This window comes from Cucumis melo, chromosome 1 (genome assembly GCF_025177605.1).
Source record: "Cucumis melo cultivar AY chromosome 1, USDA_Cmelo_AY_1.0, whole genome shotgun sequence".
Lineage (NCBI taxonomy): Eukaryota > Viridiplantae > Streptophyta > Magnoliopsida > Cucurbitales > Cucurbitaceae > Cucumis > Cucumis melo.
In genome coordinates this window covers 36,287,881-36,359,969 of record NC_066857.1, presented here as the reverse complement: position 1 = coordinate 36,359,969, position 72,089 = coordinate 36,287,881, and the positions used below count along the sequence as shown (strand labels likewise).

The 72,089-nt window shown below is 39.6% G+C and overlaps 4 long non-coding RNA genes across 5 annotated transcripts; all 4 read right to left on the bottom strand.

Moving 5' to 3' along the window:
* Positions 1–24,980: 24,980 nt before the first annotated feature.
* On the bottom strand, positions 24,981–29,692 carry LOC127151430 (uncharacterized). 2 transcript variants are annotated; one of them, XR_007824366.1, is made up of 2 exons: positions 29,471–29,692; positions 24,981–25,235 (listed from the first exon to the last, which is right to left on the bottom strand). It is a non-coding gene; the product is annotated as an uncharacterized LOC127151430 (long non-coding RNA). The 2 variants fall into 2 exon arrangements; XR_007824365.1 differs by lacking the exon at positions 24,981–25,235 and adding an exon at positions 28,601–28,846.
* Positions 29,693–36,975: 7,283 nt separating this feature from the next.
* Positions 36,976–38,403, bottom strand: LOC127151432 (uncharacterized). Its single transcript, XR_007824369.1, has 2 exons — positions 37,856–38,403; positions 36,976–37,229 (listed from the first exon to the last, which is right to left on the bottom strand). It is a non-coding gene; the product is annotated as an uncharacterized LOC127151432 (long non-coding RNA).
* A 2,126-nt stretch (positions 38,404–40,529) lies between these two features.
* Positions 40,530–41,704, bottom strand: LOC127151436 (uncharacterized). Its single transcript, XR_007824380.1, has 2 exons — positions 41,483–41,704; positions 40,530–40,855 (listed from the first exon to the last, which is right to left on the bottom strand). It is a non-coding gene; the product is annotated as an uncharacterized LOC127151436 (long non-coding RNA).
* Positions 41,705–54,533: 12,829 nt separating this feature from the next.
* LOC127151427 (uncharacterized) lies at positions 54,534–55,718 on the bottom strand. The gene is made up of 2 exons (XR_007824363.1): positions 55,489–55,718; positions 54,534–54,862 (listed from the first exon to the last, which is right to left on the bottom strand). It is a non-coding gene; the product is annotated as an uncharacterized LOC127151427 (long non-coding RNA).
* Between the last annotated feature and the right edge of the window lie 16,371 nt (positions 55,719–72,089).

The following is a 72,089-nucleotide window of genomic DNA, read 5'->3' as shown; positions in this document are numbered from 1 at the left end:
GAGCGACCTGAAGTGACCGTGTCGAGCCTTAGGGACTTTTTGTTTCCGCTTATTCTTGTTTTGACTTTGGAACCTGAGTTTGAGTATTTTTCACTATTTACCATTTTATTAGTAGATAGGGCCCGAGTAGAACTTTAGAACGAAATTTCATCTTTGCATATTATTTTATTGGATTTTCATAAATAAATTTCTCAAACCTTATGCGTTTTTGCTAAATTGTATGACTTAAACCACTTGTTCTACATTTAGTAATGACTTCGGCTCAGTATAAGGAGTTGGGTCGTTACAATAGCATTTAGATTGAGACGTCAAAAGTCCAAAAACTTAAACGATTAAAATATATATTAGCTTCATCCAAAAATGTACAAGAATAAAATAGGTAATACAAGAGTACTAGAAATTAGCTCACTCAGGTTTTCTGGGGTGGAAACATTGCTGCAAAGAGAAAAGACACAACCAAGTTTACAAAATTTATGAAGATCAACCGCATGGTTGGTATCCGTAGGGGAATCCTTAAATGTAGATGTGGATTCTGCACCAAGTATGCTAAGAATAATAAAAAAAAATTACAACTGATTTCATTTTTATCTTAATTTCAATTTTCTTGTGGTTCAAAATTATGTATCGTTGAGCACTTGGTTCTATAGAAAATAAGATTGAAAAACCCTCTATATATATATAGAAAAAAAAACTCTTGGTTTAAACCACGACCCTACAAATCGGATTGAGGAAGAAACGGTATTCATGACGATACTATCGGAAAACGAACGTATTACGATGACACGCTGCCACGCTTCCCTTCACCTCAAGTTTTTGGACAAATGTAATTTCCGCTTGTGGCTAAATGCACCTTACACGTTAAAACCCTACAAATGTGGACGATCCATTTGTAGTTTACCAATTTGCTATTTTGAAAATTTACTTCAACATGCCCTTAAATTATGTTTGACACTCCCAACGGATTTTTTAGTTCTAAATATAACAAATAGACACACACATATATATAGTGCTACATCAGTGATAGACCTAGACCATATCAATTAATAAGATCATAGTATCATTTGTTACATTTATAATTATTTTTCTTCAAAATATTACAACACGCTTAAGTTATTAAACCTAGAAGTGATCTCTATTCCAATTGTTTATTTATTTATTTTTCAGGATCATAACATATTTCTTCACCTAATTAGCTGAGTTATCAATCGACATAAAGAATTTTATTAGTATAAAACATATAGGTCAACTGACATGTGATATGTGTTAGCGATCATGAGGCTTACGATTTGAATCACTATATCCGCATCATATTTCTCTCCAATTACTAATTTAATATTAAATCAATTAGTATAAAAATAGAAAGTTGATGTCACAATTAGTATAAAAAGATATTATATTCGGACAAGGACTCGTGAACTCAAATAGACTACATAGTTTGGAGTAAGTTGAGAATCACCCACATTGAAAAGATAAAGAAAGCTGTCACAACTTTTGTTGAAGAAATCGACGACGAACTATAGAATTACCAAAAACATATGGAGAAATCGACACATTTGATATACGTAGTTTACGAACGAAGTGTTAGCTACATTTACGAGATAGAGAGAAAATCAATTATTAGAGAGAATGTTTTCTTAATACAAACGGTGCAAATGTTCTTTGTTGTTTGTAGCACCACATAACAAATTAAATTCAAGGCATTTCAACCATTTTTATTAGTTACAATTACCTTTCTTTCATTATTCAATTGATGTACGAAATGAAAAGTCAGTTCTTGTACTTATGATCTAATATTATGATTAAGTTAGAAATCAAGTACTTAAGCCTTTCAACGTTTGATTTTTGTAATACATTTTTCATTTTACTATAATTAATAATTTTCACTCTTTTATATGAAATATGTTGGGTCATAAACAATAAAACAAATATTTTAGTACTTTAATAATTTATTGTTTTTGCACTTCATTTTTCCATCCATTTTAATATGTCATTTTAGAAAGAGTATCTCATAGCTTTTTTAAAGAAAACAATTTAAAAATTCAGAGTTAAAATAATTCGAACAAGGAATAAAGTTATTTAAAAAAAAAAAAAACTAAGAATCAAAAGCCATGCATAATCCTTCGTGAGTATTATTACTATTATTATTATTATTATTATTTCCTTTTCTCTTTGGGTGAAGGACACCCTAAAACCTATAATTACTTGAAGGATATGTTTTTCTTTGAAATATGTGAAGATTTGAATGGATACAGATGATTTAACAATATATGGTTTTTCCTTATCAATAAAAAAACATAAAAAATTATAGCTCCCTTAATTCTTTCCTCTTCATTTTTTTCTCATTTATATACAATTACTCACACGCTACGGTATTCTATTAAGTAATCTTGTTGAAACACGTTGCATTCAAGAGATGCTAAATAACTTTTTTTGTTTAGGAAGACAAATCGTTCATGACCCATCGAGACCAAAGAAGAAACATAAAGTTATCTTATCGAAATAACCTGTGAATTTTTTTTGATTAAAATGAATTATTTCTATCGTTCCCTTATTCTCTAATCATTCAAATTAATTATTTTCACACTTTCCCGGTTCATCTATAATATCTTCTAAAAAAAATGAAATTAAAATAGTTCATTTTTTTTAACAATAAATGGAGGGGGAAGTGAAACTCAACTTTTTAAATTGAAAATAGAAATAAAACAAACTTTAGAGGTATCATTTTGATTGTTATATAGCTGTGTAGGTTTCGAGAACTTTTTAGGATTATTTTTTAAGAGAAATTAGTGAGCTAGGAGTAATGAGAGGGTGTTATGGGGTGTCCACCTAGTGAAAATGCTCGATGCATCCAACTGACCCATCCTATCTTTTAAAACCAAAACACTTATTTCAAATTAAGATTAATTTTTAGTTTAACAATTATAAGGTGGACCGAGATTAGATCGTCAACCTTCAAACAGATAATTGGTGCCTTAGAAATATTTTCAAATCAAGGAAATAAAATTTGTTTGTGAGATTATTAACCTTTATTCACCAATTCAACCACAAACGCGCACACACACACACAATCTATAGTAAAGCAAAAATTCTGGCAAAACACACTTAATTCTCGTATAGCATTAAAAGAGAGAAAGGGCTCTTTTTTACCCATTGCTCATAATTAACGACATGCAAAAACTTGAAACTTTATTTATATCAAAACAAAACATATGCTTAAATATGAAATAATAATCTTTTTAAACCAATGGTTTTAATTTTCACCACTTGATTTTTGTTTATTCATATATAGTATATCTTGGAAAGCCAATCCCTGATCCCTTCTCCTCTCAGTATACTTCATCTTCTTTTCTTTAGCATCAGTTCTTCTTACACGTTTGATCACACCCATTCACACAACTTTCTACTTTGTCCACATCTGTCAGGTTTAGAAAGAAAAAGAACAATTAAAGAAAACATAATAGTCCAACGAAACTAGAGAAAGTTAATAAAGAAACGGACCAAATTTTAGTATGAATACTACTACTAATCTCTCGTTGATTGTGAGTTCGAGATACAAATTTTGTATATGAATACTACTCTAATTGAATGTTAGTCATGACAAGGATTATCTCTAATGACATTTCATGCTCAATAGCAAACATTGTCTTCCTCTATGAATTATTTTCATTACAACATGTTTGCCAGCAGTACTACTGCTTAAAATTTAAAAGAAATATCAAAAAACACATTAACCTAAAACTCTCTTTTTTTTTTTTTGGAACAAAAGAGAAGATGATGTGAATTAGCTGTAGGTGGACCAGAATATCACAACTAGAATGTGACATTCATAGATATGTATAATCAAAAGAGCCATGTGAAAGGAACAATATTATAGAAGCCGGAAGAAGAAAAGAACCAAACAAGAGGTTACTTATATGTAATAGCATTTAGATTGAGACGTCAAAAGTCCAAAAACTTAAACGATTAATATATATATTAGCTTCATCCAAAAATGTACAAGAATAAAATAGGTAATACAAGAGTACTAGAAATTAGCTCACTCAGGTTTTCTGGGGTGGAAACATTGCTGCAAAGAGAAAAGACACAACCAAGTTTACAAAATTTATGAAGATCAACCGCATGGTTGGTATCCGTAAGGGAATCCTTAAATGTAGATGTGGATTCTGCACCAAGTATGCTAAGAATAATCAAAAAAATTACAACTGATTTCATTTTTTCTTAATTTAAATTTTGTTGTGGTTCAAAATTATGTATCGTTGAGCACTTGGTTCTATAGAAAATAAGATTGAAAAACCCTCTATATATATATAGAAAAAAAACTCTTGGTTTAAACCACGACCCTACAAATCGGATTGAGGAAGAAACGGTATGTAACGACCCAACTTTTCCGGACTAAGCTGAGGTCACTACCAAATACCAAAAAATCGACCATTCAACGTAAAATTTAAAACGGACCAGATACGATTCATTAAAACAGTATAAACCTTACAAAAGACAGTTTCGGGCCCTATTTTAAGTAATTCAAAAAGAAAATCACAAAATAAAATGTCAAGTCACCAGTCCCAAAATAACAGTCAAAACATCTTGACAAGTACATAGCGGAAGCGAAAAGAAAACCAGACGCGTCCATATGGCCTTCACGCATCCTTCCTGCCTCTCGTCGGTCTGCCTCTCGCTGTACCCCTACCTGAAAAGTTAAAGAAAGGAAAGGGTGAGTATAAACATACCCAGTAAGGGACCCACTACTGGGCCCGTTAGGGAGCAACAGTTAACTTCCTATTCGGGGGTACCCTACATAACAGTCTAGTGGTTCCGTAGAACGCACATATCAGTCTAGTGCTCCCGAAGGATGCACATATCAGTCTAGTGCTCCCGAAGGATGCACATATCAGTCTAGTGCTCCCGAAGGATGCACATATCAGTCTAGTGCTCCCGAAGGATACACATATCAGTCTAGTGCTCCCGAAGGATGCACGTATCCGTAAGGTACACTACCCCATAGATGAAGCTAACCGTTACCCCTCAGCCCTTACCAAACTGTCTACATCAGTCACATCTCAACGGCATTCATATTACAGTCCCGCCATAGGCTTTGTCAGTCAGATAGTATAGGATTAACATCTACACCCTCAGTTGCTTTACGCATTACCGATTCGCACACCAAAAGGGAAACCCTAGGTCCAATCGACTAACCAACCAAAACCGGACTCACTGTCCTTCCCCGTCCAAACTCCATGAACCACGTCCAGAACAATGTTTAATACATACTAAACCGTAACTTTAAGGTCCATCAACATATAATTTCAATCCACAAATAGCAGTCACAGCATATTTTCATCAGACAAAATATAATATCAGTACTTAACAGTCAACACGCATACAGATATTCAGTACAGTCACTAACGTGTAATCCCCTGTGGATTACTACGGTTTTAGCCTGGACTCGGGGTCCAGTAGTAGGAAAACCCTTACCTGAAACTCGGTTATGCCCCTCGATCGAAAACCACGCTCGACAGATCTACCTAACGAAACACGAAAGTTTTAGTTGATGATTTCAGTAGCAGTTGCTTTAAAAGGTTATCCGCTGACTTACCCAAGGAAAGGAAGCTAACTCCAACCAGGTCTGCCACGGAACCCGAGAACTTAAGCGTCAACTCTGCACTACCTTCAAGGAAGAAAAGTAGGGCCATATCTTAATCCAACATTCAAACTCGAATCGGACGAGGTAACATTAGGGAATTCATCAGAACAATCCTTACCGAAAACTCACCGTGAACCGAAATGAAGGAAGGAAGGCTTAGGTGGCTCGGCTCGGCTCGGCTCGGCTCGGCTTGGTTCTCGGCTCGGCTCGGCTTGGTTCTCGGCTCGGCTCGGCTCGGCTCAACTCGGCTCGCGGCTCGGCTCACTCGGCTCGCGGCTCGGCTCACTCGGCTCGCGGCTCGGCTCGCGGCTCGCTCGGCTTAGGGCTCGGCTCGGACAAGGATGGCGGCTCGGGTACGGCTCGCGGCTCGGCTTGCCCAACTCGGCTCACCCGGATCTGTGTGGCTCGGACTGGAAACGGGTTCGGGTCGGGTCAGCTTGGAACCGGGTCGGGTTGATGAAAACGGCAGCCACAATTCCGCGGCTTCTTTTCTTTCCGGCGAACGACGGCGCTTCCTCCGTGCTCTGTCGGCGTTGGAGACACGAGCTGATGACGGAGAGTACGCCGGCGGTGGTAGAACGACGAGAGAAAGACGGAGAAGAAAAGGGAAATGGATGGTTCGGGTGGCGGTGGCGCGGCGGAGAGAAATCGAAAACGGAGGGAAAGGAAGGGAGATGGTGGCGGCGTCGGCTTCGTGAAGGCAGACGGACTGCCAGGCGAAGAACGGAGGAAGAAGAAGAAAGGGAAATGGATGGGGCTCGGGTTTAGCGGTGCCGCGGCGTCGGGGAGAGGAAACGGAGATGGAGGGGCTGCGCGCGCGAGGAGGAAGAAGGAGAAACGAAAGAAAAACGGGGGGGGGGGGGGGTAGGCGGCGCGGTTAGGGTTTTTCTTTTAAAAAAAATTTAATATATATATATATATATATATAATTCTAGATAAATTTATAATATTAATTAAATTAAATTAAATAATAATATATATATATTAAATAATAATAATAATAATAATAAAGTAATAAATATAATATATTAATAATATTAATATTAAATAAATAATAATTTATTTTATTGTTTTATAAATAACAATATTTCTATAATATTAATTTATAATAATATTTATAATATTAATATTATAACAATTAAAATAAATATTAATAATAATAATAAAATCAATATTATATCATTAATATATCAATTTGCACTTTAAATAAAACGAGAAAAATTTTACCTTAAAAAAAATTTCGGAGCGTTACACGGTATTCATGACGATACTATCGGAAAACGAACGTATTACGATGACACGCTGCCACGCTTCCCTTCACCTCAAGTTTTTGGACAAATGTAATTTCCGCTTGTGGCTAAATGCACCTTACACGTTAAAACCCTACAAATGTGGAAGATCCATTTGTAGTTTACCAATTTGCTATTTTGAAAATTTACTTCAACATGACCTTAAATTATGTTTGACACTCCCAACGGATTTTTTAGTTCTAAATATAACAAATAGACACACACATATATATAGTGCTACATCAATGATAGACCTAGACCATATCAATTAATAAGATCATAGTATCATTTGTTACATTTATAATTATTTTTCTTCAAAATATTACAACACGCTTAAGTTATTAAACCTAGAAGTGATCTCTATTCCAATTGTTTATTTATTTATTTTTCAGGATCATAACATATTTCTTCACCTAATTAGCTGAGTTATCAATCGACATAAAGAATTTTATTAGTATAAAACATATAGGTCAACTGACATGTGATATGTGTTAGCGATCATGAGGCTTACGATTTGAATCACTATATCCGCATCATATTTCTCTCCAATTACTAATTTAATATTAAATCAATTAGTATAAAAATAGAAAGTTGATGTCACAATTAGTATAAAAAAATATTATATTCGGACAAGGACTCGTGAACTCAAATAGACTACGTAGTTTGAAGTAAGTTGAGAATCACCCACATTGAAAAGATAAAGAGAGATGTCACAACTTTTGTTGAAGAAATGACGACGAACTATAGAATTACCAAAAACGTATGGAGAAATCGACACATTTGATATACGTAGTTTACGAACGAAGTGTTAGCTACATTTACGAGATAGAGAGAAAATCTATTATTAGAGAGAATGTTTTCTTAATACAAACGGTGCAAATGTTCTTTGTTGTTTGTAGCACCACATAACAAATTAAATTCAAGGCATTTCAACCATTTTTATTAGTTACAATTACCTTTCTTTCATTATTCAATTGATGTACGAAATGAAAAGTCAGTTCTGTACTTAAGATCTAATATTATGATTAAGTTAGAAATCAAGTACTTAACCCTTTCAACGTTTGATTTTTGTAATACATTTTTCATTTTACTATAATTAATAATATTCACTCTTTTATATGAAATATGTTGGGTCATAAACAATAAAACAAATATTTTAGTTCTTTAATAATTTATTGCTTTTCACGTCATTTTTCCATCCATTTTAATATGTCATTTTAGAAAGAATATCTGATAGCTTTTTTAAAGGAAACAATTTAAAAATTCAGAGTTAAAATAATTGGAACAAGGAATAAAGTTATTTAAAAAAAAAAAACTAGGAATCAAAAGCCATGCATAATCCTTCGTGAGTATTATTATTATTATTATTATTATTATTAATTTCCTTTTCTCTTTGGGTGAAGGATACCCTAAAACCTATAATTACTTGAAGGATATGTTTTTCTTTGAAATATGTGAAGATTTGAATGGATACAGATTGTAACGACCCAACTCCTTATACTTAATCGAAGTCATTACTAAATATAGAACAAGTGGTTTAAGTCATAAAATTTATTAAAAACGCATAAGGTTTGAGGAATTTTATTTATGAAAATTCAAACAAGGTCATTATGCAAAAAGATGTAATGCGTTCTTAAGTCCTACTCGGGCCCTATCTACATAATAAGATGATAAGTACTGAAGAATACTCAAACTCAGGTACGAAAGTCTAAAATAAAGATAAGCGGAAGCAGTAGTCCCTATGGCCCGCCACGGTCACTTCGGGTCGCTCGCCAGCTTGCCTTTGCCCTTGCCTCGTCCTCTACCTGAAAACATGAAATGAAGAGAGTGAGTATAAAATACACAGTAAGGGACCCACTACTAGTCCCACTAGGTGTCTGTTAACTTCCTGTCAGAGTCCTGTAACTGGTACCCAATCTCTGGCACGTTCCCGAACACGTGCAACATGCGCTCCCGTAGGAACGTAACTCTGGTCTTCGGTGCCCCGGGGGACACCTAGGACAATCGGGATGCGAGGACCCCGTCGAGTCACTCGAGTCATATCTATATCCATGCTAGACTGGTGTCCCGTCAGACCACACAGTCCTCAATAGGTGGTGATCCCGAAGGACACCCATGCAGGTACGACTCTAACAGGTCAAGCTAACAGGTACCCTAATCGCAGTATACATACACATGGCATCAGCATATAACATAACAGATAAATCATCATTACACTCTCCATCTCGACATCCGTCTTACAGACATAACAACTCTCGTCATCACACAACATGCTATAATATAACCATATCGTCATTTGCATCATACTATCATTGTTTTCATGCATCGTACGGTCTAGCCCCCAACACGCACAATTGAAGTATACAAAATCTCATAATTCTATACATGGAGCTAGTAGTAGAATCTCTTACCTGGAGATTTACTTGACGAGTCCTAACCGCGAGGCAGTATGCTTTCCAAGCGACAAGGTCCTAACTGTTTAATATACCAAAATTCGTAATTAGGTCACCAACGACTAACGGTTCAAGACACATTTGAAATGACTTACCCTAGAAAGAGGTTGCAGTGCTCGAGCCCCTACCGAAGAAATCCCGCGCTGCAGCAATTACTTGGTCCAAGACGTCCCTTAAGGAAAATAATTTAATTTAGTCCCAAATTAAATTAATTAGCGTCCGAAACATTGAGTCTTACCGGGCAATGCCACAATAATTAATTTAATTACCAAAATTTAGGTGGATGGAGCCAAATTAGTCTTGGCGGCTCGGCTAGAAAAGGACAGGGACCGGCTCGGCTTGGCGTAGGCGCGGCTCGACTCGGCTTGGTACAGGAACTTTACTCGTGCGGCTCGGCTTGCGACAGAAGGGAGACGCGGCTCAGGTTGTGGTGCAGGCGGCGCGGCTTGCACGCGGGCGCGACTCGGCTACGCAGAAGCGCGCGGCGCGGCTCACACGAGGACGCACGCGGGCGCAGGTCGGGTTCCGGAAGATGGCGCGCGTCGGTTCGGGTCGCGGGGCGGGTTTTCGGTTGGATCCTTGTGCGTGAGGCGCTGGCTTCCGGATTTCGGGTGGCGCGGCGGCTGCTGGTGGTCCGGCTAGCCACGGCTTCGTTCGGCGACGGCTGCAAAGGAGCGTTTCGGCTGCGCTGCGTCGGATCGAAGCGGCGCGACTCGGCTGGCTGACGGGTTGGCTGCGGACGCGCGAAGGTGACTTCGACTCGGCTTCGGGCGTGCGAGAGACGGCTGCAGACACGGCGCGGCGTAGCTCCTCCTAGGCGTACGACGGCTTGACTCGTCCGGCGCGGCTGGGAGGGTGGTTCGGCTTCTACTGCGGCTGGCTCCCGAGCGCTTGCGCTTGAACGCTGGCGGCGAAGGCGGCGGCTAGGGTTTCAAGGAGAACTTAATTGCTTCTCTCTCTTTTTTTGTTTTTTCTTATGCACGGGTCCCAACGCAGCTTTATAAGAAAATAACTCTTTTCTTTTCCTTTAAAAAAAACCCAAAACAACCACCTCCTCTCTCTCCCCAAATCTCACCAAAACAACCAACTTTAGTAATAAAGACTTCCCCAATTATTTCCAATAAATAAAAAAAATACTTATTATCTTAAACAAAATAAGGATTCCCAACCTTAATTACTCGAGAAATCAAAATGGTAAGGTTCTTCCAATAAATTTAAAATTCCCATGACCACACTTAAATATTAATGACAATGAACAAAAAAAATCGAATTTGTTGGGCGTTACAATCTTCCCTCCTTAGAAAACTTTCGTCCTCGAAAGTTCTAATCCTCGAACAGCTCGGGGTACTGGGCTCTCATGTCCTCTTCTTTCTCCCACGTGGCCTCTTCCACTCCATGGTTCTGCCAAAGGATTTTGACCAGTGGAATTTCTCGACTGCGAAGCTTCTTGACCTCCCTTGCCAGGACCTCGACAGGCTGCTCCTTGTAGCTCAAGTTCTCGCTAATCTGTAGTGGCTCGAAGTCCACCACATGTGTTGGGTCTGCGACATATTTCCTCAGCATGGAGATATGGAATACGTCGTGCACTGCAGCAAAAGATGGGGGTAGCGCCAAGCGATAAGCCACGGGGCCAATCCGCTCCAGTATCTCAAACGGCCCTACGAAGCGTGGACTCAGCTTCCCCTTTTTCACGAACCTCAGAACACCCTTCATAGGTGCTACCTTCAGAAAGACCATGTCTCCCACTTCAAACTCGAGGTCCTTATGTCGTACATCAGCATAACTCTTCTGTCTGCTCTGTGCTGTCAACATACGAGCTTGGATCTTCTGTATGGCTACGTTGGTAGTCTGCACTAACTCGGGGCCTAGCATCCTCTGCTCTCCAACCTCGCCCCAGCAGACCGGGGATCTACAGCACTTGCCATACAGAGCCTCGAACGGTGCCATACCGATAGTAGCCTGGTAGCTGTTATTATAGGCAAACTCCATCAGATGCAGATGAGAGTCCCAACTTCCTGAAAACTCTAGCACGCAGGCCCGCAGCATATCTTCCAAAATCTGGTTCAATCTCTCTGTCTGACCATCAGTCTGAGGGTGGAATGCTGTGCTGAAGTCCAACCTCGTACCTAATGCAAGTTGGAGTCCTTTCCAGAACTTCGATGTGAAACGAGCGTCTCTGTCTGAAATGATGGATACGGGTACTCCATGTAGTCTCACAATCTCTGTCATATATAACTGCCCCCACTTACTGGCAGTGTAAGTGGATTTCCCTGGCACGAAATGGGCCGACTTCGTGAGTCTGTCGACCACAACCCAGATCACCGTGTAGCCCTTTAGGGTCTTGGGCAGTCCCGTAATAAAATCCATCGACACACTCTCCCATTTCCACCCTGGCACACTCAAGGGTTGCAACAACCCGGCTGGACACTGTCTAGGTGCCTTCACCTGCTGGCACACCAAGCACCTGCTGACAAAGTCTGCCACTTCCCTCTTCATGCCCCTCCACCAATAGACACTCCTTAAGTCCTGGTACATCTTCGTACTCCCAGGGTGCATGGTAAACGGGGAACTGTGAGCCTCAGTCAAAAGCTCCGTCTTAACTGCGCTGTCTTCCGGCACACACAGGCGTCCCTCAAACATAAGGCCATCGTCAGAGGATATGGAGAAGCCCTCACCTTGCCCTGTCTCTACCATACGACGCTTCTCGGCCAAGTAAGGATCATTCAGCTGAGCAGCGATGATCTTTTGCCTCAAGGTTGGCTGAACTGACAACTGAGCCAACTGTGCGGTAACCTCACCTACTGAGACTGCAATCTCGGCTCTCTCAAAATCCCTGAGTAAGGGGGTCTGCTTGGTGATTAGCGCTGCTAAATGTGCAACCTTCCTACTCAGCGCGTCAGCCACTACATTTGCTTTACCTGGGTGGTACAGGATCTCACAGTCGTAGTCTTTCACCAACTCGAGCCACCTCCTCTGCCTCATGTTCAACTCCTTCTGAGTGAAAAAGTACTTTAGGCTCTTATGGTCGGTGTAAATCTGGATCTTCTCACCGTACAGATAGTGCCTCCATATCTTCAGTGCAAAGACTACAGCTGCCAACTCCAAGTCGTGGGTAGGGTAGTTCTGCTCATGAATCTTCAACTGGCGGGAGGCATAAGCAACTACCTTACCTTGCTGCATCAGGACGCAACCCAGTCCCTTCTTGGAGGCATCACTATAGATCACAAAGTTTCCCGAACCATCGGGCACTGTCAGGACTGGTGCAGTCACTAGCTTCTGTTTGAGGTCCTGAAAGCTACTCTCGCATGCTGGGCTCCAGATAAAAGGGGTTCCCTTCCTGGTCAACTGGGTCAACGGGCTGGCTATAGTTGAGAAGTCTTCCACGAACCTCCTGTAGTAACCTGCCAAGCCCAAAAAACTTCGAATTTCACTAACCGTGGACGGTCGAGGCCAGTTGGTCACCGCTTCAATCTTTGCGGGATCCACTGAAACTCCCTCACTGAAAACCACGTGGCCAAGGAACGTCACCTTCCTTAACCAGAATTCACACTTGGAGAACTTGGCATACAACTTGTTGGCTCGAAGAGTCTCCAAAACCTGGTGCAAGTGCTCCTCGTGCTCAGCCTCAGTTTTTGAGTAAATCAAGATGTCATCAATGAAGACTATGACGAACGAGTCTAGAAAGTCCTTAAACACCCTGTTCATCAAATCCATGAACACTGCAGGAGCGTTAGTCAAGCCGAAAGACATCACAACGAACTCGTAATGTCCGTACCTCGAACGAAAGGCCGTCTTGGGAATGTCACCGTCCCTAATCCTCAACTGGTGATAGCCTGATCGCAGGTCGATCTTGGAAAAGACAGTGGCTCCCTGCAACTGATCGAACAGGTCATCAATCCTGGGAAAGGGGTAGCGGTTTTTAACTGTCACCTTGTTCAGCTCTCGGTAGTCAATACAAAGGCGCATCGACCCATCCTTCTTCTTCACGAACAATACTGGGGCTCCCCAAGGCGACACACTGGGCCGGATGAAGCCTTTGTCCAGCAACTCCTGTAACTGGACCTTCAACTCTTTTAGCTCGGCTGGAGCCATTCTGTAAGGGGCCCTCGAGATAGGGGCAGTGCCCGGCTCTAACTCGATGGCGAAGTCTACCTCTCTGGGAGGCAGAAGTCCTGGGAGTTCGTCTGGGAAAACGTCAGGGTACTCCCTTACCACTGGTTCGGAAGATAGGGAAACTTCTGGCTCTCTAATATCCACTACGCTTGCCAAGATGCCCCAAGTACCCTGGCTGAGTAGTTTACTAGCCTTCATGGCTGAGATGACCTTGGGTATACATACCATGCCTACCCCCCTGAATTTGAAACTAGCCCCGGAGGGAGGGTTAAAGACAACTTCCTTGCCAAAACAGTCTATATTTGCATGGTTGGCTGACAGCCAATCCATGCCTAGTATCACGTCAAAATCCTGCATGTCTAACACTAGCAAGGTCACGTCTAACATACGATTCGCTATCTCTAACCGACATGCCTTTTTTTGTTCTTTCGACAACAGGACCTCCCCAGATGGAGTAGAAACCGACAAAACACTACCAAAAGGTTCTACCTCCAAACCCACATGCTGAACGAAAATAGAGGATATAAACGAGTGGGATGACCCAGAGTCAAATAGCACAAAAGCATAATGCCCCAAAATTGGGAGCGTACCTGTCACCACTGTACCAGCTCGCTCGGCCTCCTGCCGGGTAGTGGCGAAAACTCTCCCCTGCTGGGACGCAGAAGGCTGGGGCGGTGTCGTCTCAAAGGGTTTCCGAGGACACACATCAGCAGTGTGCCCCGGCTGTCTGCACCTGAAGCAGACTCCACTTCCAGCCAAGCAACGACCTCCGTGGACTCTCCCACAGGTAGTACAAGCGGGTAGCTCTCTCAGAGTCCTCCCGGCTGCTGCAAGCTCCCGTCGGTGTCTCTGAAAGACACCTCCTGACCTCAGAGTTCGCTGCGGTACTACGTCAGGCTGCGTCTCCACCTTTCTCTTCTGCCCCAAGGCTGACCCTCTGCCGGCAGCCTTAGACGAATCGGCTCTCTCAGGCAGGCTCAAATCCAGTGCTATACGTAGTGCATCAGCATGCGTGGCTGGCCGGAGAGCTCGGACAATGCCCTGAAGATCTAGCCTGAGTCCTCTAACGAATTTCTCCGTCCTGGCAGCCTCATCCCTTACATATCGGGAGCAAAGCGGGACAGCATATCGAACTCGGCGTCGTACTGCTCCACCGTCATGTCGCCTTGCTCCAAGTTTAGGAACTCTTGCAGCTTGGCGTGCTTCACATTGGCAGAGAAGAACTTAGCATAGAAGTTCTCCTTGAACTGCTCCCAAGTTATCTTGCTGACATCGCCCCCCAGCATTCTCTCAGCGGTCTCCCACCAGGCAGTACCCCTATCCTCCAAGAAGAAGACTGCACACTGCACCTTCTGGTCTTCTGGGCACTTAATGTACCGGAAGATAGTCTCTATGGATGTCAACCACATTTGGGCCTTTGTGGGGTTGTCCATGGATCCGTCAAAGGTCTTAGGATTATACTTCCTAAAGTCCCGTAAGTGTTTAGCCTCGGCGGACAGTTGAACTGGTACGGGTTGAGCTTCCTCAAGAGCTGGAAGAGCGACGGCCTGGGCCTGAACAGGGGCGGCCTGGTTCTGCTGGGCGGCGAGGAAAGGCGCCAAAGCAGCTTGCAGCATGTCCTGATAACGCTGCTCCATCGCGGAGAGATCCGCCTGGGTGACCGGTGCGTTAGGGTCGACCGCCGGTGCAGCAGGTTGCGCCTCCGGCTGGCCACGACCGGCTCCTTTGCCTCCCCTACCACCTCCTCGGCGTGCACCTCTACGTGGCGGCATTCTCCCTAAAATTCACCAACAAAACTTTTCACCACAAGAGCTTAACAGCCTATCTCTAGGTCTAGACTATTCAGGCAAAATTGTAATCTTAACATTAGCAAGGCTTTAGACATACCTGGCGAGTGCCGAAGGACCGTATAGCCATAGGGTGAGGTAAAACCAAAACAAAACAATGACTTACATCGTAGGTCAGTCTACAGAACCTAAAACACTGTGCTCTGACACCAACTGTAACGACCCAACTCCTTATACTGAATCGAAGTCATTACTAAATATAGAACAAGTGGTTTAAGTCATAAAATTTATTAAAAACGCATAAGGTTTGAGGAATTTTATTTATGAAAATTCAAACAAGGTAGTTATGCAAAAAGATGTAATGCGTTCTAAAGTCCTACTCGGGCCCTATCTACATAATAAGATGATAAGTACTGAAGAATACTCAAACTCAGGTACGAAAGTCTAAAATAAAGATAAGCGGAAGCAGTAGTCCCTATGGCCCGCCACGGTCACTTCGGGTCGCTCGCCAGCTTGTCTTTGCCCTTGCCTCGTCCTCTACCTGAAAACATGAAATGAAGAGAGTGAGTATAAAATACTCAGTAAGGGACCCACTACTAGTCCCACTAGGTGCCTGTTAACTTCCTGTCAGAGTCCTGTAACTGGTACCCAATCTCTGACACGTTCCCGAACACGTGCAACATGCGCTCCCGTAGGAACGTAACTCTGGTCTTCGGTGCCCCGGGGGACACCTAGGACAATTGGGATGCGAGGACCCCGTCGAGTCACTCGAGTCATATCTATATCCATGCTAGACTGGTGTCCCGTCAGACCACACAGTCCTCAATAGGTGGTGATCCCGAAGGACACCCATGCAGGTACGACTCTAACAGGTCAAGCTAACAGGTACCCTAATCGCAGTATACATACACATGGCATCAGCATATAACATAACAGATAAATCATCATTACACTCTCCATCTCGACATCCGTCTTACAGACATAACAGCTCTCGTCATCACACAACATGCTATAATATAACCATATCGTCATTTGCATCATACTATCATTGTTTTCATGCATCGTACGGTCTAGCCCCCAACACGCACAATTGAAGTATACAAAATCTCATAATTCTATACATGGAGCTAGTAGTAGAATCTCTTATCTGGAGATTTACTTGATGAGTTTTAACCGCGAGGCAGTATGCTTTCCAAGCGACGAGGTCCTAACTGTTTAATATACCAAAATTCGTAATTAGGTCACCAACGACTAACGGTTCAAGACTCATTTGAAATGACTTACCCTAGAAAGAGGTTGCAGTGCTCGAGCCCCTACCGAAGAAATCCCGCGCTGCAGCAATTACTTGGTCCAAGACGTCCCTTAAGGAAAATAATTTAATTTAGTCCCAAATTAAATTAATTAGCGTTCGAAACATTGAGTCTTACCGGGTAATGCCACAATAATTAATTTAATTACCAAAATTTAGGTGGATGGAGCCAAATTAGTCTTCGCGGCTCGGCTGGAAAAGGACAGGGACCGGCTCGGCTTGGCGCAGGCGCGACTCGACTCCGCTCGGTACAGGAACTTTACACGTGCGGCTCGCCTTGCGACAGAAGGGAGACGCGGCCCAGGTTGTGGTGCAGGCGGCGCGGCTTGCACGCGGGTGCGACTCGGCTACGCAGAAGCGCGCGGCGCGGCTCACACGCGGCTCACACGCGGACGCACGCGGGCGCGGGTCGGGTTCTGGAAGATGGCGCGCGTCGGTTCGGGTCGCGGGGCGGGTTTTCGGTCGGATCCTTGCGCGCGAGGCGCTGGCTTCCGGATTTCGGGTGGCGCGACGGCTGCTGGTGGTCGGCTACCCACGGCTTCGCTCGGCGACGGCTGCAAAGGAGCGTTTCGGCTGCGCTGCGTCGGATCGAAGCGGCGCGACTCGGCTGGCGGACGGGTTGGCTGCGGACGCGCGAAGGTGACTTCGATTCGGCTTCGGGCGTGCGAGAGACGGCTGCAGACACGGCGCGGCGTAGCTCCTCCTAGGCGTACGACGGCTTGACTCGTCCGGCGCGGCTGGGAGGGTGGTTCGGCTTCTACTGCGGCTGGCTCCCGAGCGCTTGTGCTTGAACGCAGGCGGCGAAGGCGGCGGCTAGGGTTTCGGCGGCTAGGGTTTCAAGGAGAACTTAATTGCTTCTCTCTCTTTTTTTGTTTTTTCTTATGCACGGGTCCCAACGCAGCTTTATAAGAAAATAACTCTTTTCTTTTCCTTTAAAAAAAAAACCCAAAACAACCACCTCCTCTCTCTCCCCAAATCTCACCAAAACAACCAACTTTAGTTTAATAAAGACTTCCCCAATTATTTCCAATAAATAAAAAAAATACTTATTATCTTAAACAAAATAAGGATTCCCAACCTTAATTACTCGAGAAATCAAAATGGTAAGGTTCTTCCAATAAATTTAAAATTCCCATGACCACATTTAAATATTAATGACAATGAACAAAAAAAATCGAATTTGTTGGGCGTTACACAGATGATTTAAAAATATATGGTTTTTCCTTATCAATAAAAAAACATAAAAATTATAGCTCCCTTAATTCTTTCCTCTTCATTTTTTTCTCATCTATATACAATTACTCACACGCTACAGTATTCTGTTATGTAATCTTGTTGAAACACAATGCATTCAAGAGATGTTAAATAACTTTTTTTGTTTTGGAAGACAAATCGTTCATGACACCTCGAGACCAAAGAAGAAACATAAAGTTATCTTATCGAAATAACCTGTGAATATTTTTGGATTAAAATGAATTATTTCTATCGTTACCTTATTCTCTAATCATTCAAATTAATTATTTTCACACTTTCCCTGTTCATCTATAATATTTTCTTCAAAAAAAAATGAAATTAAAATAGTTCATTTTTTTTTAACAATAAATGGAGGGGGAACTGAAACTCAACTTTTTAAATTGAAAATAGAAATAAAACAAACTTTAGAGGTATCATTTTGATTGTTATATAGCTGTGTAGGTTTCGAGAACTTTTTAGGATTATTTTTTAAGAGAAATTAGTGAGCTAGGAGTAATGAAAGGGTGTTATGGGGTGTCCAACCTAGTGAAAATGCTCGATGCATCCAACTGACCCATCTTATCTTTTAAAACCAAAACACTTATTTCAAATTAAGATTAATTTTTAGTTTAACAATTATAAGGTGGACCGAGATTAGATCGTCCACCTTCAAACAGATAATTGGTGCCTTAGAAATATTTTCAAATCAACGAAATAAAATTTGTTTGTGAGATTATTAACCTTTATTCACCAATTCAACCACAAACACACACACACATAATCTATAGTAAAGCAAAAATTTTTGCAAAACACACTTAATTCTCGTATAGCATTAAAAGAGAGAAAGGGCTCTTTTTTAACGACATGCAATGTAACGACCCAACTCTTTATACTAAGCTGAGGTCATTACTAAAAAGAAACAATGACAAGAGACACCTTTTTGAAACGAGGGAAGAATAAATTTTCATTAAAAACGGAATATTAAAACACTGAAACATAAACGCGGAAGCAAAACTGAGTCCTCATATGGCATGTCACGGATCCTTCTCTGTCGCTCGCCAGCTTTCCTCTACCTTTACCTTCGCCTGAAATGTTAAACATAGAAAGAGTGAGTATAAACATATACTCAGTAAGGGACCTACTACTAGTCCCGCTAGGTGTCTATTAACTTCCTATTAGAGTCCTGAAAATGGTACCCAATCTTTGGCACGTTCCCGAACACGTGCAACATGCGCTCCCGTAGGAACGAAAATCTGGTCTTCGGTGTCTCGAGGGAGCACCTAGGACATGCTGGTCTGTAGTGAACTCGGGGGTAACACTAAGACAATCGGGATGCGAGGACCCCGTCGAATCACTCGAATCATATCTATATCCATGCTAGACTGGCGTCCCGTCGAACCACACAGTTCTAAATAGGTGGTGATCCCGAAGGACACCCATGCAGGTACGACTCTAATAGACAAAGTTAACAGAACACCCTATCCATAGCATGTAGCATAACATAACATCATAACATGGCATGAGTATTAATCTTAACGTCCTTAATCATGTGATTAATATATCATGCATTAACAATCATCAACAGTCATCAACAACATACTACCGGTCATTAACATAACATCAGTCATCATCATCAATCATCAACATAATAATCTCAGTCATCATCATCAATCATCCATAAAATGACAGTCATTATCAGTAGCATCAAGTTATGCATTTTAGCTACCATCAATGCATAATCATAATTACATGCGGTCTCTTAAATTCAGTTCGAAAGTCTAGTAGGAGAATCTCTTACCTTGAGATTTTAGCCAAACAAGATACTCCCTAGTTGACAGTAAAAATTCTCCAATTAACTTGATCTTAATCATAAAAGGAAAACTTAGTATTTTAATCAATGAAATTAGCAATTGGCTAACACCAAAAAATTCTCCCAAATTAATTAACTTTCTAAAAATTGGGTTGAAACCAATTCAACCTTGATTGGAAAAAATCTAAGATTTAGATCTTAAAAAAGTTTAGCCAATTGAACCTTTACAGAAACCCCAAATAGATCCAAAATTAAATTAATAAAATATTAATTTAATTTCTTTGGCTTACCAAGGTTACTCAAATGAAGGTTGAAAAATCCTCTTATCCTTGATGAAAAATTCATCACTTTAAATCCTCAAGCTTCCAAAGAGACCATTCTTAACTTCAACTGAGGCGGCGACAGCAGAGGGTTATCTTAGAGAAGAAGATAAAGAACCTTTTTCTTTTTCCTTTATTTCCATCTTAAACATTTTAATGCTATTTATAGACCCAAATAATAACAATAATATTTATTATTATTATTTCCTTTTCCTTTTCCTTTTAGGATATATATATATATATATATAATACCAAAAAATATACATATATCTTTATTCCCATTATCTTTCCTAAATAAATGCCTTAATCTTAGGCATTTATAACCATTAATAATAATAATAATACTTCTTTATTATTATTATTTTTCTCTCACCAAAATCTACAATAAATATATATTTATTTAAACCATTATTCTCTCTTATAAATATATATCTTTTTCGTCCAATCAAATCAACCATCTCTCTCCTCATGGATTATCTTCTTTTCCAAACAAATATAATTATATTCCATCATATAATTAATTCACTTTTCCAAATTAATAATTATATATATATATATATATATATATATATATATATATATATATATATATATATATATATATATATCCATATATATATACTCAATTAAATCCAATTCCACCAAAACCAACTTTTCCCTCCAAAATCTCAAATTAACTTAAATCCTCAATTCTTTTAATCAATCAAATTTTTTTTCCAATAAATCACTTATAACTTCCAACATGAATTATCTTAACCCAACCATAACAACTTCAATCCAGAATCAATATTTATCTTTCTGCAGAATAATTAATTATCTTCCACAATAATTAATTATTATTTACCTTTCTTCCAAAATAATTAATTATCTTCCACAATAATTAATTATTATTTATCTTTCTCCAAAAATAATTAATTATTTTCCACAATAATTAATTATTATTTATCTTTCTCCAAAAATAATTAATTATCTTCCACAATAATTAATTATTATTTATCTTTCTCCAAAAATAATTAATTATCTTCCACAATAATTAATTATTATTTATCTTTCTCCAAAAATAATTATCTTTTCCTTTAACATAATAATTATATATATATTTCCACATATACATATAATTATTAAATCTCCAACAAACTTTCCACCCCACAATTTAATTAAATAACATCCATAATTATTTAATTAAATTCAACATCAACAACACTAAAAGTCCACAACTTTACTTAATTCTCTTAACTTACCATCTAATCAAAATCTCAACAAACAACGCATGCCAAAACCTCTAATTAATTAAATATTCATCCAACAAATATTTAATTAATTTCAATTCCCACATAAATCAAATAATTCTCATTAAATGGATTCAAAATAACGCCCAATAAATTATCTTAATTTTTGGGGCGTTACATGCAAAAACTTGAAACTTTATTTATATCAAAACAAAACATATGCTTAAATATGAAATAATAATCTTTTTAAACCAATGGTTTTAATTTTCACCACTTGATTTTTGTTTATTCATATATAGTATATCTTGGAAAGCCAATCCTTGTTCCCTTCTCCTCTCAGTATACTTCATCTTCTTTTCTTTAGCTTCAGTTCTTCTTACACGTTTGATCACACCCATTCACACAACTTTCTACTTTGTCCACATCTGTCAGGTTTAGAAAGAAAAAGAAACAATTAAAGAAAACATAATAGTCCATCGAAACTAGAGAAAGTTATTAAAGAAATGGACCAAATTTTAGTATGAATACTACTACTAATCTCTCGTTGATTGTGAGTTCGAGATACAAATTTTGTATATGAATACTACTTTAATTGAATGTTAGTCATGACAAGGATCATCTCCAATGACATTTCATGCTCAATAGCAAACATTGTCTTCCTCTATGAATTATTTTCATTACAACATGTTTGCCAGGAGTACTACTGCATAAAATTTAAAAGAAATATCAAAAAACACATTAACCTAAAACTCTTTTTTTTTTTTGGAACAAAAGAGAAGATGATGTGAATTAGCTGTAGGTGGACCAGAATATCACAACTAGAATGTGACATTCATAGATATGTATAATCAAAAGAGCCATGTGAAAGGAACAATATTATAGAAGCAGGAAGAAGAAAAGAACCAAACAAAAGGTTACTTATATGTAATAGCATTTAGATTGAGACGTCAAAAGTCCAAAAACTTAAACGATTAAAATATATATTAGCTTCATCCAAAAATGTACAAGAATAAAATAGGTAATACAAGAGTACTAGAAATTAGCTCACTCAGGTTTTCTGGGGTGGAAACATTGCTGCAAAGAGAAAAGACACAACCAAGTTTACAAAATTTATGAAGATCAACCGCATGGTTGGTATCCGTAGGGGAATCCTTAAATGTAGATGTGGATTCTGCACCAAGTATGCTAAGAATAATAAAAAAAATTACAACTGATTTCATTTTTTTCTTAATTTCAATTTTCTTGTGGTTCAAAATTATGTATCGTTGAGCACTTGGTTCTATAGAAAATAAGATTGAAAAATCCTCTATATATATATAGAAAAAAAAAACTCTTGGTTTAAACCACGACCCTACAAATCGGATTGAGGAAGAAACGGTATTCATGACGATACTATCGGAAAACGAACGTATTACGATGACACGCTGCCACGCTTCCCTTCACCTCAAGTTTTTGGACAAATGTAATTTCCGCTTGTGGCTAAATGCACCTTACACGTTAAAACCCTACAAATGTGGACGATCCATTAGTAGTTTACCAATTTGCTATTTTGAAAATTTACTTCAACATGCCCTTAAATTATGTTTGACACTCCCAACGGATTTTTTAGTTCTAAATATAACAAATAGACACACACATATATATAGTGCTACATCAATGATAGACCTAGACCATATCAATTAATAAGATCATAGTATCATTTGTTACATTTATAATTATTTTTCTTCAAAATATTACAACACGCTTCAGTTATTAAACCTAGAAGTGATCTCTATTCCAATTGTTTATTTATTTATTTTTCAGGATCATAACATATTTCTTCACCTAATTAGCTGAGTTATCAATCGACATAAAGAATTTTATTAGTATAAAACATATAGGTCAACTGACATGTGATATGTGTTAGCGATCATGAGGCTTACGATTTGAATCACTATATCCGCATCATATTTCTCTCCAATTACTAATTTAATATTAAATCAATTAGTATAAAAATAGAAAGTTGATGTCACAATTAGTATAAAAAGATATTATATTCGGACAAGGACTCGTGAACTCAAATAGACTACATAGTTTGGAGTAAGTTGAGAATCACCCACATTGAAAAGATAAAGAAAGATGTCACAACTTTTGTTGAAGAAATCGACGACGAACTATAGAATTACCAAAAACATATGGAGAAATCGACACATTTGATATACGTAGTTTACGAACGAAGTGTTAGCTACATTTACGAGATAGAGAGAAAATCAATTATTAGAGAGAATGTTTTCTTAATACAAACGGTGCAAATGTTCTTTGTTGTTTGTAGCACCACATAACAAATTAAATTCAAGGCATTTCAACCATTTTTATTAGTTACAATTACCTTTCTTTCATTATTCAATTGATGTACGAAATGAAAAGTCAGTTCTTGTACTTATGATTTAATATTATGATTAAGTTAGAAATCAAGTACTTAAGCCTTTCAACGTTTGATTTTTGTAATACATTTTTCATTTTACTATAATTAATAATTTTCACTCTTTTATATGAAATATGTTGGGTCATAAACAACAAAACAAATATTTTAGTACTTTAATAATTTATTGTTTTTCCACTTCATTGTTCCATCCATTTTAATATTTTATTTTAGAAAGAGTATCTCATAGCTTTTTTAAAGAAAAAAATTTAAAAATTCAGAGTTAAAATAATTGGAACAAGGAATAAAGTTATTTAAAAAAAAAAAAACTAAGAATCAAAAGCCATGCATAATCCTTCGTGAGTATTATTACTATTATTATTATTATTATTATTTCCTTTTCTCTTTGGGTGAAGGACACCCTAAAACCTATAATTACTTGAAGGATATGTTTTTCTTTGAAATATGTGAAGATTTGAATGGATACAGATGATTTAAAAATATATGGTTTTTCCTTATCAATAAAAAAACATAAAAAATTATAGCTCCCTTAATTCTTTCCTCTTCATTTTTTTCTCATTTATATACAATTACTCACACGCTACAGTATTCTTTTAAGTAATCTTGTTGAAACACGTTGCATTCAAGAGATGCTAAATAACTTTTTTTGTTTTGAAAGACAAATCGTTCATGACCCATCGAGACCAAAGAAGAAACATAAAGTTATCTTATCGAAATAACCTGTGAATTTTTTTTGATTAAAATGAATTATTTCTATCGTTCCCTTATTCTCTAATCATTCAAATTAATTATTTTCACACTTTCCCGGTTCATCTATAATATCTCCTAAAAAAAATGAAATTAAAATAGTTCATTTTTTTTAACAATAAATGGAGGGGGAATTGAAACTCAACTTTTTAAATTGAAAATAGAAATAAAACAAACTTTAGAGGTATCATTTTGATTGTTATATAGCTGTGTAGGTTTCGAGAACTTTTTAGGATTATTTTTTAAGAGAAATTAGTGAGCTAGGAGTAATGAGAGGGTGTTATGGGGTGTCCACCTGGTGAAAATGCTCGATGCATCCAACTGACCCATCCTATCTTTTAAAACCAAAACACTTATTTCAAATTAAGATTAATTTTTAGTTTAAGAATTATAAGGTGGACCGAGATTAGATTGTCAACCTTCAAACGGATAATTGGTGCCTTAGAAATATTTTCAAATCAACGAAATAAAATTTGTTTGTGAGATTATTAACCTTTATTCACCAATTCAACCACAAACACAAACACACACACAATCTATAGTAAAGCAAAAATTCTGGCAAAACACACTTAATTCTCGTATAGCATTAAAAGAGAGAAAGGGCTCTTTTTTACCCATTGCTCATAATTAACGACATGCAAAAACTTGAAACTTTATTTATATCAAAACAAAACATATGCTTAAATATGAAATAATAATCTTTTTAAACCAATGGTTTTAATTTTCACCACTTGATTTTTGTTTATTCATATATAGTATATCTTGGAAAGCCAATCCCTGTTCCCTTCTCCTCTCAGTATACTTCATCTTCTTTTCTTTAGCATCAGTTCTTCTTACACGTTTGATCACACCCATTCACACAACTTTCTACTTTGTCCACATCTGTCAGGTTTAGAAAGGAAAAGAAACAATTAAAGAACACATAATAGTCCATCGAAACTAGAGAAAGTTATTAAAGAAACGGACCAAATTTTAGTATGAATACTACTACTAATCTCTCGTTGATTGTGAGTTCGAGATACAAATTTTGTATATGAATACTACTTTAATTGAATGTTAGTCATGACAAGGATCATCTCTAATGACATTTCATGCTCAATAGCAAACATTGTCTTCCTCTATGAATTATTTTCATTACAACATGTTTGCCAGGAGTACTACTGCATAAAATTTAAAAGAAATATCAAAAAACACATTAACCTAAAACTCTTTTTTTTTTTTTTTTTGGAACAAAAGAGAAGATGATGTGAATTAGCTGTAGGTGGACCAGAATATCACAACTAGAATGTGACATTCATAGATATGTATAATCAAAAGAGCCATGTGAAAGGAACAATATTATAGAAGCCGGAAGAAGAAAAGAACCAAACAAGAGGTTACTTATATGTAATAGCATTTAGATTGAGACGTCAAAAGTCCAAAAACTTAAACGATTAAAATATATATTAGCTTCATCCAAAAATGTACAAGAATAAAATAGGTAATACAAGAGTACTAGAAATTAGCTCACTCAGGTTTTCTGGGGTGGAAACATTGCTGCAAAGAGAAAAGACACAACCAAGTTTACAAAATTTATGAAGATCAACCGCATGGTTGGTATCCGTAGGGGAATCCTTAAATGTAGATGTGGATTCTGCACCAAGTATGCTAAGAATAATCAAAAAAATTACAACTGATTTCATTTTTTTCTTAATTTCAATTTTCTTGTGGTTCAAAATTATGTATCGTTGAGCACTTGGTTCTATAGAAAATAAGATTGAAAAACCCTCTATATATATATAGAAAAAAAAACTCTTGGTTTAAACCACGAGCCTACAAATCGGATTGAGGAAGAAACGGTATTAATGACGATACTATCGGAAAACGAACGTATTACGATGACACGCTGCCACGCTTCCCTTCACCTCAAGTTTTTGGACAAATGTAATTTCCGCTTGTGGCTAAATGCACCTTACACGTTAAAACCCTACAAATGTGGACGATCCATTTGTAGTTTACCAATTTGCTATTTTGAAATTTTACTTCAACATGCCCTTAAATTATGTTTGACACTCCCAACGGATTTTTTAGTTCTAAATATAACAAATAGACACACACATATATATAGTGCTACATTAATGATAGACCTAGACCATATCAATTAATAAGATCATAGTATAATTGGTTACATTTAAAATTATTTTTCTTCAAAATATTACAACACGCTTCAGTTATTAAACCTAGAAGTGATCTCTATTCCAATTGTTTATTTATTTATTTTTCAGGATCATAACATATTTCTTCACCTAATTAGCTGAGTTATCAATCGACATAAAGAATTTTATTAGTATAAAACATATAGGTCAACTGACATGTGATATGTGTTAGCGATCATGAGGCTTACGATTTGAATCACTATATCCGCATCATATTTCTCTCCAATTACTAATTTAATATTAAATCAATTAGTATAAAAATAGAAAGTTGATGTCACAATTAGTATAAAAAGATATTATATTCGGACAAGGACTCGTGAACTCAAATAGACTACATAGTTTGGAGTAAGTTGAGAATCACCCACATTGAAAAGATAAAGAGAGATGTCACAACTTTTTTGAAGAAATGACGACGAACTATAGAATTACCAAAAACGTATGGAGAAATCGACACATTTGATATACGTAGTTTACGAACGAAGTGTTAGCTACATTTACGAGATAGAGAGAAAATCTATTATTAGAGAGAATGTTTTCTTAATACAAACGGTGCAAATGTTCTTTGTTGTTTGTAGCACCACATGACAAATTAAATTCAAGGCATTTCAACCATTTTTATTTGTTACAATTACCTTTCTTTCATTATTCAATTGATGTACGAAATGAAAAGTCAGTTCTTGTACTTATGATCTAATATTATGATTAAGTTAGAAATCAAGTACTTAAGCCTTTCAACGTTTGATTTTTGTAATACATTTTTCATTTTACTATAATTAATAATATTCACTCTTTTATATGAAATATGTTGGGTCATAAACAATAAAACAAATATTTTAGTTCTTTAATAATTTATTGTTTTTCACGTCATTTTTCCATCCATTTTAATATTTCATTTTAGAAAGAATATCTCATAGCTTTTTTAAAGAAAACAATTTAAAAATTCAGAGTTAAAATAATTGGAACAAGGAATAAAGTTATTTAAAAAAAAAAAAAAACTAGGAATCAAAAGCCATGCATAATCCTTCGTGAGTATTATTATTATTATTATTAATTTCCTTTTCTCTTAGGGTGAAGGACACCCTAAAACCTATAATTACTTGAAGGATATGTTTTTCTTTGAAATATGTGAAGATTTGAATGGATACAGATGATTTAAAAATATATGGTTTTTCCTTATCAATAAAAAAACATAAAAATTATAGCTCCCTTAATTCTTTCCTCTTCATTTTTTTCTCATTTATATACAATTACTCACACGCTACAGTATTCTGTTATGTAATCTTGTTGAAACACAATGCATTCAAGAGATGTTAAATAACTTTTTTTTGTTTTGGAAGACAAATCGTTCATGACACCTCGAGACCAAAGAAGAAACATAAAGTTATCTTATCGAAATAACCTGTGAATTTTTTTGGATTAAAATGAATTATTTCTATCCTTACCTTATTCTCTAATCATTCAAATTAATTATTTTCACACTTTCCCTGTTCATCTATAATATTTTCTTCAAAAAAAATGAAATTAAAATAGTTCATTTTTTTTAACAATAAATGGAGGGGGAACTGAAACTCAACTTTTTAAATTGAAAATAGAAATAAAACAAACTTTAGAGGTATCATTTTGATTGTTATATAGCTGTGTAGGTTTCGAGAACTTTTTAGGATTATTTTTTAAGGGAAATTAGTGAGCTAGGAGTAATGAGAGGGTGTTATGGGGTGTCCAACCTAGTGAAAATGCTCGATGCATCCAACTGACCCATCCTATCTTTTAAAACCAAAATACTTATTTCAAATTAAGATTAATTTTTAGTTTAACAATTATAAGGTGGACGAAGATTAGATCGTCCACCTTCAAACAGATAATTGGTGCCTTAGAAATATTTTCAAATCAACGAAATAAAATTTGTTTGTGAGATTATTAACCTTTATTCACCAATTCAACCACAAACGCGCACACACACACACACAATCTATAGTAAAGCAAAAATTTTGGCAAAACACACTAAATTCTCGTATAGCATTAAAAGAGAGAGAGGGCTCTTTTTTAACGATATGCAAAAACTTGAAACTTTATTTATATCAAAACAAAACATATGCTTAAATATGAAATAATAATCTTTTTAAACCAATGGTTTTAATTTTCACCACTTGATTTTTGTTTATTCATATATAGTATATCTTGGAAAGCCAATCCCTGTTCCCTTCTCCTCTCAGTATACTTCATCTTCTTTTCTTTAGCATCAGTTCTTCTTACACGTTTGATCACACCCATTCACACAACTTTCTACTTTGTCCACATCTGTCAGGTTTAGAAAGGAAAAGAAACAATTAAAGAACACATAATAGTCCATCGAAACTAGAGAAAGTTATTAAAGAAACGGACCAAATTTTAGTATGAATACTACTACTAATCTCTCGTTGATTGTGAGTTCGAGATACAAATTTTGTATATGAATACTACTCTAATTGAATGTTAGTCATGACAAGGATCATCTCCAATGACATTTCATGCTCAATAGCAAACATTGTCTTCCTCTATGAATTATTTTCATTACAACATGTTTGCCAGGAGTACTACTGCATAAAATTTAAAAGAAATATCAAAAAACACATTAACCTAAAACTCTTTTTTTTTTTGTGGAACAAAAGAGAAGATGATGTGAATTAGCTGTAGGTGGACCAGAATATCACAACTAGAATGTGACATTCATAGATATGTATAATCAAAAGAGCCATGTGAAAGGAACAATATTATAGAAGCCGGAAGAAGAAAAGAACCAAACAAGAGGTTACTTATATGTAATAGCATTTAGATTGAGGCGTCAAAAGTCCAAAAACTTAAACGATTAAAATATATATTAGCTTCATCCAAAAATGTACAAGAATAAAATAGGTAATACAAGAGTACTAGAAATTAGCTCACTTAGGTTTTCTGGGGTGGAAACATTGCTGCAAAGAGAAAAGACACAACCAAGTTTACAAAATTTATGAAGATCAACCGCATGGTTGGTATCCGTAGGGGAATCCTTAAATGTAGATGTGGATTCTGCACCAAGTATGCTAAGAATAATAAAAAAAATTACAACTGATTTCATTTTTTTCTTAATTTCAATTTTCTTGTGGTTCAAAATTATGTATCGTTGAGCACTTGGTTCTATAGAAAATAAGATGGAAAAACCCTCTATATATATATAGAAAAAAAAAACTCTTGGTTTAAACGATGACCCTACAAATCGGATTGAGGAAGAAACGGTATTAATGACGATACTATCGGAAAACGAATGTAACGCCCCGAAAATTCGAGGTAAAATTTTCTCGTTTTATGTAAATTTTTTTCGGAAATCTAAAATGTTGGTGTAAATTGATATAATAATAATATAATATTTATTATATTATTATTATTATTATTATTTATTTTATTTATTATAATATTAATATTATAATTATTATTATTATTTAATAATATAGTAATATTATTATTTTAAAACAATAACAATATTATTATCTAATGTTAAATTTATTTTTATTATTTAATATTAATATTACTATATATTATTATTGTTACCTTATATTATTATTATTATTTTATATTTATTAAAAGTATATATATATATATAATAAATTTTTTTTTAAAAAACCCTAAGAGAGCGCGCGCGACACAGACCGCTCCCCTTCATTTCCGTTTTCTTCTCCACCGCCTTCACGAAGCGCCGCCGCCATCTCTTCCTCTTCATTCTCTTCTCCTTCCGACCGTTTCCGCCACCATCTCTCTTCCTCTCCGTCTCCGTCCGTGTGGTAGTCGTCCGCCTTCGTCTCCGTCGTCGGAATCTCACCGCCGCGGCTTCCTACCATTTCGGGTCTCCTCTCGGGTTCAAACAACCGAACGTCGCCGTGCGTCCTTCGTCCGACCATATCCGCCGTCGCCCTCCGCCGCGTGGAAGTAGGGCCAGTCGTCGCACAAGCTGCGGATCATCCCGGTCGTCGAACGCCGAAATCCGTCGCTCGTGGTTGCTCCGGTTTCAATCGAACCCGACCCGAATCGCGAATCCAAGCCGACCCGAACCGGAGACCGAGCTAAGCTGCGCCACGAGCCGCGCCACAAGCCGCGCCACGAGTTGAGCCACGAGCCGAATTAAGCCGAAGACCAAGCCGAGCCGAGTTGAGTAGAGTCGAGCCGCGAGCCGAGTTGAGCCGAGCCGAGGCCAAGCCGAGCCGAGCCGAGAGTGAGTCGAGCCGAGGGTGAGCCGAGCCGAGGGTGATCCGAGCCGAGCCGAGCTCCCTGTTCACCGAGCCACCTAAGCGTTCCTTCCTCCACTCCGGGTCACGGTGAGTTTTCGGTAAGGATTGTTTTCGATGAATTCCCTAATGTTGCTACATCCGATTCGAGTTTGAATATTGGAATAAGATATGGCCCTACTTTTCTCCCTTGAAGGTAGTAAGGAGTTGACGCTTAAGTTCTCGGGTCCCGCGGCAGGCTTGTTTGGAGATAGCTTTCCTTTCCTTGGGTAAGTCAACGGGTGTCGTTTCGGACCTTTTAAAACGACTTCTACTAGAGTCATCAACTAAAACCTTTGTGTTTTCGTTTAGGTTGATCCGTTGAGCGTGGATTCGATCGAGGGGCATAACCGAGTTTCAGGTAAGGGTTTTCCTACTACTGGACCTCGGATCGAGGCTGAAAACGTGGAAATCCACAGGGGATTACACGTTAGTGACTGTACTGAATAAATGTATGTGTGTTGACTGTTAAGCACTGTTATTATATTTTGTCTGATGTAAAGGTACTGTGACTGCTAATTGTAGATTGGGATTTTATGTGATGGACCTTGAAGTCACGGTTCAGTATGTAGTAATCATTGGTCTGGATGTTGATCATGGAGTTTGGACGGGGAAGGACAGTGAGTCCGGTTTTGGTTGGTTAGTTGATTGGGTCTAGGGTCTTCCCTAATGGTGTGCGAATTGGTGATGCGTTTAGCAACTGAGGGTGTAGTTGTTTAAACCTATACTATCTGACTGACAAAGCCTATGGCGGAATTGCAATATGAATGCCGTTGGGGTGTGACTGTTGTAGACGGTTTAGTATGGACTGAGGGGTAACGGTTAGCTTCATCTATGGGGTAGTGTGGCTTACGGATATGTGCATCCTTCGGGAGCACTAGACTGATGTGTGCATCCTTCGGGAGCACTAGACTGATATGTGCATCCTTCGGGAGCACTAGACTGATATGTGCATCCTTCGAGAGCACTAGACTGATGCGTGCATCCTTCGGGAGCACTAGACGGATATGTGCATCCTTCGGGAGCACTAGACTGATGGGTGCATCCTTCGGGAGCACTAGACTGATATGTGCATCCTTCGAGAGCACTAGACTGATGCGTGCATCCTTCGGGAGCACTAGACTGATATGTGCATCCTTCGGGAGCACTAGACTGATGCGTGCATCCTTCGGGAGCACTAGACTGATCTGTGCATCCTTCGGGAGCACTAGACTGATGTGTGCATCCTTCGGGAGCACTAGACTGATCTGTGCGTTCTACGGAACCACTAGATTGTTATGTAGGGTACCCCCGAATAGGAAGTTAACTGTTGTCCCCTAACGGGCCCAGTAGTGGGTCCCTTACTGGGTATGTTTATACTCACCCTTTTCTCTTCTTTAACTTTTCAGGTAAGGGCACAGGGAGGGGCAGACCGACGAGAGGCAGGAAGGACGCGTGAAGGCCATATGGACGCATCTGGTTTTCTTATCGCTTCCGCTATGTATTTTGTCAGAATATTTGACTTGTGATTTTGAACTGATGACTTGAGTTTTTATTTGAGACTTTTTATGATTGATTTAAAATAGGGCCCGAAACTGTCTTTTTGTAATGTTTCTAATGCTTTTAATGAATCGTAACTGGTCCGTTTTAAATTTTATGTTGAATGGTCGAGTTTTGGTATTTGGTAGTGACCTCAGCTTAGTCCGGAAAGTTGGGTCGTTACAGTTGGTATCAGAGCCTAAGTTTTAGGTTCTGTAGACTGGCTTATAATGTGAGTCTGTGTTTTGTGTCCTTATGGCTGAAACGATCCTTGCCGCTCGTCAGGTACGCTCCCATGAAAGTATACGTATAACTCTACATGCATTACCTTACCTAAGTTAAACTGCAAATTCAATTACCATTTATGACTAAAGGGATCGTTGGTGGTTGTTAGGGAAATGCCGCCAAGGAGAGGTGCACGTAGGGGTGGCCGAGGAGGCCGAGGAAGGGGAGCAGAATGCGTTCAGCCTGAGGTGCAGCCTTTAGCCCAAGCCCCTGACCCGGCTGCGCCAGTTACTCATGCGGACCTAGCCGCCATGGAGCAGAGGTTTAGAGATTTGATTATGCAGATGCAGGAGCAGCAGAAGCCTGCCTCGCCAGCTTCAGCGCCAGCTCCAGCACCAGCTCCTGCTCCAGTTCCGGCTCCAGTACCAGTTGCGCCCCAGTTTGTGCCGGATCAGTTGTCAGCAGAGGCTAAGCACCTGAGGGATTTTAGGAAGTATAATCCCACGACGTTCGATGGGTCTTTGGAGGACCCCACCAGGGCTCAGCTGTGGTTATCGTCCTTGGAGACCATATTCCGTTACATGAAATGCCCTGAGGATCAGAAAGTTCAGTGTGCTATTTTTATGTTGACTGACAGAGGTACTGCATGGTGGGAGACTACAGAGAGAATGCTAGGTGGTGATGTGAGTCAGATCACGTGGCAACAGTTTAAGGAGAGTTTCTATGCGAAATTCTTCTCTGCTAGTTTGAGAGATGCCAAGCGGCAGGAGTTCCTGAACTTAGAGCAGGGTGACATGACAGTGGAGCAGTATGATGCGGAGTTTGACATGTTATCCCGCTTCGCTTCCGAGATGATAGCGACCGAGGCGGCCAGAGCTGATAAGTTTGTTAGAGGCCTCCGACTGGACATTCAGGGTTTGGTCCGAGCTTTCCGACCCGCTACTCATGCCGATGCACTGCGCCTGGCAGTGGATCTTAGTTTACAAGAGAGGGCTAACTCGTCTAAGACCGCTGGTAGAGGTTCAACATCGGGACAGAAGAGGAAGGCTGAGCAGCAGCCTGTTCCAGTGCCACAGCGGAACTTCAAGTCAGGTGGCGAGTTTCGCCGCTTCCAGCAGAAACCTTTTGAGGTAGGGGAAGCTGCTAGAGGGAAGCCGTTGTGTACCACTTGTGGAAAGCACCATCTGGGCCGTTGCTTATTCGGGACCAGGACTTGCTTTAAGTGTAGGCAAGAGGGTCATACAGCTGATAGATGCCCGTTGAGACTTACGGGGAACGCGCAGAATCAGGGAGCAGGTGCTCCACATCAGGGTAGGGTATTTGCTACCAACAAGACTGAGGCTGAGAGGGCAGGCACGGTGGTGACAGGTACGCTTCCAATATTGGGGCATTACGCCTTAGTTTTGTTTGATTCGGGATCGTCACATTCTTTTATCTCTTCCGCTTTTGTGTTGCATGCCCGCTTAGAGGTAGAGCCCTTACACCATGTTCTATCAGTATCTACTCCTTCCGGGGAGTGTATGTTGTCGAAGGAAAAGGTGAAAGCATGCCAGATTGAGATAGCAGGCCATGTGGTTGAAGTAACGCTGTTAGTCCTGGATATGCTCGACTTTGATGTAATCCTGGGTATGGATTGGTTGGCCGCTAACCACGCCAGCATAGATTGTTCACGTAAGGAGGTAACGTTTAGCCCTCCCTCGATGGCCAGTTTTAAATTTAAGGGAGGAGAGTCAAGGTCGTTGCCTCAGGTAATCTCAGCCATCAGGGCCAGTAAACTGCTCAATCAGGGTACTTGGGGTATCTTAGCGAGTGTGGTGGATACTAGAGAGGTCGATGTATCCCTGTCGTCAGAACCGGTGGTGAGGGACTATCCGGATGTCTTTCCTGAAGAACTTCCGGGGTTACCTCCGCACAGAGAGGTTGAGTTTGCCACAGAGTTGGAGCCGGGCACGGTTCCTATATCCAGAGCCCCTTACAGAATGGCCCCCGCAGAACTGAAAGAACTGAAGGTACAGTTACAGGAATTTCTTGATAAGGGATTCATTCGACCGAGCGTGTCACCTTGGGGTGCGCCAATTTTATTTGTTAAGAAGAAGGATGGATCGATGCGTCTATGCATTGACTATAGGGAGTTGAACAAGGTAACCGTAAAGAACAGATATCCCTTGCCCAGGATCGACGATCTATTTGACCAGTTACAGGGAGCCACAGTGTTCTCTAAGATTGATCTTTGGTCGGGATACCATCAGCTGAGGATTAAGGATGGGGATGTACCGAAGACAGCATTTCGTTCCAGATATGGACACTACGAGTTTATTGTGATGTCTTTTGGTTTGACGAATGCTCCGGCAGTGTTTATGGACTTGATGAACAGAGTGTTTAGGGAGTTCCTAGATACTTTTGTGATCGTGTTTATCGACGATATCTTGATATACTCCAAGACGGAGGCCGAACATGAGGAGCATTTACGTATAGTTCTGGAAACACTTCGGGATAATAAGTTGTATGCAAAGTTCTCGAAATGCGAGTTTTGGCTGAAGCAGGTGTCTTTTCTGGGCCACGTGGTTTCTAAGGCTGGAGTCTCTGTGGATCCAGCTAAGATAGAGGCAGTCATCGGTTGGACCCGACCTTCCACAGTCAGTGAGGTTCGTAGCTTTCTGGGTTTAGTGGGTTATTATCGACGGTTTGTGGAGAACTTTTCTCGTATAGCTACTCCTCTCACTCAGTTGACCAGGAAAGGAGCTCCTTTTGTTTGGAGCAAGGCATGTGAGGACAGTTTCCAGAACCTTAAACAGAAGCTAGTTACCGCACCAGTTCTTACTGTACCTGATGGTTCTGGCAGTTTTGTGATTTATAGTGATGCTTCCAAGAAGGGTTTGGGTTGTGTTTTGAGCCGAGCCGAGCCGAGCTCCCTGTTCACCGAGCCACCTAAGCGTTCCTTCCTCCACTCCGGGTCACGGTGAGTTTTCGGTAAGGATTGTTTTCGATGAATTCCCTAATGTTGCTACTTCCGATTCGAGTTTGAATATTGGAATAAGATATGGCCCTACTTTTCTCCCTTGAAGGTAGTAAGGAGTTGACGCTTAAGTTCTCGGGTCCCGCGGCAGGCTTGTTTGGAGATAGCTTTCCTTTCCTTGGGTAAGTCAACGGGTGTCGTTTCGGACCTTTTAAAACGACTTCTACTAGAGTCATCAACTAAAACCTTTGTGTTTTCGTTTAGGTTGATCCGTTGAGCGTGGATTCGATCGAGGGGCATAACCGAGTTTCAGGTAAGGGTTTTCCTACTACTGGACCTCGGATCGAGGCTGAAAACGTGGAAATCCACAGGGGATTACACGTTAGTGACTGTACTGAATAAATGTATGTGTGTTGACTGTTAAGCACTGTTATTATATTTTGTCTGATGTAAAGGTACTGTGACTGCTAATTGTAGATTGGGATTTTATGTGATGGACCTTGAAGTCACGGTTCAGTATGTAGTAATCATTGGTCTGGATGTTGATCATGGAGTTTGGACGGGGAAGGACAGTGAGTCCGGTTTTGGTTGGTTAGTTGATTGGGTCTAGGGTCTTCCCTAATGGTGTGCGAATTGGTGATGCGTTTAGCAACTGAGGGTGTAGTTGTTTAAACCTATACTATCTGACTGACAAAGCCTATGGCGGAATTGCAATATGAATGCCGTTGGGGTGTGACTGTTGTAGACGGTTTAGTATGGACTGAGGGGTAACGGTTAGCTTCATCTATGGGGTAGTGTGGCTTACGGATATGTGCATCCTTCGGGAGCACTAGACTGATATGTGCATCCTTCGGGAGCACTAGACTAATCTGTGCATCCTTCGAGAGCACTAGACTGATGCGTGCACCCTTCGGGAGCACTAGACTGATATGTGCATCCTTCGGGAGCACTAGACTGATGTGTGCATCCTTCGGGAGCACTAGACTGATATGTGCGTTCTACGGAACCACTAGACTGTTATGTAGGGTACCCCCGAATAGGAAGTTAACTGTTGTCCCCTAACGGGCCCAGTAGTGGGTCCCTTACTTGGTATGTTTATACTCACCCTTTTCTCTTCTTTAACTTTTCAGGTAAGGGCACAGCGAGGGGCAGACCGACGAGAGGCAGGAAGGACGCGTGAAGGCCATATGGACGCGTCTGGTTTTCTTATCGCTTCCGCTATGTATTTTGTCAGAATATTTGACTTGTGATTTTGAACTGATGACTTGAGTTTTTATTTGAGACTTTTTATGATTGATTTAAAATAGGGCCCGAAACTGTCTTTTTGTAATGTTTCTAATGCTTTTAATGAATCGTAACTGGTCCGTTTTAAATTTTATGTTGAATGGTCGAGTTTTGGTATTTGGTAGTGACCTCAGCTTAGTCCGGAAAGTTGGGTCGTTACAACGAACGTATTACGACATGCAAAAACTTGAAACTTTATTTATATCAAAACAAAACATATGCTTAAATATGAAATAATAATCTTTTTAAACCAATGGTTTTAATTTTCATCACTTGATTTTTGTTTATTCATATATAGTATATCTTGGAAAGCCAATCCCTGTTCCCTTCTCCTCTCAGTATACTTCATCTTCTTTTCTTTAGCATCAGTTCTTCTTACACGTTTGATCACACCCATTCACACAACTTTCTACTTTGTCCACATCTGTCAGGTTTAGAAAGAAAAAGAAACAATTAAAGAAAACATAATAGTTCATCAAAACTAGAGAAAGTTATTAAAGAAACGGACCAAATTTTAGTATGAATACTACAACAAATCTCTCGTTGATTGTGAGTTCGAGATACAAATTTTGTATATGAATACTACTCTAATTCAATGTTAGTCATGACAAGGATCATCTCTAATGACATTTCATGCTCAATAGCAAACATTGTCTTCCTCTATGAATTATTTTCATTACAACATGTTTGCCAGCAGTACTACTGCATAAAATTTAAAAGAAATATCAAAAAACACATTAACCTGGAACTCTTTTTTTTTTTTTTTGGAACAAAAGAGAAGATGATGTGAATTAGCTGTAGGTGGACCAGAATATCACAACTAGAATGTGACATTCATAGATAAGTATAATCAAAAGAGCCATGTGAAAGGAACAATATTATAGAAGCCGGAAGAAGAAAAGAACCAAACAAGAGGTTACTTATATGTAATAGCATTTAGATTGAGACGTCAAAAGTCCAAAAACTTAAACGATTAAAATATATATTAGCTTCATCCAAAAATGTACAAGAATAAAATAGGTAATACAAGAGTACTAGAAATTAGCTCACTCAGGTTTTCTGGGGTGGAAACATTGCTGCAAAGAGAAAAGACACAACCAAGTTTACAAAATTTATGAAGATCAACCGCATGGTTGGTATCCGTAGGGGAATCCTTAAATGTAGATGTGGATTCTGCACCAAGTATGCTAAGAATAATCAAAAAAATTACAACTGATTTCATTTTTTTCTTAATTTCAATTTTCTTGTGGTTCAAAATTATGTATCGTTGAGCACTTGGTTCTATAGAAAATAAGATTGAAAAACCCTCTATATATATATAGAAAAAAAAACTCTTGGTTTAAACAACGACCCTACAAATCGGATTGAGGAAGAAACGGTATTCATGACGATACTATCGGAAAACGAACGTATTACGATGACACGCTGCCACGCTTCCCTTCACCTCAAGTTTTTGGACAGATGTAATTTCCGCTTGTGGCTAAATCCACCTTACACGTTAAAACCCTACAAATGTGGACGATCCATTTGTAGTTTACCAATTTGCTATTTTGAAAATTTACTTCAACATGCCCTTATATTATGTTTGACACTCCCAACGGATTTTTTAGTTCTAAATATAACAAATAGACACACACATATATAGTGCTACATCAATGATTGACCTAGACCATATCAATTAATAAGATCATAGTATCATTTGTTACATTTATATTTATTTTTCTTCAAAATATTACAACACGCTTAAGTTATTAAACCTAGAAGTGATCTCTATTCCAATTGTTTATTTATTTATTTTTCAGGATCATAACATATTTCTTCACCTAATTAGCTGAGTTATCAATCGACATAAAGAATTTTATTAGTATAAAACATATAGGTCAACTGACATGTGATATGTGTTAGCGATCATGAGGCTTACGATTTGAATCACTATATCCGCATCATATTTCTCTCCAATTACTAATTTAATATTAAATCAATTAGTATAAAAATAGAAAGTTGATGTCACAATTAGTATAAAAAGATATTATATTCGGACAAGGACTCGTGAACTCAAATAGACTACATAGTTTGGAGTAAGTTGAGAATCACCCACATTGAAAAGATAAAGAAAGATGTCACAACTTTTGTTGAAGAAATCGACGACGAACTATAGAATTACCAAAAACGTATGGAGAAATCGACACATTTGATATACGTAGTTTACGAACGAAGTGTTAGCTACATTTACGAGATAGAGAGAAAATCTATTATTAGAGAGAATGTTTTCTTAATACAAACGGTGCAAATGTTCTTTGTTGTTTGTAGCACCACATGACAAATTAAATTCAAGGCATTTCAACCATTTTTATTAGTTACAATTACCTTTCTTTCATTATTCAATTGATGTACGAAATGAAAAGTCAGTTCTTGTACTTATGATCTAATATTATGATTAAGTTAGAAATCAAGTACTTAAGCCTTTCAACGTTTGATTTTTGTAATACATTTTTCATTTTACTATAATTAATAATATTCACTCTTTTATATGAAATATGTTGGGTCATAAACAATAAAACAAATATTTTAGTACTTTAATAATTTATTGTTTTTGCACTTCATTTTTCCATCCATTTTAATATTTCATTTTAGAAAGAGTATCTCATAGCTTTTTTAAAGAAAACAATTTAAAAATTCAGAGTTAAAATAATTGGAACAAGGAATAAAGTTATTTAAAAAAAAAAAACTAAGAATCAAAAGCCATGCATAATCCTTCGTGAGTATTATTATTATTATTATTATTATTATTATTTCCTTTTCTCTTTGGGTGAAGGACACCCTAAAACCTATAATTACTTGAAGGATATGTTTTTCTTTGAAATAAGTGAAGATTTGAATGGATACAGATGATTTAAAAATATATGGTTTTTCCTTATCAATAAAAAAACATAAAAAATTATAGCTCCCTTAATTCTTTCCTCTTCATTTTTTTCTCATTTATATACAATTACTCACACGCTACAGTATTCTATTAAGTAATCTTGTTGAAACACGTTGCATTCAAGAGATGCTAAATAACTTTTTTTGTTTAGGAAGACAAATCGTTCATGACCCATCGAGACCAAAGAAGAAACATAAAGTTATCTTATCGAAATAACCTGTGAATTTTTTTTTGATTAAAATGAATTATTTCTATCGTTCCCTTATTTTCTAATCATTCAAATTAATTATTTTCACACTTTCCCGGTTCATCTATAATATCTTCTAAAAAAAATGAAATTAAAATAGTTCATTTTTGTTAACAATAAATGGAGGGGGAATTGAAACTCAACTTTTTAAATTGAAAATAGAAATAAAACAAACTTTAGAGGTATCATTTTGATTGTTATATAGCTGTGTAGGTTTCGAGAACTTTTTAGGATTATTTTTTAAGAGAAATTAGTGAGCTAGGAGTAATGAGAGGGTGTTATGGGGTGTCCACGTAGTGAAAATGCTCGATGCATCCAACTGACCCATCCTATCTTTTAAAACCAAAACACTTATTTCAAATTAAGATTAATTTTTAGTTTAACAATTATAAGGTGGACCGAGATTAGATCGTCAACCTTCAAACGGATAATTGGTGCCTTAGAAATATTTTCAAATCAACGAAATAAAATTTGTTTGTGAGATTATTAACCTTTATTCACCAATTCAACCACAAACACACACACACACACAATCTATAGTAAAGCAAAAATTCTGGCAAAACACTCTTAATTCTCGTATAGCATTAAAAGAGAGAAAGGGCTCCTTTTTACCCATTGCTCATAATTAACGACATGCAAAAACTTAAAACTTTATTTATATCGAAACAAAATATATGCTTAAATATGAAATAATAATCTTTTTAAACCAATGGTTTTAATTTTCATCACATGATTTTTGTTTATTCATATATAGTATATCTTGGAAAGCCAATCCCTGTTCCCTTCTCCTCTCAGTATACTTCATCTTCTTTTCTTTAGCATCAGTTCTTCTTACACGTTTGATCACACCCATTCACACAACTTTCTACTTTGTCCACATCTGTCAGGTTTAGAAAGGAAAAGAAACAATTAAAGAACACATAATAGTCCATCGAAACTAGAGAAAGTTATTAAAGAAACGGACCAAATTTTAGTATGAATACTACTACTAATCTCTCGTTGATTGTGAGTTCGAGATACAAATTTTGTATATGAATACTACTGTAATTGAATGTTAGTCATGACAAGGATCATCTCTAATGACATTTCATGCTCAATAGCAAACATTGTCTTCCTCTATGAATTATTTTCATTACAACATGTTTGCCAGGAGTACTACTGCATAAAATTTAAAAGAAATATCAAAAAACACATTAACCTAAAACTCTTTTTTTTTTTTTTTTGGAACAAAAGAGAAGATGATGTGAATGAGCTGTAAGTGGACCAGAATATCACAACTAGAATGTGACATTCATAGATAAGTATAATCAAAAGAGCCATGTGAAAGGAACAATATTATAGAAGCCGGAAGAAGAAAAGAACCAAACAAGAGGTTACTTATATGTAATAGCATTTAGATTGAGACGTCAAAAGTCCAAAAACTTAAACGATTAAAATATATATTAGCTTCATCCAAAAATGTACAAGAATAAAATAGGTAATACAAGAGTACTAGAAATTAGCTCACTCAGGTTTTCTGGGGTGGAAACCTTGCTGCAAAGAGAAAAGACACAACCAAGTTTACAAAATTTATGAAGATCAACCGCATGGTTGGTATCCGTAGGGGAATCCTTAAATGTAGATGTGGATTCTGCACCAAGTATGCTAAGAATAATCAAAAAAATTACAACTGATTTCATTTTTTTCTTAATTTCAATTTTCTTGTGGTTCAAAATTATGTATCGTTGAGCACTTGGTTCTATAGAAAATAAGATTGAAAAACCCTCTATATATATATATATAGAAAAAAAAACTCTTGGTTTAAACAACGACCCTACAAATCGGATTGAGGAAGAAACGGTATTCATGACGATACTATCGGAAAACGAACGTATTACGATGACACGCTGCCACGCTTCCCTTCACCTCAAGTTTTTGGACAAATGTAATTTCCGCTTGTGGCTAAATCCACCTTACACGTTAAAACCCTACAAATGTGGACGATCCATTTGTAGTTTACCAATTTGCTATTTTGAAAATTTACTTCAACATGCCCTTATATTATGTTTGACACTCCCAACGGATTTTTTAGTTCTAAATATAACAAATAGACACACACATATATATAGTGCTACATCAATGATAGACCTAGACCATATCAATTAATAAGATCATAGTATCATTTGTTACATTTATATTTATTTTTCTTCAAAATATTACAACACGCTTAAGTTATTAAACCTAGAAGTGATCTCTATTCCAATTGTTTATTTATTTATTTTTCAGGATCATAACATATTTCTTCACCTAATTAGCTGAGTTATCAATCGACATAAAGAATTTTATTAGTATAAAACATATAGGTCAACTGACATGTGATATGTGTTAGCGATCATGAGGCTTACGATTTGAATCACTATATCCGCATCATATTTCTCTCCAATTACTAATTTAATATTAAATCAATTAGTATAAAAATAGAAAGTTGATGTCACAATTAGTATAAAAAGATATTATATTCGGACAAGGACTCGTGAACTCAAATAGACTACATAGTTTGGAGTAAGTTGAGTGTAACGCCCCGAAAATTTAAGGTAAAATTTTTCTCGTTTTATGAAAAATGCAAGTTGATATAATAATAATATAATAGTAATTATATTATTATTATTAATGATTATTTTATTGGTTATAATATTAATATTATAAATATTATTATTATTAATATTTATTTAATTGTTATAATATTAATATTATATATTATTATTATAAATTAATATTACAGAAATATTTTTATTTATAAAACAATAAAATAAATTATTTATTTATTTAATATTAATATTATTAATATATCATTATTATTACTTTATTATTATCATTATTATTTATATTTAATATATATCATTATTTAAGTTTTAAATTATTAATATTATAAATTATTAAGAATTATATTTATATATATATATATATATAACAATTTTTTTTTTAAAACCCTACCTCGCGCGCCGCCTAACCCCCCCCCCCCCCTCGAAATTTCTTTTCTCTCCCGCCGCCGCCCATCCATTTCCTTCTTCTTCTTCTCCCTTCCTCGCCCGTCACCGCCAGCCATCTCTCCCTTCGTTTTCTCCTTCTCCTTCGTGCTCTTCTCCATCTCAGCCACCATCACCCATCGTCTCCATCTCCGTCGGCGTGTGTAGGTTCACCGGTCGTCGTCCGCCGCGGCTCCCCATCCATTTCCGATTTCCTTCTCGGCCTCACACAACGGCAGATCTGCCGCCGCTCATCGCCGCTCCACGAAACAGCCAGCTCCGTTCCTCGTGCTTCGTCCGCGAAGCGCCGCCGCCGTTGTTCGCCGGAAGAAAGGATCACCGAAACCGCGGCTACCATTTTCTTCGTCCAACCCGACCCGGCTCCAAGTCGGCTGTCCAAGCCGAGCCGAGATCGCTGCCAAGCCGAGCCACAATCCCTGTTCAAGCCGAGCCGCCAGCCGCTTCAAGCCGAGCCGCCAGCCGCTTCAAGCCGAGCCGCCAGCCGCCAGCCGCTTCAAGCCGAGCCGCCAGCCGCTTCAAGCCGAGCCGTGAGCCGAGTGAGCCGAGCCGCGAGCCGAGTTGAGCCGAGCCGAAGCCAAGCCGAGCCGAGCCACAAGCCGAGCCGAGCCGAGACCAAGCCGAGCCGAGCCGAGGTGGAGCCGAGCCGAGCCGAGCCGAGCGCCTTCAAGCCGAGCCGAGCTCCTTGTTTCACCAAGCCACCTAAGCCTTCCTGCCTCCGCTCCGGGTCACGGTGAGTCTTCGGTAAGGTTGTTTTCGATGAATTCTCTAATGTTGCTACATCTGATTAGAGCTTGAATATTGGAATAAGTTATGGCCCTACTTTTCTCCCTTGAAGGTAGTTCAGATTTGACACTTGGGTTCTCGGGTCTCGCGGTAGGCCTGGTTGGAGATAGCTTCCTTTCCTTGGGTAAGTCAACGGATGACCTTTTAAATCAACTGCTACTTAAGTCATCAACTAAAACTTTCGTGTTTCGTTTAGGTGGATCTGTTGAGCGTGGTTTCGATCTAGGGGCATAACCGAGTTTCAGGTAAGGGTTTTCCTACTACTGGACCCCGAGTCCAGGCTAAAACCGTAGTAATCCACAGGGGATTACACGTTAGTGACTGTACTGAATATCTGTATGCGTGTTGACTGTTAAGTACTGATATTATATTTTGTCTGATGAAATTATGCTATGACTGCTATCTGTGGATTGAAATTATATGATGATGAACCTTAAAGTTACGGTTTAGAATGTACTAAACACTGGTCTGGATGTGGTTCATGGAGTTTGGACGGAGAAAGACAGTGAGTCCGGTTTTGGTTGGTTAGTCAACTGGACCTAGGGTTTCCCTATTGGTGTGCGAATCGGTAATGCATAAAGCAACTGAGGGTGTAGATGTAAACCTATACTATCTGACTGACAAAGCCTATGGCGGGACTGTGATATGAATGTTGTTGGGATGTGACTGAAGTAGACAGTTTAGTTGGACTGAAGGGTAACAGTTAGCTTCATCTATGGGGTAGTGTGCCTTACTGATATGTGCATCCTTCGGGAGCACTAGACTGATATGTGCATCCTTCGGGGGCACTAGACTGATATGTGCATCCTTCGGGAGCACTAGACTGATATGTGCATCCTTCGGGAGCACTAGACTGATATGTGCATCCTTCGGGAGCACTAGACTGATATGTGCATCCTTCGGGGGCACTAGACTGATATGTGCATCCTTCGGGAGCACTAGACTGATATGTGCATCCTTCGGGAGCACTAGACTGATATGTGCATCCTTCGGGAGCACTAGACTGATATGTGCATCCTTCGGGAGCACTAGACTGATATGTGCGTTCTACGGAACCACTAGACTGTTATGTAGGGTACCCCCGAATAGGAAGTTAACTGTTGTTCCCTAACGGGCCCAGTAGTGGGTCCCTTACTGGGTATGTTTATACTCACCCTTTCCCTTCTTTAACTTTTCAGGTAGGGGTACGGCGAGGGGCAGACCGACGAGAGGCAGGAAGGATGCGTGAAGGCCATATGGACGCGTCTGTTTTTCTTTCGCTTCCGCTATGTATTTTGTCAAGATATTTTGACGGTTATTTTGGACTGGTGACTTGACATTTTATTTGGTGATTTTCTTTTTGAATTATTTAAAATAGGGCCCGAAACTGTCTTTTGTAAGGTTTATACTGTTTTAATGAATCGTATCTGGTTCGTTTTAAATTTTGTGTTGAATGGTCGAGTTTTGGTATTTGGTAGTGACCGCAGCTTAGTCCGGAAAAGTTGGGTCGTTACAGTTGGTATCAGAGCCTAAGTTTTAGGTTCTGTAGACTGACTTATAATGTGAGTCTGTGTTTTGTGTCCTTATGGCTGAAACGATCCTTGCCGCTCGTCAGGTACGCTTTCCTGAAAGTATATGTATAACTCTACATGCATTACCTTACCTAAGATAAACTGCAAATTCAATTACCATTTATGACTAAAGGAATCGTTGGTGGTTGTTAGGGAAATGCCACCAAGGAGAGGTGCACGAAGGGGTGGCCGAGGAGGCCGAGGAAGGGGAGCAGGACGCGTTCAGCCTGAGGTGCAGCCTGTAGCCCAAGCCCCTGACCCGGCTGCGCCAGTTACTCATGCGGACCTAGCCGCCATGGAGCAGAGGTTTAGAGATATGATTATGCAAATGCGGGAGCAACAGAAGCCTGCCTCGCCAACTCCGGCGCCAGCTCCAGCGCCAGCTCCAGCACCAATTCCTGCTCCAGCTCCGGCTCCGGTACCAGTTGCACCCCAGTTTGTGCCGGATCAGTTGTCGGCAGAGGCTAAGCACCTGAGGGATTTCAGGAAGTATAATCCCACGACGTTTGATGGGTCTTTGGAGGACCCCACCAGAGCTCAGATGTGGCTATCGTCCTTGGAGACCATATTCCGTTACATGAAATGCCCTGAGGATCAGAAGGTTCAGTGTGCTGTTTTTATGTTGACTGACAGAGGTACTGCATGGTGGGAGACTACAGAGAGGATGCTAGGTGGTGATGTGAGTCAGATCACGTGGCAGCAGTTCAAGGAGAGTTTCTATGCGAAATTCTTCTCTGCCAGTTTGAGAGATGCCAAGCGGCAGGAGTTTCTGAACCTAGAGCAGGGTGACATGACAGTGGAGCAGTATGATGCGGAATTTGACATGTTATCCCGCTTCGCTCCCGAGATGATAGCGACTGAGGCAGCCAGAGCTGACAAGTTTGTTAGAGGCCTCAGACTGGACATTCAGGGTTTGGTCCGAGCTTTCAGACCCGCTACTCATGCCGATGCACTGCGCCTGGCAGTGGATCTCAGTTTACAGGAGAGGGCCAACTCGTCTAAGATCGCAGGTAGAGGTTCGACGTCGGGACAGAAGAGGAAGGCTGAGCAGCAGCCTGTTCCAGTGCCACAGCGGAATTTCAGACCAGGTGGTGAGTTTCGCAGCTTCCAGCAGAAACCTTTTGAGTCAGGGGAGGCTGCCAGAGGAAAGCCGTTGTGTACCACTTGTGGGAAGCACCATCTGGGCCGTTGCTTATTCGGGACCAGGACCTGCTTTAAGTGCAGGCAAGAGGGACATACGGCTGATAGATGCCCATTGAGAGTCACGGGAATCGCGCAGAATCAGGGAGCAGGTGCTCCACTTCAGGGTAGAGTCTTTGCTACCAACAGGACTGAGGCTGAGAAGGCAGGCACAGTAGTGACAGGTACGCTCCCAGTGTTGGGGCATTACGCCTTAGTTTTGTTTGATTCGGGTTCGTCACATTCTTTTATCTCTTCCGCATTTGTGTCGCATGCCCGCTTAGAGGTTGAGCCCTTACACCATGTTCTGTCAGTATCTACTCCTTCCGGGGAATGTATGTTGTCGAAGGAAAAGGTGAAGGCATGTCAGATTGAGTTAGCAGGCCATGTGATTGAGGTAACGCTGATAGTTCTGGATATGCTGGACTTTGATGTAATCCTGGGTATGGATTGGTTGGCCGCTAACCACGCCAGCATAGATTGTTCACGTAAGGAGGTAACGTTTAACCCTCCCTCGATGGCCAGTTTTAAATTTAAGGGAGGAGGGTCAAAGTCGTTGCCTCAGGTAATCTCAGCCATCAGGGCCAGTAAACTGCTCAGTCAGGGTACTTGGGGTATCTTAGCGAGTGTAGTGGATACTAGAGAGGCGGATGTATCCCTGTCGTCAGAACCAGTAGTGAGGGACTATCCGGACGTTTTTCCTGAGGAACTTCCAGGGTTACCTCCGCACAGGGAGGTTGAGTTTGCCATAGAGTTGGAGCCGGGCACGGTTCCTATATCCAGAGCCCCTTACAGAATGGCCCCCGCAGAACTGAAAGAACTGAAGGTACAGTTACAGGAATTGCTTGATAAGGGATTCATTCGACCGAGCGTGTCACCTTGGGGTGCGCCAGTTTTATTTGTTAAGAAGAAGGATGGGTCGATGCGTCTATGCATTGACTATAGGGAGTTGAATAAGGTAACCGTAAAGAACAGATATCCCTTGCCCAGGATTGACGATCTATTTGACCAGTTACAGGGAGCCACAGTGTTCTCTAAGATTGATCTTCGGTCGGGATACCATCAGCTGAGGATTAAGGATGAGGATATACCGAAGACAGCATTTCGATCCAGATATGGACACTACGAGTTTATTGTGATGTCTTTTGGTTTGACGAATGCTCCGGCAGTGTTTATGGACTTGATGAACAGAGTGTTCAGGGAGTTCCTAGATACTTTCGTGATTGTGTTTATCGACGATATCTTGATATACTCTAAGACGGAGGCCGAACACGAGGAGCATTTACGTATGGTCTTGCAAACACTTCGGGATAATAAGTTATATGCAAAGTTCTCGAAATGCGAGTTTTGGCTGAAGCAGGTGTCTTTTCTGGGCCACGTGGTTTCTAAGGCTGGAGTCTCTGTGGATCCAGCTAAGATAGAGGCAGTCACTGGTTGGACCCGACCTTCCACAGTCAGTGAGGTTCGTAGCTTTCTGGGTTTAGCAGGCTATTATCGACGGTTTGTGGAGAACTTTTCTCGTATAGCTACTCCTCTTACTCAGTTGACCAGAAAGGGAGTTCCTTTTGTTTGGAGCAAGGCATGTGAGGACAGTTTTCAGACCCTTAAACAGAAGCTAGTTACCGCACCGGTTCTCACGGTACCCGATGGTTCTGGCAGTTTCGTGATTTATAGTGATGCTTCCAAGAAAGGTTTGAGTTGTGTTTTGATGCAGCAGGGTAAGGTGGTCGCTTATGCGTCTCGTCAGTTGAAGAGTCATGAGCAGACCTACCCTACACATGATCTAGAGTTGGCAGCAGTGGTGTTTGCTTTGAAGATATGGAGGCATTATTTATATGGTGAAAAGATACAGATATTCACAGATCATAAGAGCTTGAAATACTTCTTTACTCAGAAAGAATTGAATATGAGACAGCGAAGGTGGCTTGAGTTAGTGAAGGATTACGATTGTGAGATACTGTATCATCCAGGCAAGGCAAATGTGGTAGCCGATGCTCTTAGTAGGAAAGTGTCACATTCAGCAGCACTTATTACCCGGCAGGCCCCATTGCATCGGGATCTCGAGCGGGCTGAGATTGCAGTGTCAGTGGGGGCAGTTACTATGCAGTTAGCCCAGTTGACGGTACAGCCGACTTTGAGGCAGAGGATCATTGATGCTCAGAGTAACGATCCTTATCTGGTTGAGAAGCGTGGCCTAGCAGAGGCAGGGCAAACGGCTGAGTTCTCGTTATCCTCCGATGGTGGACTGTTATTTGAGGGACGCCTCTGTGTTCCGTCAGATGGTGTGATTAAGACAGAATTATTATCTGAGGCGCACAGTTCCCCATTTTCCATGCACCCAGGTAGTACGAAGATGTATCATGACCTGAAGCGAGTTTATTGGTGGCGTAACATGAAGAGAGAAGTAGCAGAATTTGTTAGTAAATGCTTGGTGTGCCAGCAGGTTAAAGCACCAAGGCAGAAACCAGCGGGTTTATTACAACCCTTGAGCATACCGGAATGGAAGTGGGAGAACGTGTCCATGGATTTCATAACAGGGCTACCGAGAACTCTGAGGGGTTTTACAGTGATCTGGGTTGTGGTGGACAGACTTACTAAATCAGCGCACTTCGTTCCGGGTAAATCCACCTATACTGCTAGTAAGTGGGCACAGTTGTACATGTCTGAGATAGTGAGATTACATGGAGTGCCAGTGTCGATTGTTTCTGATAGAGATGCCCGTTTCACTTCCAAATTTTGGAAGGGTTTGCAGACTGCTATGGGCACGAGGTTGGACTTTAGTACGGCTTTCCATCCACAGACTGACGGTCAGACTGAGCGTCTGAATCAGGTTTTAGAGGATATGTTGCGGGCGTGTGCATTGGAATTTCCAGGTAGCTGGGACTCCCACTTACATTTGATGGAATTTGCTTATAATAACAGTTATCAGGCTACTATTGGCATGGCACCGTTTGAGGCCCTGTACGGCAGATGTTGTAGATCCCCGATTTGCTGGGGTGAGGTGGGTGAGCAGAGATTGATGGGTCCTGAGTTAGTCCAGTCTACTAACGAAGCTATACAGAAGATTAGATCACGCATGCATACCGCTCAGAGTAGACAGAAGAGTTATGCAGATGTGAGGCGGAAGGACCTTGAGTTCGAGATAGGGGATAAGGTGTTCTTAAAGGTAGCACCTATGAAAGGTGTCTTGCGTTTTGAAAGGAGAGGAAAGTTGAGTCCCCGTTTTGTTGGGCCATTTGAGATTCTGGAGCGGATTGGCCCTGTAGCTTATCGCTTGGCGTTGCCTCCATCACTCTCGGCAGTCCATGATGTGTTTCACGTTTCTATGTTGAGGAAGTATGTGCCAGATCCCTCCCATGTAGTGGATTACGAGCCACTAGAGATTGATGAAAACTTGAGCTATGTTGAACAACCTGTTGAAGTGCTGGCTAGAGAGGTGAAGACGTTGAGAAATAAACAAATTCCTCTAGTTAAAGTCTTATGGCGGAATCACCGGGTAGAAGAGGCTACATGGGAGCGTGAAGATGACATGAGGTCCCGTTATCCCGAACTGTTCGAGGAATAAAACTTTCGAGGACGAAAGTTCCCTAAGGAGGGAAGAATGTAACGCCCCGAAAATTTAAGGTAAAATTTTTCTCGTTTTATGAAAAATGCAAGTTGATATAATAATAATATAATAGTAATTATATTATTATTATTAATGATTATTTTATTGGTTATAATATTAATATTATAAATATTATTATTATTAATATTTATTTAATTGTTATAATATTAATATTATATATTATTATTATAAATTAATATTACAGAAATATTTTTATTTATAAAACAATAAAATAAATTATTTATTTATTTAATATTAATATTATTAATATATCATTATTATTACTTTATTATTATCATTATTATTTATATTTAATATATATCATTATTTAAGTTTTAAATTATTAATATTATAAATTATTAAGAATTATATTTATATATATATATATATATAACAATTTTTTTTTTAAAACCCTACCTCGCGCGCCGCCTAACCCCCCCCCCCCCTCGAAATTTCTTTTCTCTCCCGCCGCCGCCCATCCATTTCCTTCTTCTTCTTCTCCCTTCCTCGCCCGTCACCGCCAGCCATCTCTCCCTTCGTTTTCTCCTTCTCCTTCGTGCTCTTCTCCATCTCAGCCACCATCACCCATCGTCTCCATCTCCGTCGGCGTGTGTAGGTTCACCGGTCGTCGTCCGCCGCGGCTCCCCATCCATTTCCGATTTCCTTCTCGGCCTCACACAACGGCAGATCTGCCGCCGCTCATCGCCGCTCCACGAAACAGCCAGCTCCGTTCCTCGTGCTTCGTCCGCGAAGCGCCGCCGCCGTTGTTCGCCGGAAGAAAGGATCACCGAAACCGCGGCTACCATTTTCTTCGTCCAACCCGACCCGGCTCCAAGTCGGCTGTCCAAGCCGAGCCGAGATCGCTGCCAAGCCGAGCCACAATCCCTGTTCAAGCCGAGCCGCCAGCCGCTTCAAGCCGAGCCGCCAGCCGCTTCAAGCCGAGCCGCCAGCCGCCAGCCGCTTCAAGCCGAGCCGCCAGCCGCTTCAAGCCGAGCCGTGAGCCGAGTGAGCCGAGCCGCGAGCCGAGTTGAGCCGAGCCGAAGCCAAGCCGAGCCGAGCCACAAGCCGAGCCGAGCCGAGACCAAGCCGAGCCGAGCCGAGGTGGAGCCGAGCCGAGCCGAGCCGAGCGCCTTCAAGCCGAGCCGAGCTCCTTGTTTCACCAAGCCACCTAAGCCTTCCTGCCTCCGCTCCGGGTCACGGTGAGTCTTCGGTAAGGTTGTTTTCGATGAATTCTCTAATGTTGCTACATCTGATTAGAGCTTGAATATTGGAATAAGTTATGGCCCTACTTTTCTCCCTTGAAGGTAGTTCAGATTTGACACTTGGGTTCTCGGGTCTCGCGGTAGGCCTGGTTGGAGATAGCTTCCTTTCCTTGGGTAAGTCAACGGATGACCTTTTAAATCAACTGCTACTTAAGTCATCAACTAAAACTTTCGTGTTTCGTTTAGGTGGATCTGTTGAGCGTGGTTTCGATCTAGGGGCATAACCGAGTTTCAGGTAAGGGTTTTCCTACTACTGGACCCCGAGTCCAGGCTAAAACCGTAGTAATCCACAGGGGATTACACGTTAGTGACTGTACTGAATATCTGTATGCGTGTTGACTGTTAAGTACTGATATTATATTTTGTCTGATGAAATTATGCTATGACTGCTATCTGTGGATTGAAATTATATGATGATGAACCTTAAAGTTACGGTTTAGAATGTACTAAACACTGGTCTGGATGTGGTTCATGGAGTTTGGACGGAGAAAGACAGTGAGTCCGGTTTTGGTTGGTTAGTCAACTGGACCTAGGGTTTCCCTATTGGTGTGCGAATCGGTAATGCATAAAGCAACTGAGGGTGTAGATGTAAACCTATACTATCTGACTGACAAAGCCTATGGCGGGACTGTGATATGAATGTTGTTGGGATGTGACTGAAGTAGACAGTTTAGTTGGACTGAAGGGTAACAGTTAGCTTCATCTATGGGGTAGTGTGCCTTACTGATATGTGCATCCTTCGGGAGCACTAGACTGATATGTGCATCCTTCGGGAGCACTAGACTGATATGTGCATCCTTCGGGGGCACTAGACTGATATGTGCATCCTTCGGGAGCACTAGACTGATATGTGCATCCTTCGGGAGCACTAGACTGATATGTGCATCCTTCGGGAGCACTAGACTGATATGTGCATCCTTCGGGGGCACTAGACTGATATGTGCATCCTTCGGGAGCACTAGACTGATATGTGCATCCTTCGGGAGCACTAGACTGATATGTGCATCCTTCGGGAGCACTAGACTGATATGTGCATCCTTCGGGAGCACTAGACTGATATGTGCGTTCTACGGAACCACTAGACTGTTATGTAGGGTACCCCCGAATAGGAAGTTAACTGTTGTTCCCTAACGGGCCCAGTAGTGGGTCCCTTACTGGGTATGTTTATACTCACCCTTTCCCTTCTTTAACTTTTCAGGTAGGGGTACGGCGAGGGGCAGACCGACGAGAGGCAGGAAGGATGCGTGAAGGCCATATGGACGCGTCTGTTTTTCTTTCGCTTCCGCTATGTATTTTGTCAAGATATTTTGACGGTTATTTTGGACTGGTGACTTGACATTTTATTTGGTGATTTTCTTTTTGAATTATTTAAAATAGGGCCCGAAACTGTCTTTTGTAAGGTTTATACTGTTTTAATGAATCGTATCTGGTTCGTTTTAAATTTTGTGTTGAATGGTCGAGTTTTGGTATTTGGTAGTGACCGCAGCTTAGTCCGGAAAAGTTGGGTCGTTACATTGAGAATCACCCACATTGAAAAGATAAAGAAAGATGTCACAACTTTTGTTGAAGAAATCGACGACGAACTATAGAATTACCAAAAACGTATGGAGAAATCGACACATTTGATATACGTAGTTTACGAACGAAGTGTTAGCTACATTTACGAGATAGAGAGAAAATCTATTATTAGAGAGAATGTTTTCTTAATACAAACGGTGCAAATGTTCTTTGTTGTTTGTAGCACCACATGACAAATTAAATTCAAGGCATTTCAACCATTTTTATTAGTTACAATTACCTTTCTTTCATTATTCAATTGATGTACGAAATGAAAAGCCAGTTCTTGTACTTATGATCTAATATTATGATTAAGTTAGAAATCAAGTACTTAAGCCTTCCAACGTTTGATATTTGTAATACATTTTTCATTTTACTATAATTAATAATATTCACTCTTTTATATGAAATATGTTGGGTCATAAACAATAAAACAAATATTTTAGTACTTTAATAATTTATTGTTTTTCACGTCATTTTTCCATCCATTTTAATATTTCATTTTAGAAAGAATATCTCGTAGCTTTTTTAAAGAAAACAATTTAAAAATTCAGAGTTAAAATAATTGGAACAAGGAATAAAGTTATTTAAAAAAAAAAAAAACTAGGAATCAAAAGCCATGCATAATCCTTCGTGAGTATTATTATTATTATTATTATTATTAATTTCCTTTTCTCTTTGGGTGAAGGACACCCTAAAACCTATAATTACTTGAAGGATATGTTTTTCTTTGAAATATGTGTGAAGATTTGAATGGATACAGATGATTTAAAAATATACGGTTTTTCCTTATCAATAAAGAAATATAAAAATTATAGCTCCCTTAATTCTTTCCTCTTCATTTTTTTCTCATTTATATACAATTACTCACACGCTACAGTATTCTATTAAGTAATCTTGTTGAAACACGTTGCATTCAAGAGATGCTAAATAACTTTTTTTGTTTTGAAAGACAAATCGTTCATGACCCATCGAGACCAAAGAAGAAACATAAAGTTATCTTATCGAAATAACCTGTGAATTTTTTTTGATTAAAATGAATTATTTCTATCGTTCCCTTATTCTCTAATCATTCAAATTAATTATTTTCACACTTTCCCGGTTCATCTATAATATCTCCTAAAAAAATTGAAATTAAAATAGTTCATTTTTTTTAACAATAAATGGAAGGGGAAGTCAAACTCAACTTTTTAAATTGAAAATAGAAATAAAACAAACTTTAGAGGTATCATTTTGATTGTTATATAGCTGTGTAGGTTTCGAGAACTTTTTAGGATTATTTTTTAAGAGAAATTAGTGAGCTAGGAGTAATGAGAGGGTGTTATGGGGTGTCCACGTAGTGAAAATGCTCGATGCATCCAACTGACCCATCCTATCTTTTAAAACCAAAACACTTATTTCAAATTAAGATTAATTTTTAGTTTAACAATTATAAGGTGGACCGAGATTTGATCGTCAACCTTCAAACGGATAATTGGTGCCTTAGAAATATTTTCAAATCAACGAAATAAAATTTGTTTGTGAGATTATTAACCTTTATTCACCAATTCAACCACAAACACAAACACACACACAATCTATAGTAAAGCAAAAATTCTGGCAAAACACACTTAATTCTCGTATAGCATTAAAAGAGAGAAAGGGCTCTTTTTTACCCATTGCTCATAATTAACGACATGCAAAAACTTGAAACTTTATTTATATCAAAACAAAACATATGCTTAAATATGAAATAATAATCTTTTTAAACCAATGGTTTTAATTTTCACCACTTGATTTTTGTTTATTCATATATAGTATATCTTGGAAAGCCAATCCCTGTTCCCTTCTCCTCTCAGTATACTTCATCTTCTTTTCTTTAGCATCAGTTCTTCTTACACGTTTGATCACACCCATTCACACAACTTTCTACTTTGTCCACATCTGTCAGGTTTAGAAAGAAAAAGAAACAATTAAAGAAAACATAATAGTCCATCGAAACTAGGGAAAGTTATTAAAGAAACGGACCAAATTTTAGTATGAATACTACTACTAATCTCTCGTTGATTGTGAGTTCGAGATACAAATTTTGTATATGAATACTACTCTAATTGAATGTTAGTCATGACAAGGATCATCTCTAATGACATTTCATGCTCAATAGCAAACATTGTCTTCCTCTATGAATTATTTTCATTACAACATGTTTGCCAGCAGTACTACTGCATAAAATTTAAAAGAAATATCAAAAAACACATTAATCTAAAACTCTTTTTTTTTTTTTTTGGAACAAAAGAGAAGATGTTGTGAATTAGCTGTAGGTGGACCAGAATATCACAACTAGAATGTGACATTCATAGATATGTATAATCAAAAGAGCCATGTGAAAGGAACAATATTATAGAAGCCGGAAGAAGAAAAGAACCAAACAAGAGGTTACTTATATGTAATAGCATTTAGATTGAGGCGTCAAAAGTCGAAAAACTTAAACGATTAAAATATATATTAGCTTCATCCAAAAATGTACAAGAATAAAATAGGTAATACAAGAGTACTAGAAATTAGCTCACTCAGGTTTTCTGGGGTGGAAACATTGCTGCAAAGAGAAAAGACACAACCAAGTTTACAAAATTTATGAAGATCAACCGCATGGTTGGTATCCGTAGGGGAATCCTTAAATGTAGATGTGGATTCTGCACCAAGTATGCTAAGAATAATAAAAAAAATTACAACTGATTTCATTTTTTTCTTAATTTCAATTTTCTTGTGGTTTAAAATTATGTATCGTTAAGCACTTGGTTCTATAGAAAATAAGATTGAAAAACCCTCTATATATATATAGAAAAAAAACTCTTGGTTTAAACCACGACCCTACAAATCGGATTGAGGAAGAAACGGTATTCATGACGATACTATCGGAAAACGAACGTATTACGATGACACGCTGCCACGCTTCCCTTCACCTCAAGTTTTTGGACAAATGTAATTTCCGCTTGTGGCTAAATGCACCTTACACGTTAAAACCCTACAAATGTGGACGATCCATTTGTAGTTTACCAATTTGCTATTTTGAAAATTTACTTCAACATGCCCTTAAATTATGTTTGACACTCCCAACGGATTTTTTAGTTCTAAATATAACAAATAGACACACACATATATATAGTGCTACATCAATGATAGACCTAGACCATATCAATTAATAAGATCATAGTATCATTTGTTACATTTATAATTATTTTTCTTCAAAATATTACAACACGCTTAAGTTATTAAACCTAGAAGTGATCTCTATTCCAATTGTTTATTTATTTATTTTTCAGGATCATAACATATTTCTTCACCTAATTAGCTGAGTTATCAATCGACATAAAGAATTTTATTAGTATAAAACATATAGGTCAACTGACATGTGATATGTGTTAGCGATCATGAGGCTTACGATTTGAATCACTATATCCGCATCATATTTCTCTCCAATTACTAATTTAATATTAAATCAATTAGTATAAAAATAGAAAGTTGATGTCACAATTAGTATAAAAAGATATTATATTCGGACAAGGACTCGTGAACTCAAATAGACTACATAGTTTGGAGTAAGTTGAGAATACCCACATTGAAAAAATAAAGAGAGATGTCACAACTTTTGTTGAAGAAATGACGACGAACTATAGAATTGCCAAAAACGTATGGAGAAATCGACACATTTGATATACGTAGTTTACGAACGAAGTGTTAGCTACATTTACGAGATAGAGAGAAAATCAATTATTAGAGAGAATGTTTTCTTAATACAAACGGTGCAAATGTTCTTTGTTGTTTGTAGCACCACATAACAAATTAAATTCAAGGCATTTCAACCATTTTTATTAGTTACAATTACCTTTCTTTCATTATTCAATTGATGTACGAAATGAAAAGTCAGTTCTGTACTTAAGATCTAATATTATGATTAAGTTAGAAATCAAGTACTTAACCCTTTCAACGTTTGATTTTTGTAATACATTTTTCATTTTACTATAATTAATAATATTCACTCTTTTATATGAAATATGTTGGGTCATAAACAATAAAACAAATATTTTAGTTCTTTAATAATTTATTGCTTTTCACGTCATTTTTCCATCCATTTTAATATGTCATTTTAGAAAGAATATCTGATAGCTTTTTTAAAGAAAACAATTTAAAAATTCAGAGTTAAAATAATTGGAACAAGGAATAAAGTTATTTAAAAAAAAAAAAAAACTAGGAATCAAAAGCCATGCATAATCCTTCGTGAGTATTATTATTATTATTATTATTATTAATTTCCTTTTCTCTTTGGGTGAAGGATACCCTAAAACCTATAATTACTTGAAGGATATGTTTTTCTTTGAAATATGTGAAGATTTGAATGGATACAGATTGTAACGACCCAACTCCTTATACTTAATCGAAGTCATTACTAAATATAGAACAAGTGGTTTAAGTCATAAAATTTATTAAAAACGCATAAGGTTTGAGGAATTTTATTTATGAAAATTCAAACAAGGTAATTATGCAAAAAGATGTAATGCGTTCTTAAGTCCTACTCGGGCCCTATCTACATAATAAGATGATAAGTACTGAAGAATACTCAAACTCAGGTACGAAAGTCTAAAATAAAGATAAGCGGAAGCAGTAGTCCCTATGGCCCGCCACGGTCACTTCGGGTCGCTCGCCAGCTTGCCTTTGCCCTTGCCTCGTCCTCTACCTGAAAACATGAAATGAAGAGAGTGAGTATAAAATACTCAGTAAGGGACCCACTACTAGTCCCACTAGGTGTCTGTTAACTTCCTGTCAGAGTCCTGTAACTGGTACCCAATCTCTGGCACGTTCCCGAACACGTGCAACATGCGCTCCCGTAGGAACGTAACTCTGGTCTTCGGTGCCCCGGGGGACACCTAGGACAATCGGGATGCGAGGACCCCGTCGAGTCACTCGAGTCATATCTATATCCATACTAGACTGGTGTCCCGTCAGACCACACAGTCCTCAATAGGTGGTGATCCCGAAGGACACCCATGCAGGTACGACTCTAACAGGTCAAGCTAACAGGTACCCTAATCGCAGTATACATACACATGGCATCAGCATATAACATAACAGATAAATCATCATTACACTCTCCATCTCGACATCCGTCTTACAGACATAACAACTCTCGTCATCACACAACATGCTATAATATAACCATATCGTCATTTGCATCATACTATCATTGTTTTCATGCATCGTACGGTCTAGCCCCCAACACGCACAATTGAAGTATACAAAATCTCATAATTCTATACATGGAGCTAGTAGTAGAATCTCTTACCTGGAGATTTACTTGACGAGTCCTAACCGCGAGGCAGTATGCTTTCCAAGCGACAAGGTCCTAACTGTTTAATATACCAAAATTCGTAATTAGGTCACCAACGACTAACGGTTCAAAACTCATTTGAAATGACTTACCCTAGAAAGAGGTTGCAGTGCTCGAGCCCCTACCGAAGAAATCCCGCGTTGCAGCAATTACTTGGTCCAAGACGTCCCTTAAGGAAAATAATTTAATTTAGTCCCAAATTAAATTAATTAGCGTCCGAAACATTGAGTCTTACCGGGCAATGCCACAATAATTAATTTAATTACCAAAATTTAGGTGGATGGAGCCAAATTAGTCTTGGCGGCTCGGCTAGAAAAGGACAGGGACCGGCTCGGCTTGGCGTAGGTTCGGCTCGACTCGGCTTGGTACAGGAACTTTACGCGTGCGGCTCGGCTTGCGACAGAAGGGAGACGCAGCTCAGGTTGTGGTGCAGGCGGCGCGGCTTGCACGCGGGGCGCGACTCGGCTACGCAGAAGCGCGCGGCGCGGCTCACACGACGACGCACGCGGGCGCGGGTCGGGTTCCGGAAGATGGCGCGCGTCGGTTCGGGTCGCGGGGCGGGTTTTCGATCGGATCCTTGTGCGCGAGGCGCTGGCTTCCGGATTTCGGGTGGCGCGGCGGCTGCTGGTGGTCCGGCTACCCACGGCTTCGTTCGGCGACGGCTGCAAAGGAGCGTTTCGGCTGCGCTGCGTCGGATCGAAGCGGCGCGACTCGGCTGGCTGACGGGTTGGCTGCGGACGCGCGAAGGTGACTTCGACTCGGCTTCGGGCGTGCGAGAGACGGCTGCAGACACGGCGCGGCGTAGCTCCTCCTAGGCGTACGACGGCTTGACTCGTCCGGCGCGGCTGGGAGGGTGGTTCGGCTTCTACTGCGGCTGGCTCCCGAGCGCTTGTGCTTGAACGCAGGCGGCGAAGGCGGCGGCTAGGGTTTCGGCGGCTAGGGTTTCAAGGAGAACTTAATTGCTTCTCTCTCTTTTTTTGTTTTTTCTTATGCACGGGTCCCAACGCAGCTTTATAAGAAAATAACTCTTTTCTTTTCCTTTAAAAAAAAACCCAAAACAACCACCTCCTCTCTCTCCCCAAATCTCACCAAAACAACCAACTTTAGTTTAATAAAGACTTCCCCAATTATTTCCAATAAATAAAAAAAATACTTATTATCTTAAACAAAATAAGGATTCCCAACCTTAATTACTCGAGAAATCAAAATGGTAAGGTTCTTCCAATAAATTTAAAATTCCCATGACCACACTTAAATATTAATGACAATGAACAAAAAAAATCGAATTTGTTGGGCGTTACAATCTTCCCTCCTTAGAAAACTTTCGTCCTCGAAAGTTCTAATCCTCGAACAGCTCGGGGTACGGGGCTCTCATGTCCTCTTCTTTCTCCCACGTGGCCTCTTCCACTCCATGGTTCTGCCAAAGGATTTTGACCAGTGGAATTTCTCGACTGCGAAGCTTCTTGACCTCCCTTGCCAGGACCTCGACAGGCTGCTCCTCGTAGCTCAAGTTCTCGCTAATCTGTAGTGGCTCGAAGTCCACCACATGTGTTGGGTCTGCGACATATTTCCTCAGCATGGAGATATGGAATACGTCGTGCACTGCAGCAAAAGATGGGGGTAGCGCCAAGCGATAAGCCACGGGGCCAATCCGCTCCAGTATCTCAAACGGCCCTACGAAGCGTGGACTCAGCTTCCCCTTCTTCACGAACCTCAGAACACCCTTCATAGGTGCTACCTTCAGAAAGACCATGTCTCCCACTTCAAACTCGAGGTCCTTATGTCGTACATCAGCATAACTCTTCTGTCTGCTCTGTGCTGTCAACATACGAGCTCGGATCTTCTGTATGGCTACGTTGGTAGTCTGCACTAATTCGGGGCCTAGCATCCTCTGCTCTCCAACCTCGCCCCAGCAGACCGGGGATCTACAGCACTTGCCATACAGAGCCTCGAACGGTGCCATACCGATAGTAGCCTGGTAGCTGTTATTATAGGCAAACTCCATCAGATGCAGATGAGAGTCCCAACTTCCTGAAAACTCTAGCACGCAGGCCCGCAGCATATCTTCCAAAATCTGGTTCAATCTCTCTGTCTGACCATCAGTCTGAGGGTGGAATGCTGTGCTGAAGTCCAACCTCGTACCTAATGCAAGTTGGAGTCCTTTCCAGAACTTCGATGTGAAACGAGCGTCTCTGTCTGAAATGATGGATACGGGTACTCCATGTAGTCTCACAATCTCTGTCATATATAACTGCCCCCACTTACTGGCAGTGTAAGTGGATTTCCCTGGCACGAAATGGGCCGACTTCGTGAGTCTGTCGACCACAACCCAGATCACCGTGTAGCCCTTTAGGGTCTTGGGCAGTCCCGTAATAAAATCCATCGACACACTCTCCCATTTCCACCCTGGCACACTCAAGGGTTGCAACAACCCGGCTGGACACTGTCTAGGTGCCTTCACCTGCTGGCACACCAAGCACCTGCTGACAAAGTCTGCCACTTCCCTCTTCATGCCCCTCCACCAATAGACACTCCTTAAGTCCTGGTACATCTTCGTACTCCCAGGGTGCATGGTAAACGGGGAACTGTGAGCCTCAGTCAAAAGCTCCGTCTTAACTGCGCTGTCTTCCGGCACACACAGGCGTCCCTCAAACATAAGGCCATCGTCAGAGGATATGGAGAAGCCCTCACCTTGCCCTGTCTCTACCATACGACGCTTCTCGGCCAAGTAAGGATCATTCAGCTGAGCAGCGATGATCTTTTGCCTCAAGGTTGGCTGAACTGACAACTGAGCCAACTGTGCGGTAACCTCACCTACTGAGACTGCAATCTCGGCTCTCTCAAAATCCCTGAGTAAGGGGGTCTGCTTGGTGATTAGCGCTGCTAAATGTGCAACCTTCCTACTCAGCGCGTCAGCCACTACATTTGCTTTACCTGGGTGGTACAGGATCTCACAGTCGTAGTCTTTCACCAACTCGAGCCACCTCCTCTGCCTCATGTTCAACTCCTTCTGAGTGAAAAAGTACTTTAGGCTCTTATGGTCGGTGTAAATCTGGATCTTCTCACCGTACAGATAGTGCCTCCATATCTTCAGTGCAAAGACTACAGCTGCCAACTCCAAGTCGTGGGTAGGGTAGTTCTGCTCATGAATCTTCAACTGGCGGGAGGCATAAGCAACTACCTTACCTTGCTGCATCAGGACGCAACCCAGTCCCTTCTTGGAGGCATCACTATAGATCACAAAGTTTCCCGAACCATCGGGCACTGTCAGGACTGGTGCAGTCACTAGCTTCTGTTTGAGCTCCTGAAAGCTACTCTCGCATGCTGGGCTCCAGATAAAAGGGGTTCCCTTCCTGGTCAACTGGGTCAACGGGCTGGCTATACGTGAGAAGTCTTCCACGAACCTCCTGTAGTAACCTGCCAAGCCCAAAAAACTTCGAATTTCACTAACCGTGGACGGTCGAGGCCAGTTGGTCACCGCTTCAATCTTTGCGGGATCCACTGAAACTCCCTCACTGGAAACCACGTGGCCAAGGAACGTCACCTTCCTTAACCAGAATTCACACTTGGAGAACTTGGCATACAACTTGTTGGCTCGAAGAGTCTCCAAAACCTGGTGCAAGTGCTCCTCGTGCTCAGCCTCAGTTTTTGAGTAAATCAAGATGTCATCAATGAAGACTATGACGAACGAGTCTAGAAAGTCCTTAAACACCCTGTTCATCAAATCCATGAACACTGCAGGAGCGTTAGTCAAGCCGAAAGACATCACAACGAACTCGTAATGTCCGTACCTCGAACGAAAGGCCGTCTTGGGAATGTCACCGTCCCTAATCCTCAACTGGTGATAGCCTGATCGCAGGTCGATCTTGGAAAAGACAGTGGCTCCCTGCAACTGATCGAACAGGTCATCAATCCTGGGAAAGGGGTAGCGGTTTTTAACTGTCACCTTATTCAGCTCTCGGTAGTCAATACAAAGGCGCATCGACCCATCCTTCTTCTTCACGAACAATACTGGGGCTCCCCAAGGCGACACACTGGGCCGGATGAAGCCTTTGTCCAGCAACTCCTGTAACTGGACCTTCAACTCTTTTAGCTCGGCTGGAGCCATTCTGTAAGGGGCCCTCGAGATAGGGGCAGTGCCCGGCTCTAACTCGATGGCGAAGTCTACCTCTCTGGGAGGCAGAAGTCCTGGGAGTTCGTCTGGGAAAACGTCAGGGTACTCCCTTACCACTGGTTCGGAAGATAGGGAAACTTCTGGCTCTCTAATATCCACTACGCTTGCCAAGATGCCCCAAGTACCCTGGCTGAGTAGTTTACTAGCCTTCATGGCTGAGATGACCTTGGGTATACATACCATGCCTACCCCCCTGAATTTGAAACTAGCCCCGGAGGGAGGGTTAAAGACAACTTCCTTGCCAAAACAGTCTATATTTGCATGGTTGGCTGACAGCCAATCCATGCCTAGTATCACGTCAAAATCCTGCATGTCTAACACTAGCAAGGTCACGTCTAACATACGATTCGCTATCTCTAACCGACATGCCTTTTTTTGTTCTTTCGACAACAGGACCTCCCCAGATGGAGTAGAAACCGACAAAACACTACCCAAAGGTTCTACCTCCAAACCCACATGCTGAACGAAAACAGAGGATATAAACGAGTGGGATGACCCAGAGTCAAATAGCACAAAAGCATAATGCCCCAAAATTGGGAGCGTACCTGTCACCACTGTACCAGCTCGCTCGGCCTCCTGTCGGGTAGTGGCGAAAACTCTCCCCTGCTGGGACGCAGAAGGCTGGGGCGGTGTCGTCTCAAAGGGTTTCCGAGGACACACATCAGCAGTGTGCCCCGGCTGTCTGCACCTGAAGCAGACTCCACTTCCAGCCAAGCAACGACCTCCGTGGACTCTCCCACAGGTAGTACAAGCGGGTAGCTCTCTCAGAGTCCTCCCGGCTGCTGCAAGCTCCCGTCGGTGTCTCTGAAAGACACCTCCTGACCTCAGAGTTCGCTGCGGTACTACGTCAGGCTGCGTCTCCACCTTTCTCTTCTGCCCCAAGGCTGACCCTCTGCCGGCAGCCTTAGACGAATCGGCTCTCTCAGGCAGGCTCAAATCCAGTGCTATACGTAGTGCATCAGCATGCGTGGCTGGCCGGAGAGCTCGGACAATGCCCTGAAGATCTAGCCTGAGTCCTCTAACGAATTTCTCCGTCCTGGCAGCCTCATCCCTTACCATATCGGGAGCAAAGCGGGACAGCATATCGAACTCGGCGTCGTACTGCTCCACCGTCATGTCGCCTTGCTCCAAGTTTAGGAACTCTTGCAGCTTGGCGTGCTTCACATTGGCAGAGAAGAACTTAGCATAGAAGTTCTCCTTGAACTGCTCCCAAGTTATCTTGCTGACGTCGCCCCCCAGCATTCTCTCAGCGGTCTCCCACCAGGCAGTACCCCTATCCTCCAAGAAGAAGACTGCACACTGCACCTTCTGGTCTTCTGGGCACTTAATGTACCGGAAGATAGTCTCTATGGATGTCAACCACATTTGGGCCTTTGTGGGGTTGTCCATGGATCCGTCAAAGGTCTTAGGATTATACTTCCTAAAGTCCCGTAAGTGTTTAGCCTCGGCGGACAGTTGAACTGGTACGGGTTGAGCTTCCTCAGGAGCTGGAAGAGCGACGGCCTGGGCCTGAACAGGAGCGGCCTGGTTCTGCTGGGCGGCGAGGAAAGGCGCCAAAGCAGCTTGCAGCATGTCCTGATAACGCTGCTCCATCGCGGAGAGATCCGCCTGGGTGACCGGTGCGTTAGGGTCGACCGCCGGTGCAGCAGGTTGCGCCTCCGGCTGGCCACGACCGGCTCCTTTGCCTCCCCTACCACCTCCTCGGCGTGCACCTCTACGTGGCGGCATTCTCCCTAAAATTCACCAACAAAACTTTTCACCACAAGAGCTTAACACCCTATCTCTAGGTCTAGACTATTCAGGCAAAATTGTAATCTTAACATTAGCAAGGCTTTAGACATACCTGGCGAGTGCCGAAGGACCGTATAGCCATAGGGTGAGGTAAAACCAAAACAAAACAATGACTTACATCGTAGGTCAGTCTACAGAACCTAAAACACTGTGCTCTGACACCAACTGTAACGACCCAACTCCTTATACTGAATCGAAGTCATTACTAAATATAGAACAAGTGGTTTAAGTCATAAAATTTATTAAAAACGCATAAGGTTTGAGGAATTTTATTTATGAAAATTCAAACAAGGTAGTTATGCAAAAAGATGTAATGCGTTCTAAAGTCCTACTCGGGCCCTATCTACATAATAAGATGATAAGTACTGAAGAATACTCAAACTCAGGTACGAAAGTCTAAAATAAAGATAAGCGGAAGCAGTAGTCCCTATGGCCCGCCACGGTCACTTCGGGTCGCTCGCCAGCTTGTCTTTGCCCTTGCCTCGTCCTCTACCTGAAAACATGAAATGAAGAGAGTGAGTATAAAATACTCAGTAAGGGACCCACTACTAGTCCCACTAGGTGCCTGTTAACTTCCTGTCAGAGTCCTGTAACTGGTACCCAATCTCTGACACGTTCCCGAACACGTGCAACATGCGCTCCCGTAGGAACGTAACTCTGGTCTTCGGTGCCCCGGGGGACACCTAGGACAATCGGGATGCGAGGACCCCGTCGAGTCACTCGAGTCATATCTATATCCATGCTAGACTGGTGTCCCGTCAGACCACACAGTCCTCAATAGGTGGTGATCCCGAAGGACACCTATGCAGGTACGACTGTAACAGGTCAAGCTAACAGGTACCCTAATCGCAGTATACATACACATGGCATCAGCATATAACATAACAGATAAATCATCATTACACTCTCCATCTCGACATCCGTCTTACAGACATAACAACTCTCGTCATCACACAACATGCTATAATATAACCATATCGTCATTTGCATCATACTATCATTGTTTTCATGCATCGTACGGTCTAGCCCCCAACACGCACAATTGAAGTATACAAAATCTCATAATTCTATACATGGAGCTAGTAGTAGAATCTCTTATCTGGAGATTTACTTGATGAGTCCTAACCGCGAGGCAGTATGCTTTCCAAGCGACGAGGTCCTAACTGTTTAATATACCAAAATTCGTAATTAGGTCACCAACGACTAACGGTTCAAGACTCATTTGAAATGACTTACCCTAGAAAGAGGTTGCAGTGCTCGAGCCCCTACCGAAGAAATCCCGCGCTGCAGCAATTACTTGGTCCAAGACATCCCTTAAGGAAAATAATTTAATTTAGTCCCAAATTAAATTAATTAGCGTTCGAAACATTGAGTCTTACCGGGTAATGCCACAATAATTAATTTAATTACCAAAATTTAGGTGGATGGAGCCAAATTAGTCTTCGCGGCTCGGCTGGAAAAGGACAGGGACCGGCTCGGCTTGGCGCAGGCGCGACTCGACTCGGCTCGGTACAGGAACTTTACGCGTGCGGCTCGGCTTGCGACAGAAGGGAGACGCGGCCCAGGTTGTGGTGCAGGCGGCGCGGCTTGCACGCGGGCGCGACTCGGCTACGCAGAAGCGCGCGGCGCGGCTCACACGCGGCTCACACGCGGACGCACGCGGGCGCGGGTCGGGTTCTGGAAGATGGCGCGCGTCGGTTCGGGTCGCGGGGCAGGTTTTCGGTCGGATCCTTGCGCGCGAGGCGCTGGCTTCCGGATTTCGGGTGGCGCGACGGCTGCTGGTGGTCGGCTACCCACGGCTTCGCTCGGCGACGACTGCAAAGGAGCGTTTCGGCTGCGCTGCGTCGGATCGAAGCGGCGCGACTCGGCTGGCTGACGGGTTGGCTGCGGACGCGCGAAGGTGTCTTCGACTCGGCTTCGGGCGTGCGAGAGACGGCTGCAGACACGGCGCGGCGTAGCTCCTCCTAGGCGTACGACGGCTTGACTCGTCCGGCGCGGCTGAGAGGGTGGTTCGGCTTCTACTGCGGCTGGCTCCCGAGCGCTTGCGCTTGAACGCTGGCGGCGAAGGCGGCGGCTAGGGTTTCGGCGGCTAGGGTTTCAAGGAGAACTTAATTGCTTCTCTCTCTTTTTTTGTTTTTTCTTATGCACGGGTCCCAACGCAGCTTTATAAGAAAATAACTCTTTTCTTTTCCTTTAAAAAAAAAACCCAAAACAACCACCTCCTCTCTCTCCCCAAATCTCACCAAAACAACCAACTTTAGTTTAATAAAGAATTCCCCAATTATTTCCAATAAATAAAAAAAATACTTATTATCTTAAACAAAATAAGGATTCCCAACCTTAATTACTCGAGAAATCAAAATGGTAAGGTTCTTCCAATAAATTTAAAATTCCCATGACCACATTTAAATATTAATGACAATGAACAAAAAAAATCGAATTTGTTGGGCGTTACACAGATGATTTAAAAATATATGGTTTTTCCTTATCAATAAAAAAACATAAAAATTATAGCTCCCTTAATTCTTTCCTCTTCATTTTTTTCTCATCTATATACAATTACTCACACGCTACAGTATTCTGTTATGTAATCTTGTTGAAACACAATGCATTCAAGAGATGTTAAATAACTTTTTTTGTTTTGGAAGACAAATCGTTCATGACACCTCGAGACCAAAGAAGAAACATAAAGTTATCTTATCGAAATAACCTGTGAATTTTTTTGGATTAAAATGAATTATTTCTATCGTTACCTTATTCTCTAATCATTCAAATTAATTATTTTCACACTTTCCCTGTTCATCTATAAAACCAAAACACTTATTTCAAATTAAGATTAATTTTTAGTTTAACAATTATAAGGTGGACCGAGATTAGATCGTCCACCTTCAAACAGATAATTGGTGCCTTAGAAATATTTTCAAATCAACGAAATAAAATTTGTTTGTGAGATTATTAACCTTTATTCACCAATTCAACCACAAACACACACACACATAATCTATAGTAAAGCAAAAATTTTTGCAAAACACACTTAATTCTCGTATAGCATTAAAAGAGAGAAAGGGCTCTTTTTTAACGACATGCAATGTAACGACCCAACGCTTTATACTAAGCTGAGGTCATTACTAAAAAGAAACAATGACAAGAGACACCTTTTTGAAACGAGGGAAGAATAAATTTTCATTAAAAACGGAATATTAAAACACTGAAACATAAACGCGGAAGCAAAACTGAGTCCTCATATGGCATGTCACGGATCCTTCTCTGTCGCTCGCCAGCTTTCCTCTACCTTTACCTTCGCCTGAAATGTTAAACATAGAAAGAGTGAGTATAAACATATACTCAGTAAGGGACCTACTACTAGTCCCGCTAGGTGTCTATTAACTTCCCATTAGAGTCCTGAAAATGGTACCCAATCTCTGGCACGTTCCCGAACACGTGCAACATGCGCTCCCGTAGGAACGAAAATCTGGTCTTCGGTGTCTCGAGGGAGCACCTAGGACATGCTGGTCTGTAGTGAACCCGGGGGTAACACTAAGACAATCGGGATGCGAGGACCCCGTCGAATCACTCGAATCATATCTATATCCATGCTAGACTGGCGTCCCGTCGAACCACACAGTTCTAAATAGGTGGTGATCCCGAAGGACACCCATGCAGGTACGACTCTAATAGACAAAGTTAACAGAACACCCTATCCATAGCATGTAGCATAACATAACATCATAACATGGCATGAGTATTAATCTTAACGTCCTTAATCATGTGATTAATATATCATGCATTAACAATCATCAACAGTCATCAACAACATACTACCGGTCATTAACATAACATCAGTCATCATCATCAATCATCAACATAATAATCTCAGTCATCATCATCAATCATCCATAAAATGACAGTCATTATCAGTAGCATCAAGTTATGCATTTTAGCTACCATCAATGCATAATCATAATTACATGCGGTCTCTTAAATTCAGTTCGAAGGTCTAGTAGGAGAATCTCTTACCTTGAGATTTTAGCCAAACAAGATACTCCCTAGTTGACAGTAAAAATTCTCCAATTAACTTGATCTTAATCATAAAAGGAAAACTTAGTATTTTAATCAATGAAATTAGCAATTGGCTAACACCAAAAAATTCTCCCAAATTAATTAACTTTCTAAAAATTGGGTTGAAACCAATTCAACCTTGATTGGAAAAAATCTAAGATTTAGATCTTAAAAAAGTTTAGCCAATTGAACCTTTACAGAAACCCCAAATAGATCCAAAATTAAATTAATAAAATATTAATTTAATTTCTTTGGCTTACCAAGGTTACTCAAATGAAGGTTGAAAAATCCTCTTATCCTTGATGAAAAATTCATCACTTTAAATCCTCAAGCTTCCAAAGAGACCATTCTTAACTTCAACTGAGGCGGCGACAGCAGAGGGTTATCTTAGAGAAGAAGATAAAGAACCTTTTTCTTTTTCCTTTATTTCCATCTTAAACATTTTAATGCTATTTATAGACCCAAATAATAACAATAATATTTATTATTATTATTTCCTTTTCCTTTTCCTTTTAGGATATATATATATATATATATATATATATAATACCAAAAAATATACATATATCTTTATTCCCATTATCTTTCCTAAATAAATGCCTTAATCTTAGGCATTTATAACCATTAATAATAATAATAATACTTCTTTATTATTATTATTTTTCTCTCACCAAAATCTACAATAAATATATATTTATTTAAACCATTATTCTCTCTTATAAATATATATCTTTTTCGTCCAATCAAATCAACCATCTCTCTCCTCATGGATTATCTTCTTTTCCAAACAAATATAATTATATTCCATCATATAATTAATTCACTTTTCCAAATTAATAATTATATATCCATATATATATATATACTCAATTAAATCCAATTCCACCAAAACCAACTTTTCCCTCCAAAATCTCAAATTAACTTAAATCCTCAATTCTTTTAATCAATCAAATTTTTTTTCCAATAAATCACTTATAACTTCCAACATGAATTATCTTAACCCAACCATAACAACTTCACTCCAGAATCAATATTTATCTTTCTGCAGAATAATTAATTATCTTCCACAATAATTAATTATTATTTACCTTTCTTCCAAAATAATTAATTATCTTCCACAATAATTAATTATTATTTATCTTTCTCCAAAAATAATTAATTATCTTCCACAATAATTAATTATTATTTATCTTTCTCCAAAAATAATTAATTATCTTCCACAATAATTAATTATTATTTATCTTTCTCCAAAAATAATTAATTATCTTCCACAATAATTAATTATTATTTATCTTTCTCCAAAAATAATTATCTTTTCCTTTAACATAATAATTATATATATATTTCCACATATACATATAATTATTAAATCTCCAACAAACTTTCCACCCCACAATTTAATTAAATAACATCCATAATTATTTAATTAAATTCAACATCAACAACACTAAAAGTCCACAACTTTACTTAATTCTCTTAACTTACCATCTAATCAAAATCTCAACAAACAACACATGCCAAAACCTCTAATTAATTAAATATTCATCCAACAAATATTTAATTAATTTCAATTCCCACATAAATCAAATAATTCTCATTAAATGGATTCAAAATAACGCCCAATAAATTATCTTAATTTTTGGGGCGTTACATGCAAAAACTTGAAACTTTATTTATATCAAAACAAAACATATGCTTAAATATGAAATAATAATCTTTTTAAACCAATGGTTTTAATTTTCATCACTTGATTTTTGTTTATTCATATATAGTATATCTTGGAAAGCCAATCCTCGTTCCCTTCTCCTCTCAGTATACTTCATCTTCTTTTCTTTAGCATCAGTTCTTCTTACACGTTTGATCACACCCATTCACACAACTTTCTACTTTGTCCACATCTGTCAGGTTTAGAAAGAAAAAGAAACAATTAAAGAAAACATAATAGTCCATCAAAACTAGAGAAAGTTATTAAAGAAACGGACCAAATTTTAGTATGAATACTACTACAAATCTCTCGTTGATTGTGAGTTCGAGATACAAATTTTGTATATGAATACTACTCTAATTGAATGTTAGTCATGACAAGGATCATCTCTAATGACATTTCATGCTCAATAGCAAACATTGTCTTCCTCTATGAATTATTTTCATTACAACATGTTTGCCAGCAGTACTACTGCTTAAAATTTAAAAGAAATATCAAAAAACACATTAACCTAAAACTCTTTTTTTTTTTTTTTTTTTTGGAACAAAAGAGAAGATGATGTGAATTAGCTGTAGGTGGACCAGAATATCACAACTAGAATGTGACATTCATAGATAAGTATAATCAAAAGAGCCATGTGAAAGGAACAATATTATAGAAGCCGGAAGAAGAAAAGAACCAAACAAGAGGTTACTTATATGTAATAGCATTTAGATTGAGACGTCAAAAGTCCAAAAACTTAAACGATTAAAATATATATTAGCTTCATCCAAAAATGTACAAGAATAAAATAGGTAATACAAGAGTACTAGAAATTAGCTCACTCAGGTTTTCTGGGGTGGAAACATTGCTGCAAAGAGAAAAGACACAACCAAGTTTACAAAATTTATGAAGATCAACCGCATGGTTGGTATCCGTAGGGGAATCCTTAAATGTAGATGTGGATTCTGCACCAAGTATGCTAAGAATAATCAAAAAAATTACAACTGATTTCATTTTTTTCTTAATTTCGATTTTCTTGTGGTTCAAAATTATGTATCGTTGAGCACTTGGTTCTATAGAAAATAAGATTGAAAAACCCTCTATATATATATAGAAAAAAAAACTCTTGGTTTAAACAACGACCCTACAAATCGGATTGAGGAAGAAACGGTATTCATGACGATACTATCGGAAAACGAACGTATTACGATGACACGCTGCCACGCTTCCCTTCACCTCAAGTTTTTGGACAAATGTAATTTCCGCTTGTGGCTAAATCCACCTTACACGTTAAAACCCTACAAATGTGGACGATCCATTTGTAGTTTACCAATTTGCTATTTTGAAAATTTACTTCAACATGCCCTTATATTATGTTTGACACTCCCAACGGATTTTTTAGTTCTAAATATAACAAATAGACACACACATATATATAGTGCTACATCAATGATAGACCTAGACCATATCAATTAATAAGATCATAGTATCATTTGTTACATTTATAATTATTTTTCTTCAAAATATTACAACACGCTTAAGTTATTAAACCTAGAAGTGATCTCTATTCCAATTGTTTATTTATTTATTTTTCAGGATCATAACATATTTCTTCACCTAATTAGCTGAGTTATCAATCGACATAAAGAATTTTATTAGTATAAAACATATAGGTCAACTGACATGTGATATGTGTTAGCGATCATGAGGCTTACGATTTGAATCACTATATCCGCATCATATTTCTCTCCAATTACTAATTTAATATTAAATCAATTAGTATAAAAATAGAAAGTTGATGTCACAATTAGTATAAAAAGATATTATATTCGGACAAGGACTCGTGAACTCAAATAAACTACATAGTTTGGAGTAAGTTGAGAATCACCCACATTGAAAAGATAAAGAAAGATGTCACAACTTTTGTTGAAGAAATCGACGACGAACTATAGAATTACCAAAAACGTATGGAGAAATCGACACATTTGATATACGTAGTTTACGAACGAAGTGTTAGCTACATTTACGAGATAGAGAGAAAATCTATTATTAGAGAGAATGTTTTCTTAATACA